General features: G+C 39.6%; 7 protein-coding genes across 10 annotated transcripts; 3 read left to right on the top strand and 4 right to left on the bottom strand.

Moving 5' to 3' along the window:
- The first annotated feature begins 17160 nt into the window (after window positions 1-17160).
- Window positions 17161-19549, top strand: LOC124405592 (39S ribosomal protein L3, mitochondrial). Of its 2 annotated transcripts, none has more exons than XM_046880622.1 (7): window positions 17161-17361; window positions 17460-17556; window positions 17708-17946; window positions 18383-18530; window positions 18631-18791; window positions 18974-19163; window positions 19255-19549. In XM_046880622.1, the coding sequence occupies exons 1-7, from the start codon at window positions 17300-17302 to the stop codon at window positions 19489-19491; spliced, it is 1134 nt and encodes a 377-aa protein (XP_046736578.1). In that variant the 5' UTR covers window positions 17161-17299; the 3' UTR covers window positions 19492-19549. The 2 variants fall into 2 exon arrangements, with proteins under 2 accessions (XP_046736578.1, XP_046736577.1); XM_046880621.1 differs by having other exon boundaries at window positions 17162-17361; window positions 17708-17953; window positions 18390-18530.
- A 188-nt stretch (window positions 19550-19737) lies between these two features.
- On the top strand, window positions 19738-20803 carry LOC124405613 (28S ribosomal protein S34, mitochondrial). The gene is made up of 2 exons (XM_046880644.1): window positions 19738-20208; window positions 20330-20803. The coding sequence occupies exons 1-2, from the start codon at window positions 20035-20037 to the stop codon at window positions 20720-20722; spliced, it is 567 nt and encodes a 188-aa protein (XP_046736600.1). The 5' UTR covers window positions 19738-20034; the 3' UTR covers window positions 20723-20803.
- A 231-nt stretch (window positions 20804-21034) lies between these two features.
- LOC124405903 (IQ domain-containing protein K-like) lies at window positions 21035-22556 on the bottom strand. The gene is made up of 3 exons (XM_046881172.1): window positions 22167-22556; window positions 21925-22061; window positions 21035-21545 (listed from the first exon to the last, which is right to left on the bottom strand). The coding sequence occupies exons 1-3, from the start codon at window positions 22554-22556 to the stop codon at window positions 21365-21367; spliced, it is 708 nt and encodes a 235-aa protein (XP_046737128.1). The 3' UTR covers window positions 21035-21364.
- Window positions 22557-23915: 1359 nt separating this feature from the next.
- On the bottom strand, window positions 23916-25844 carry LOC124405293. Its single transcript, XM_046880089.1, has 3 exons — window positions 25032-25844; window positions 24765-24946; window positions 23916-24685 (listed from the first exon to the last, which is right to left on the bottom strand). Exons 1-3 carry the CDS (start codon window positions 25799-25801, stop codon window positions 24150-24152), a joined length of 1488 nt encoding a protein of 495 aa, XP_046736045.1. The 5' UTR covers window positions 25802-25844; the 3' UTR covers window positions 23916-24149.
- Window positions 25845-30853: 5009 nt separating this feature from the next.
- Window positions 30854-37930, top strand: LOC124405222. 2 transcript variants are annotated; one of them, XM_046879935.1, is made up of 6 exons: window positions 30854-31102; window positions 33633-33890; window positions 34357-34493; window positions 35482-35935; window positions 37245-37425; window positions 37574-37930. In XM_046879935.1, the coding sequence occupies exons 1-6, from the start codon at window positions 31067-31069 to the stop codon at window positions 37807-37809; spliced, it is 1302 nt and encodes a 433-aa protein (XP_046735891.1). In that variant the 5' UTR covers window positions 30854-31066; the 3' UTR covers window positions 37810-37930. The 2 variants fall into 2 exon arrangements, with proteins under 2 accessions (XP_046735891.1, XP_046735892.1); XM_046879936.1 differs by having other exon boundaries at window positions 30855-31102; window positions 37254-37425.
- A 2681-nt stretch (window positions 37931-40611) lies between these two features.
- Window positions 40612-47612, bottom strand: LOC124405339 (ethanolamine-phosphate cytidylyltransferase). Its single transcript, XM_046880156.1, has 6 exons — window positions 47424-47612; window positions 46306-46443; window positions 45497-45676; window positions 44465-44891; window positions 44105-44325; window positions 40612-42738 (listed from the first exon to the last, which is right to left on the bottom strand). Exons 1-6 carry the CDS (start codon window positions 47468-47470, stop codon window positions 42636-42638), a joined length of 1116 nt encoding a protein of 371 aa, XP_046736112.1. The 5' UTR covers window positions 47471-47612; the 3' UTR covers window positions 40612-42635.
- Window positions 47613-51565: 3953 nt separating this feature from the next.
- LOC124405854 (ATP-dependent RNA helicase dbp2-like) lies at window positions 51566-57806 on the bottom strand. 2 transcript variants are annotated; one of them, XM_046881107.1, is made up of 6 exons: window positions 57370-57806; window positions 54863-56082; window positions 54645-54704; window positions 52612-52842; window positions 52386-52514; window positions 51566-51979 (listed from the first exon to the last, which is right to left on the bottom strand). In XM_046881107.1, coding segments are annotated over exons 1-6 (1803 nt in total). In that variant the 5' UTR covers window positions 57372-57806; the 3' UTR covers window positions 51566-51818. The 2 variants fall into 2 exon arrangements, with proteins under 2 accessions (XP_046737063.1, XP_046737062.1); XM_046881106.1 differs by having other exon boundaries at window positions 52353-52514; window positions 57370-57804.
- Window positions 57807-58666: the final 860 nt, after the last annotated feature.

Raw genomic sequence — 58666 nt, 5'->3', positions numbered from 1 at the left:
AATCAATATAGCCCTCAACGCAAACACGGAGCCACCGTTGTACTAACATCAAATAGGCGGATAGCTGCCGTTCATCGGCTTGCGCGTGCATCGGATGCCGCTTCGATACCCGGTATAATAATACCTACATTGATATACCCGTCGGTGAACACTCCCTGGCTCGGAGGGGGAGAGGGGGTGGCGGTGGGGGTGGATATTCAACGCGTGTAAATCAGATAGCTGCGGAATTTCGGTGAGAGAAAATTATTCCCAGGTATAGACACGTTTGTGACCAAGTATTTTCGGGGTGGTAACACTTGCTGTTTATAATTCTAGCTCGAGGATTTTTTAATTTCTTGAAAAATTTTAGCCGTTAACAATGGCAAGGTGAAGAATTTAGGGAGAAGGTTAATTTTTTTAATGTTTTCTTGACTCTAGTTGTTTTGTATGAATAAAAAATCAAATGTCGAGAAATTCAATCGTTTATTCATATTGCATTTTAATTTGTTGTCATTGCAGAATTTTGGGGAAACGTTTGAATGCTAATTTTTTTGAAACTTCTTCGACAACACTATTTGCTTTTAATTAAAACATATCTTTTTATCAACTATTGACTGAAACTACTGTTACATGAAAAATTTTAAACATATATTTTGGTTAGATATCGTAATTTTTTAAATTCCGTTTACCCTCGTGTGTAAGTACACGAAGAAATATTTCGTTGACGATCATTAAAGAAGGCTGGTCATTCATTTTGATCGACAGATGCGGCATTTTTCCGCTATATATTCTTCGCTTGCGCAAATTTTCTAACTGGATTTTTAAGATATGTAGAGAAGCTTTTCTGTCAATGGTCGATAAATTTCACGAACCTGAAGAGGTACTGCAAAACGGGGTGTGGGCTACCGCGCCGAATTTTACCCCTGGGGATTTAGTCCGCGAGGCAAACTGCTGCAGGGTAGATATCCTATGACCGTCAAGCGGCGTGTCGCGGAATAAGTGAATAAAAATTCACTATTGACATCGCCTCGTGTTTGGTCGTTGCAGAGAAAAAACTTAACACATTGAATAAAAGTAGCAGAGAAAAGAAAAAGCCAGAGGGACGAGTTGTATTAGGGAGGAAAAGAAGAAGAAGAAGAAGAAGAAGAAGAAGAATAACTGACTTTCTGAGATCCACACTGTTTCACGTTTTATTATAAATTACTTTTACGAATTATGCTTCTGAAGATGGGGACAGCAGGGGGCATCTTGAAATTTTTTGTGTGTTCCTTTTTTCTTCTTCTTCGTCTTCTTTCTTATTCTTATTTTTAAGAGTGGTATAACAGCACCGGCTACGCTGCCCTCTTTCTTGCGGAATAATGTATAATTTTACGGCGGGGAACAATAGCGGCGAGAAATAAATTATGCAAGATTACAAAGAAGGGAAGATGAGGAGGAGAAGGGAATGGCAAAAGGGCGGGGGTGGAAAGTCTACGAAGACGAACTCCTCCTGGACGAAAACCTGGCAGAAATGACGCTGGGTTGGGGGAGGGTGAAGGTGAGGGGAGTCTAACCATTTTATATTATCCGAGACCAACGCCAGCATAATTACCCACCCCTAGCCAACCCCTCAAAGAGTCACCGACAACCCGACCCTGCAATTCTTCAGTACGGCCGAAAAATACGCGAGGGAAAAAGAAGATAAGTCTTTTCTTTCGTTATGAGATGGGCGCCCGCCACGCTCGAGCTTCCAGATTTCCCCAATGTAAACATTCCGCTGCTTCGCCACTTCACCCAATTCGTTGTTACACGAACCACCCACCCCCGCAATGCTGAATTTTCACAAGCCACTTATTTCGGACCAACGGAATCCGCAGTGACCGTCATTCATTTATTTTTTTTTTTTATGCTACCCAAGAACCCCGAACAAGTTAAGAAGGGAGAAACACGAGCTTTTCCTTTCGCAAATCAAAAACTCACTATCGGTTTTAGATTTTGAGAAATATTTTGTCTTTTTTTTCATCCCCATCAGTTCTGCATTTGCATATTCGATTTCATATACGAAATTTGATATAAAATATTCGATTTTGAAGGAGAAGATTGATCGATTCTTAATCAATTAAATTAAAGAACAAAACTTCAAATCAGTTCCACAATTTATGCAGAGACGGCTAAGGGTTGATTTGAGAATCGCTGGCAGATCTTCTGGTAGGACAACGACCACCGTTGGTAGAACGAGTTTGGGTACAGGAGAGAAGGACTGATGGTAATTCCGATTGGAAAGGAACAACCACTTCCCCCTTAATTCATAAAAATACTCAGCTCACAGGGTCCTGAGAGTAAAGAAGAATCTGGGATGCGGTCTAATAACCTTTCCATTTCCCGATACCCCGTTCCTCTTCCTCCCCAACCTCATCCCTTATACACGGCCTCTTATTTCCTCGCGACCTCCACCACCCCCTTTCCTAATTCTTTGCGACGCCAAAATTTCGCGTTGTGATGGTCTTATTATTGATTCCTCTACCTTACTCAGCGAATGTTAAGCTGCCTTCGCCACGACTCTCACTCGAACCCTTCGGTCCTCAGTGGTCAATCAATTCATATCCGAGACCTTGACAAACTGGAAAGGTCATTATTGACCAAATTTTTATCCATTAACAAAATATCTTGGACATCATACTGGTGTGTTGATAAATCAGTTTTCGCAATACGAAATGAAAGATGAAATAATGAAAGTCAAGAAAGGCTACAACCACACCCTTAGTTCGTCTTTTTAAGACTGCGTGTAATCACAAAACTCTGCATTGTATAGATATTATAAAATGTTTATACATAACTGGAAATCATTTGATGGCAAGAAAAACAGGGTGAATTTGATGTTTCTTTGAGCCACAAATTTTAACCAATTTTTCTCAGCTTTGTTAAAGATTTAGAAGATATGGAAATGGATAAATTTGTACAAAAATCATGCAAGGCATGGATTAGGAGCTGGTTGAAGTTGCCGCAAAACGAGTCGAAGAATGACAGTGTATTAAAACTGGATACGAGGGCTAACGGAGTGTGAAAAACGGTTTGAAAATAATAGCGACCAAAGTATACCGGGAGTCAGGGAATATGAGGATGTCAGCGATTCTCGAATTAAGACGACGACCTGGAGTTCGTCGTGAAGGGAGTCTTCGTAGCCGGAGTCGGAAGTAAGTCGCGTCGGAAGATGTTAATGAGACCGGAGGGTTGGCATTCCTGGCGGCATCCAAGACTCTCAAAGATTCCTTACGCCCTCGGAAGCATACCCAAGGATGTCGCACCAGGACCAGTTCCTCCAATCTCAACCAGGACGATGCAGCTCTCGAGGATGGCAAAATCGCGTCGTCGGTTTCACTGGTCTTCCAAGAACATACAAGCACTGGAAAAATGGACGCCTATCGGCCACGGGACTCTGCTTTTTGGGGTCGCTCGGAAGGGCTGGTAAAATATGACCAACACTCGGACCGCGTCGGGGTGGAGCAACCCTTAGGGGGCGAGGCGAGGCGACGTCGAGGCATGTTGCGGGATATGATATTTCCCGGCTCCTCGGCCAATCCCGAGGGCGAAGAAGATGCCCGGCGGACCTGGGTGAGCCGACGTAATCGCCGACCGCAAGCGGCCCATGCAGCCGGCCCTCGAATCGATACTCGGCTCCTATGACGCGACTCCTCCTTTCCTCATCTTTATTTCACTCACACCGAGGGGGTGAACTGCGAATCCGCAGTCGAGTCGCCCCGGTGCCTCCGGTGATTATAATTTTCCACCGAGTTTGAGAAAATTGCGGACGTCAGGAACAGGTGGAGGACGTTTAAGACAATTCAGCGCAGGTTACTTCGCGTGGTAGGTATTGCTCGAGTCCTGGAGTCGGGTGGCTTGGGGTGAAATGCTGTCACTGGCACACCCGCCCGTTACTTCTGCCACGGTGAATCCAGTTCTCGCTCCATCGGATCATCTCCTGTCACACTCCCTGGGCAACTGGATTGTTTTTGGTTTTTCTGGGCTGTTACAACTAACGACAAAACAAATTTTCTCAAGGAGTATGGGACTGTATCATTTTTACATACAACCAAAAATAAATTCGCGATTACGTTTGAACGGATTTTTTTTTTTATCCAGCTTTTGAGAGTCGAATTCATTCGAACATATCCTTCGATAGATGGGGATGTGTATATAAATTGAAAGATATCGAGGGATCGATTGGTTCTCGTTCTGCTACGCTCCGCAACGTTACTTCCTTACCATCGAATTCTCATTGAAAGTATCTCCTTTTTTTCTGCCTTTGCTTTGTTTCTTACCCGCTTATTTTTTTTTTTTTTTTTTTTTTTTTTTTTTCTCCGTCTGTTTCGAAAACGAGCCTTGGTTATATCGCACACTTTGATCCGTCCCGATTCCATCCGCGGAGGATTTTGAAACGTCAGCTATTCTCGAGCAGTCTCGAGATCGAAGCCCATCTCAACGATATACCAAAAGTCGTGGTGGATACCTCGCTGGCTCATTCCCTCAAGTTTTCTCATACGAGTTTCATCGTTACGATAAACTCATACCTATCCACCCTCCTCCTCGTAGCCCATGAGAACGACCCACCAGCCTATGAATCCAAAGTACGCCTTTTGCCCATCCACGCCCGGAAACGAACGGGGGAAAAAATTGTCCGCGGAATTTAAGTTTCAGAAAAGATTTTTCAGCAAAAGAACAACGACGCAAAGAATCGATTATGCCAATGGACGGATGCAGCTTCGACTACTTTTACCCATTATGACCAAGTGTGTTTTTTGTGTGAAAAAGTCTGATCTTTCTGAATATGAAATCTATTTTTAAGCAGGTCGCTAGGATCTGGCAGAAAAATATATTTATCGGCTTTATTTCGTTCTATAATATGTAAATTAACGAACAAAATAATTTTTGTTCAAATGTATTCTAGATTTTGAGATTCCTAGGATATTTATACCGATTCAAATCTGAAACCATTTTCATATCACTGTAGAAAAATTTCTAATACAAGCCAAAATGTTTACCTTCTCACATATACAAACGATTTATTTTTAGGGCCTCTTCACATAGAGGCTTGATAGTACCAGGAAGTCTTTTTTGACAGTTTCTGAAAATTTAGTTTAAAATGGATTTCGTATTCAGCAATATCAGACTTGCTTTCTCTACAAAAAAAAGGCTGATAATTTTTTCCGAAAACATTAAATGCTCAACATTCGAAGACAAAGGTTCAAATCGTAATCGTAATGAAATTAATCAGCGTGTTTCTTGTAAACAACAAGACTTGAAGATATAAAAATTGGAGGATTTACATATTTTCTTGTACACCATAGCATGTCCAAATTGCTAACTAATAAAAATTTCAACCCTCTCATACCACCCATTTAGCAAACGGATAAGTACGTTCTTCGAGCGTGATTGCATCAGTTTTAATTTTCAATTTTTTTTTAATTTCCTTTCATTCTGGACCACATGACGTACATTCGCCGCGTACGCCAGGGAGGGTGACGTGGCTCGCTCGGATTCCCATAGATACATGCCAACGCAATGCAAAGGGAGGGCGATAGAGTTGGCGGGTGGATATAATCGCGAGCTCCCCAGAACGCACGCTGCCGACCAACCGTATAGAGGGGATCGTGGAAATCAAACTGCAATTCCCATTTTTATTTCCTTCCCGATAGCGGATGGTGTTTTTTTCAAACGGTCCTGGCCCGTTCCATTTTAATCCATAGAATATAAAAAAAGAGATAAAAAAGAGTACAGGGTGAAAGTGGACTCTGCCAGCCTTCCACTGCGTCTCTCTCTCTGTGAAAACCGACGGGGAAAACTCTCGTTCGAATTTATACGTATAACGTGCTACTGCGATATCAAAGGATCCCCAGGAGTTGCCAAGGATCTCTATCATGGGTCCGAAACACTCGTGTTTAAACACTTGGGGCGTCATTTTTCTCTTACATTTTTTATTTACAATGAAAAATTGCTGCTATGGTCAGTCAATATACGCATTCGTTTATGATTGTATGATTTGGAAAATTGATATGATTGAATAATGTGAGCTTGAAATTATATCGGAAACTAATTTGCGTGGAAAAATCTTAGAAGCTTAGGTAATAGCGTGTGAAAATTTCTCTTACACCGTATAAAAATTGCAGTGAATTTTTATCGTGTGAGAAATTATTATTCTTCGGATACTTTATTATTTAACGATGTTATATTTTTTCAGATTATACTTGTTGGCAACCCGAGGGCGAATGTACATCAATTAGGAATTCTATGGTGAAGATTGTTTCCAACCATAAGAAGAAGTTATCAGAGCTTACGCATCTTGAACCTGAAAACGTCGCAGACAAGGTAATTCCACATATAATGCTGAAGAAATATTTAAAAAAAAACGTTATTCTTATGCAATAACAATGCGAAAATATGTATTCTTGTAATTGAATTACCGCTAAATACAAGAATATAATTTCCGGCATTATTCTCGCATTAAAACAAAAGACTTTTTGGATATTTATGTTCGGCATTCATATCTAAAATCTCGCTATATGTTTGTGGCATCTCTGCCACAGTAATGCTTTGACAGTAACAACAATAAACGACATCTTACTCGATCGCTAAAAACCCACTACAACATCCTGTCAAACGTAAAAATTATGATTACATCAAAAAACACATGTAATTTGGATCGGATATAAATTAAATCCCATGAATTACGCCCGAAGACATTCAGATTCCACATCATACGATGACTATCTCCAAGATCTTCGGAATCGACGGACCGACGGTTTGAAATGACATTAATTTTTGAACACCCCGTGGATATAGAAACGAGCGTGGCGGGTAAGGTACACAGAGCTCACCTTAATGTCGCATAAATCTCCCACAGGAAAATTACACCAATGCGAGATAGAGGGTGTCCGGGGGTGAAGGAGGGGGGTGGGGGGTGGAGGGCATGGGGGTGGCAGAGCGAAGCTTCGAGATCGGCGGTGTGTCGGGGTTGGGGGTTTGCGCGTATATTTCCAACGCCACCCCCGCCCCACCCCCGAACCGGCAGCGGCAGCAGGAGCAGCAGCAGTAGCAGTAGCAGCAGCAGCAGCAGCAGCAGCTTTCCCCACTTCAGAAGAAAAGCACTTTCATAAATCTGCTGGCAGATATATGTGCGCACAATTTCCGAGATCCGGCCATTAAAGAGCCGCTCTTCGGCTGCACCCACCCCCAGCTACCCCCGACCTCGCGGCACACCTCCGCAACGTCGCCTCCGCTTCCACCTCCACCGCCGCAATCTCGCGAGCCCGAGGCTTTCCGAGCGGCAACGCGGAACCCTGCAGAAGTAATTCAGCTCCTCTAGAGCGGGTGGCGCGGCGTGGCGCGGTTATATCTTGATCTTCCCCTCAGCTGCTATGAAGAATAACGGCACAGCAACGCGAATACCCGGGCCACTTTCCCATTTCTCCTACCAGACGCGCGTTTAGATAACGCGATCCCGAATTTCTCCGCCACCCCTCCGTCGCGGGGTGAGCTCGCTGCCCCCTGATTTTCACCCCTCTTTTCACTCCAAACGGCGGGGGGAGGGTGGCACCTCGCTCGCGGGGATAACACCTTGTAAACAGTTTACTCTTAAAACTCAGGACCCACCGTGTTACCTATGTGTTCTGAGATAGGGGTGAGTTATGCCCTCCCACCGCCGTCGCCTCGCCACCCCCGCAATCCTCGTTTTTAGAAATTTATCTCCTGTACACAGGGACTGGGTACCTGTTTCGAAAACGTTCACACCGTACCACGTACGGTCCTCTGTCGAAAGGGTTGCTCCCTGCCCGTATTTAACTCCCTGCACTGGTCTCACTGAGCCAGGATTCGCCACCGGAAGTTAGGAACGAACTATCTTAGGATCTTGGATTTCGAGACCTGGCGAGCTTCCAAACTTTTGCCAGCTTAACACGTTACTCGAATATTTTCTCTCTTTCGCTTCAAATTCTCATGCAGTTTCACGTCCTGGCTAGAAACATCGGCGGTGTTGGATGGAATGGTCAGAATGCCGCGTTTTCAAACGAAAGGCTAGAATTCCTTATACATAGAATACATGATGTACATACGTATATGTATATATATATATATCAAGGCATACGGAGCCGCAATCTCAGTAAAGACAAAGCCTAAGACCCTTTGTCCTAGGACGAACCCTTTGTCTAGATTTACTGTTTAGGCACGTGAATTTAATCCCAACTTCAACGAGTCAATTCTATACCTACCCACGTTGAAGCACTGGGAACGAAAATTAGCCTCGCAACAGCAGCTTCTTGTCCCTCGTCACACCCAGTTTATCTCACGTAATAATTTCCCTTCGAAATTTTTTCAACAAAACTCAAGGCTTCTCCAAAAGTTCAATAAACGTCCGTGTATCGATCGGTAAAATAAATTCCTTAGATTTCACTTTGAAATATTATTGGTTCATTGCGTTAAAAAGATCATCTTGCAAGAAATTCTCTGTATATTTCGATGAAAAATAATTAATATTTAGCGCCTTTATCCAGACTTAAACTCGATCGAAGATTAATGTTCGGGGCTCATTTTATACGAAGTAAATTACTTTGGTCCTTAGCGGTGGTAATATAGGGTTGCTCAGTGTATCGCAACCCGGCATCCCCTGCTACGAGGTCTCCCACCTCCTGGGAGGGTAGCGAGGATGAAGGTGGAGGTAGCTCGCTGCCACGGTGGTAGTAGCTGAAGGCTGAGCGAGGAGGGGTGCGTTACAGATGGCCGGCTTAACTGCGGCATATTATACGAATTAATTGCCCTCCCCAAGCTGAGACGGACATATTATTTATCTTCCCTGCCCTCGTTCTCCGGAACTACGGTTCGCCCGCCACCCCGCCATGGATCCCCAACAGCCCTCAACGACCATCGTTTATCTATCTTTCTATTTCTACGCTCCGTTCGGCCGGCTCACGCCGATCGAAATCCGCCCCTGAAAATTCACCTGTACTTATATTTTACCCCCTTGGAGGAATCGCTCGAAAACTATAAAGCAAAGGATAGATAAAGTGAAAATTTTCCAGATAAATCGGAGCCGGAGCTCATCCGCGTCCATACTTGCTAGTGGCAGTCGAAGGAACCAGGAAATAAAGGGCAATTTTAGGGTGAGCGAGACATTAAAAGCCTCCACGAGGGGTGGCTGGGGTTCTGGGTGTTCGAACTGGGGATAGGCTTGTCTAAGACGCACCTACGGATGCGAAGGGCTGACCACGACGATGGACAAAGGAACGATCTCGAAGCACCAGCACCAGAAAGTTCCCCACGCGTTACCCATAATCTGAACATCCCCTCTGTGGGCGGAAAAAAATAGCGAGCTGAAGACTGCGAGGGAGTATTTACGTCCGCCGAAGATGCGGGTCTTGAAACGGAAGACTTTGCTCCGGTCATTGGACCGTCAATCGAAAATTGTAGAATTCACACGTCACAACATAAAATTAGACTGCTTATATTAGGCTGTGATGGTACTTGCAGTAAATTTGATGCGAAACTATTGTAATTATATTCAGAAACTACGCCGTTGAAAATTAGTCCAACCTATTTCTTTCGACCCATTAGTAAGATAATATCAGTTTATACCTTCTATGAAACTTTAGAGATAGTTGAGAAGCTTTTGATGAAATTTTGCATGTGAGATCATCGATAACGAACAAACATTTTGCCTTTATAATAGGTGATGTAGACCTAATAGCTTAAACATCTTATTTTGCGGTGTATGCTTTTTGAAACTCATTTATGATTCTCACATTTTTTCAGGCTTATTGCATCACGTTAGGGTCAATCACGTAGTTGTTTGAAAAGCACCCAATTGCCAATAAAATCACTGCAATTCTTGATAGATCGTTCAACAAATAACGTAGATTTCTCACTGGTATATTCACGGGATTGTTTTGTTTTTTAATTACCTGGATAATCAAAGATTTGTATTATAAGTTTTGAACAAGTCCGTGAACTGAAACTATATGAAAAATTGGTTAAATTTCGGTATTATCGAGTTGTTTAATGAATTTTCTGAATTTTTACCGGTTTCCAAATTTTTTTGGTGAAAATTAAGGTTTACAAAGTTGAAAAACTATTTGAGACAATACCGAAATAGCAACATATATCTTTTTATTTGTATTTGTAATCTCTGAGCTCATTTTCACAAATAATTAATCTGAACTCTAAGAAAAGATCTCACCATTTCTTTGAAACGCGAGAAAAATTGGGGATGAAATACAGAATATTTCTGGAAATGATTTGTGAACATTTCTGAACCGTTATTGAATGAAAATTCAAAGCAATCATGGAGTGAAAGGTTCAGAACTGATTGCGTAGGGTTGAAATCCGCCTACCCCTGATCCGGAGAAGCCTTGAAACGGTATTCACGCAAGCAAACCACGGCGGTAAATATGATCTCCTCAAGGGGTTATATGCTTGGGGGTGGGGATGACAGCAGAAGCTCACCTGCCCGCGGTTCACCGAGGGAGGGTGAAATATCCCCTCCGTGGAATATGCGTATACCTACCCAGCAACCCACCTTCTTCTCTTCTCCAGGCCGCGGTGCTTACAGGAGGGGAGGATGTGGCGGTGAATGCGGCTGAGCCTGAGGGGGTAGAAGCCTCGGGTTTACGTCAGCCAGGGGAAGGTGGAATGAGCCCCGCCCGTCATAATCCAAGGGCGCCAATCCGGTGGCTTGGTTTTATTAGATCCATAAATCCATCATATCCATAGCGGGCCGTCAGCCCCGCACGCCTATTGGCCGCGCTTATGACCAACCCTCCGCCCCGTGTTCCGGACAGGAAGGTGCCGCGAGGGCTGCAGGCTGGCTGACGCAATGCGGACCTTTCTTCACCCCGCCTAGATATTAATATTGAATTTTTCCTTCTCAAATCGAGCCAAGGCGCGGAAAAACGAGCATCGAGCAACGGTTCCGGCGTTCACCAAGGGTTCGACACCGCGCACCTTCCCCTCCCGGTAGCCGTACGTCGCGCCTGCGCACCCTCCCTTCATCCCAGGGTGGACACGTCGCTGGACACAACACTGTCCATCGCGTCCCAACATCCATCCTCGAGTCCAGCTATTTCTTGCCATTTTACCTCCAGAGACTCGAACGCGCGTCTTTCGGCCCTGCAGCAACTCCGAAGTTCACTCTTGGAGGACCGTTGAAGTCACGGTGATATTTCCATTTTTACAGGTTACCCTCTCACCCGGGGGGGAGGGACTGGATAAGAAAGAGAGAGGAATAACCTGGACGTGTGTTTATCCGAAGTCCTGAAGATGCGTAGGTACCTGCTGCGGAGAGGGGTGCAGCTGCGAAAGTCCTGGACGACCCCGGCCTCCCCCTATCTTTCCGTATTTCCTCTCCCTCTCGCCGCGCTGCCCGCAGCTCGCTGGACCCGCAGAGGAACTGGAAGACCATCGGCTCCTTGACGGACGTGGGGATCAATATCTGCCAATACCATACTCTGGAACCTATATACGAACCCATTTCCACTACCAATGAAACGCAGCACCTACGTGTATTGCGTTATACGGCTATTCTTTCCTCCACGGTCTGCCCGCCCGCTCTCCCTCGTCTTCGACCCAAGCCTCCTCGCCCTCTTCACCCTCCCGCACCACCCGGGCCTTCTATTGGCCATAAAATACCTTTCCAGTAAAAGGTGAAATTTACTAGTGAGAAGCGCCCAGAGAAACGCCTATATATTCACCCAGCACCGGCAACAATAACATTTCCAAATGGTGATCAATAATTCCCGGTATCAACGCGTCTTTCCAACCTCCGGTATAGATATATTTAATCTACCTCGCTTCGCCGTTCATCTTCAAAATTTCATCAAGTTCTACTCGAGAAACTTCCGAAACCGCTCCAGACGACACTCGATTCATGTAAGTCGATTCAACTGATAGTGAAAACAAGCTTTCTGGAAAGTGAAACTATCATTCAATTCCTATATGAACACCATCAATCGACAGATACTTTACATTTTGTTCCAATAGTACCACTCTAGTTCGTATTTAACCTTCGTTCAACGGCAAAGAGACCTTCGCCGAGGAAGAGAGATGAATATAGTAATGGAATTAGCAAATGCATATCTGTCTCACAATCAGCCTCGACGACGGTTGTCAAGATAGTTAATAAAATTTTCATTCTCCGAAGTACACCATGCAACATGGTGCCAATTTTTCCGTCCGTAACACTTATTCTGGTTTTAAAGCTGTAATAGTCGAGGGAGTTTGAGATGTGCGAGTAGTATAAGCGCGTGGGTGGAGGCCGCTGTACGAGGTTCTTTGAGGGAGGTTTTTATGAATATGATAACCCCGGCGAGGCATTCGATTGGTGGATCGAGCAACCAATAGTGTAGCTGCGCGATATAACTCCTCCGTGATATGACGTTATGATATCGCTCGAGTCGGTTGCTTATTATTGGTCGCTGTCCCTTCTCGACCCCTCGCGGTTTCATCCCCTCTCCGCGTCTTGCTCACCCCCTTATCTCGCTCCCTCTCTCTTCTATTTCTCTCTTCGCCGATCCGCATCCACCCCGACGCACATGCCGCTACACTGGGTAAAGCGGTGCCCCTGTCCTCACCACCCCCCTAGTCCTCGATCCTCGCCCTCGCCCTCGTCCTCGCACTCCCGCCAGGACGCCAAATTATGAGGATCAATACACGAGGAGGCTTCGTGACTGGCGCCGACGCCATTCGCCTCCTGGATAGCCGCGAGGACGGACCGCGTCAGAAAAGCTCTGTACTCCGATGGAACCTCTTTTCCAGCGCTTCACTCGAGAGGATAGGATACCGAATAGGGTGTTTCGTTATTCACGAATAATACGATCGCGAGGGGATCGTTCAACACTGTCAGTCTATCACTTTGCTGAATCGAACAGACTGCATGACATCCAACACTTATTTGAACTCTGTTTTACACCTTCGTTATATGACAATTGACAGGTATCACATGATAACTGACCACGACACCATCACTCGATATTAAAATTCAAAACTATCATTCTCAGGGGATATATCGATCTGGAAACAATGAACCATTGCCGAGTGATTGTGTTATGAACTTTTAAGGGTCAAGCTTATCATCATTGGTCATCATGGTGTTCCAAAGATGCAAATGCGGTTTAGAGGACATAGAAGTTTCAGTCGACAGTAGGCTGAGAATGAAAGTGAGCAGCTTGAGGCCATTCAATTCTCATCGCCAATTCAGCCGACTGTCCATCGCTGGAAAGTGCGTGAGTCTGCGTTCTTTTATTTCATTTAACTGAGTGGTTGTCTCGTTGCTGCACTTATCACAGTGGTCACATTGACCGGCCAGTTGTTCGGACGTGAAAATAAATGACCATCTCTCGGGAGTGATTTTCACGCATTCCCCAGCATCAGCGATTTGTAATCTCCAGATCACTTTACCTAACAAGTACCTACCTGCAGTAGCGTTCTCCAATTCTCTTCAGTTCTCTCAATTTTTTCCCTCGTTGTAATGATGGACCGTATACCTTTAATGTGAAACTCCATAGATTGCATGAAACTTTGAGCAACTTCTGCAGAAGCTGTGGTTTTTCAGTGGCAACACCATAGACAGTGTACCGGCGGAGATACCGTTTTCCGAGGAGATTTACGGTATCGCCATGTAGCACAGTTGAATCTAACAAAGCACCGAAACACGCCGCGAAGCCTGAACATAAAAATGTCATTCTCTGATTTAGTATTCGGGAAGTATACGAGGCGTTGTCTTATACGTGCGCTTTGGCAAAGTCGCTAACCAACATTAAGTTCCTTTTTTCTCAACGCGAAGATATTTCTCAGCAGCGGAATAACGTCTCTCTGGATGAAAAATGATGGTTAGTATACCTAATTGAAAAAAGTTATAATCTAGCTACCGAAACAGAAAGAGCAAAAAAGAATCACTCTGCAGTTTAAGTCCAGTGCATTGGACGGCGAGGTTCTTTTGACCGAATCTCAACATCCCTGAGGCTCCAAGGGAAATTCTTTGGGAGGGAGTAGCCTAGGAAAAGCTCGGTTGATCCAGAGTGGCACAGAGTCCGGCAGTTGGGTGGCTCGTACGAAAAAGTAGAGAGAGAATGAATTTTTTATAGGTAAAAACTCCATTAGAGAGAAACGCCGGTGTTTGTTATTGGTCATCCTCGGAAGACGAGGGGTACGTGTGTGGGAGGCGAGGCGAGGGGAGGCTGAAGTGTGTCCGGCGCAGCGGTGTCCATTGATCCGAAGGATACAGAATCCTCCTCCTGGGCTTCGTCTCCGCCATCACCCTGGTCACCATCCCCTGGAGATACCCCCTATCCCCCACACCAGACCCACAACTCCTCCACACGCACTCTGGCATCTACAATGTCCTCTCTCGCGAACGTCTCAAAGAAATCAATTACCCTGACAACACAGAATCCTCCCCTTCTTTCCCCCTCCCCCCACCCTTCACTCTAGCCAAATCCTCCCGCCCTCCAAACCCCGTCTGACCCCTCCACACTAGCAAACTTCCACATATTTGTTTTATGTACACATTCTGTGCAGACATGTACCAAAACGTTTGCGATATATCCGCAGCTCCTCACGAGTTCGCGGGCTCTTCGAAAAATTATGCATCGAAAATGGAGACCAGAAATAAACAATGATATGAGAGACTTTCCAAAAACTGATCGCACTTATCGTGATTACGTTTCTACGTTTCGAGGACCAACTTTTGTAGTATGATTTGCTGTTCAATATATTCCATCACTGCATCGTAGATGCCACGTGACCTCATTTTCAAACAGGTTCAAAGCATGAAAAAGGAATGTTTAGAGCTGGTGATTATCAACGACAGGCAATATTCAAAATCAGTCAAACAGGTCGTTAGAATTAGTATGATAATGTAGTTGGAGCTGACTAGGATCGGAGTACATACATCCAGAAAAGAAGGTGGAATAGCAATTCTGTTCCACACGCATACAATAAGTTGATTAGTGATAACAAGTCAAAATGATCTACACAATGAGACGTTTTTGAGCACAATGAGCACAGACATAATGCCAATTCTGAGACGTCGTCAAGTACCCGTAGTCGTTAAGTACGTAGTCAAGATGAGGAAATTGGAGACGCATCTTCACCCTGGTTGTTGACGTCTTTTAAATCCTCGTTCCTGGCATCGTACCAGCAACAAGTTCGGAAAGTGGAGAAAATCCGTGCAAGCAAAACCGCGCGTACACGGAGAACTGAGCAATTCCTGAACCTCGTTCACGATGTGAACTTGGAAGACCATGCTCTTCTCTAGCTTGAGTGGAAATGAAGGGCTCAACTTTTTCCGGACAAGTCCTTGCAGTTGGGGAGCGTACATCACAGTGTGAGAACCATACGCTGAGCTCGAGACGAATCTTGCAGTAAATTATGGGTACATGGAAGAGCGAAAAGACTTGGTTCTCTGACAGTTGGACTCGGCCCGTCACCCCGAAGTCGGTACTGAGGTGGACGAGCCCCCCAAACCCCCGGTCACGGAACAGGGAAGAAATGGGACGCTACTGGACTGGACGCAACGTCCACTACCTACTTTTATATCGTTCGGGAAATAATGGGATTCCCATCATGAAGTGGATTTCCCTTGGGAGCGGTGGACATCGATGCACGCGTCACGAGATCCTTTGCCGTTCACTCTCCGTCTCGCTCGTTTCCTATCTTTCTCTTTTTCCCTCTGTCTCGTTCTCCCTCTCTCTCTCTGTTTCTCTGTTTTGCACGTTATTTTACGCACGTATGTGGCTGTGGCTATAAACCGTATATATATGTGTCACCTGGCCAGTTGTGGATTTATCATTAAAATAAAAATAATGCAATGAAATTCATTGCTCTTAAATCATTTTACGCACATTTGACCACAGAAAGCAATCTTCTTCACATCTATTTTGTATCTATTATGATATCTATGACGTTCTCATTTGCCCGATTGAAACACAATACATATCATGAATCTTGAGTTCTTGAAACTTATTATTATGATAATTGATTTCAAGAATTAGATTATTGTAATTACAATTGAAGTTTCAAGGGCGTCTATTTCAAAACGTGTCAAGAAATACTGTTACGTTACAGCTACGTTTTTTAAAACAATTGAGGATAATTTCTTAGAGATATTTCCATATATAAAACTATATTGTAAAAAAAATTGCCCATCATCTTGAGTATTCGCAGTTCTTCATTCAACTCATTTGTCCCGGCATCACTGGTGTGCGGTTAATTCTCGATAAAATACTTATGGAATATTTTGATGTTACAATTCTCATGAAAGTTAATTAAAAGAAAGTCCACGTCGCAACACCGAATACCAGTCCATAGTCTGCATATCCCTATGAATGCAGAACTCAACAATACATCATTGAACTAATTCAGGCATCACCAACTTTGGCATTGATCTCATTAGAACCATTAAAATTTTATGAAACTTGGAAACTAGTTTTTCATTTAAATTGAAAGAAGTGATTTTATTACCTAATGAAGTTTTAAAGTATACTGGGTTCCATAAGGATACCTGTAGTTTTGTCAAACTTATACAACTACAGTAAGAATTATTTCATGTTTTTCAAGCCTAAAGTGGAACATTTGGGTCATTTTTCTCCTGGCAGTCCTTGGTCGCTGTTTTGTTTCAGTTTTTTTGAAGCACACTAGTACACAAAAAATTCGTCCATCATTTATCCACCCAATATCCTGTAGGAGTCCTTAAGATTACAATTAATGTTCTACTCATCTACGGTTACAAATATTATATTACCTGTACCTGTAGTACTAAAACGGAATTCGCTCTGTTATTCATTAATCGGTCAAATTCATGATAATGTATTGATCCACTTAATTTCGTTGACTTACAGATGTATTTCTTAACCTTTTGGTGCAATAAACGTAAGTTGTACGTCGGTTAAACCATTGAATACTACGCCTGGAAAAGACAACTACGCAAACGTTGATAAGTGTTTGGTTGCGGATCAACAGGCGTTGGCGTAACGGCTCCATTTCCAGGAAATCGTACAACCCTCGTACGCAAGCGTAAAAATCTACGCGAAAAAGCATTCGCCCTAAGTCTGTAATTCATCAAATTCATGCCCTATTCATGCGTTATATTCAGTGATGTGAACAGGCGTGGTATACACAACTACACGCACTTTGTTGCAGACGACGCTTTGCATTGAAGATTTGAGGCAAGTACCCGAATCAGCTTAGGTTAGACTCAATTTTTACTATTAACAAGTAAAATGTGTTCTACGTGAATTTAAGTGCCGCAAAAAACAGGAAAATAAAATATAGGATCTGCAGCAGTAATATACCATCATCAGGCATGGCTGGGCTGCTCAAGTCGTTTGCCAACCTGCAAATATCCTGCAAATTTCTCTATCCTAGGTAAGTTGCGTACGAATTACTGGTGCGACTACGTTTTATAGGTTATGTAGTGCCGGGTTAACCTCAAAGTTTCAAACATTCTCATCATTTCCTTCCAGGGTTGAAGCCGTCACGGTACCTTCAAGAGGCAGAAAACATTTGAACTATACGCCAAGGAAACGCCACCCTGTATGGCTGCCAAAACAAACTCGCGTGGCAAGTATCGCATCTCTACCCAGTAATACGTGATCTCAATACAATTGTTACGATGGACATGATACTGTTTCTCAAGCGAGTCACTCTCTTTGTTTTCTTTCTTCTGCTTATTCTCATTGAAATCATCATTTGACTGAATCTTGTTCAATAGCAATACAACGAAAACCTCACCTCCGAAAATGCTCAGTTCCTCAAAGAAGTCGTCAATACTAAATATGGTAACCCTGCATTCAGTCTGAGTGCCGCTGGGCATGTATCGCCTCTGAAAGTTGAGCCAATTGAACCAACAGCGGAATGGCAACCGGAATATCGACGCACTGGTGTTATTGCTAAGAAAATTGGAGTCTATCCACTGTGGATGAAGAATGGAAAAAGAGTTATCACCACGCTTTTACAGGTTGAGTATATGCTGCTTATATAACCACTTATGTTCAACATTACACAGTTGTTACAAATCTGGTGCACCAAAAAAACAGTACTTAGTTTCCGATCAGTACTTTGTACTAGAGTTTATTCATACTATCAATGTTCTAACAACCGTAAGTTGTTAGAAAATAAAAACAAACTGATACTAGAGCACTTCACGATCCAATAGAATAGAAATATTTCATTTTTAAACTTGTTTTATTTCACAGTCTTGTATAACATTCATACTTCATCATTTTGAAAGTAATTTTTCAATTAAGCATTAATGAAAACTAGAGTTAAAAGAGGTCACAGAAATATTCTAATGCTATACTTCAGAATCGAATTGCGCAAAGCATTATGTTGTTAATCTGAAATTTTTTACATTATACAATTATTGCACCCTTGAAAATCTGATTAATTTACAGGTGCTGGATAATCATGTGGTAAAATACATACCGCCAGAAGAGTTCAAGCCAATACTGTTTCAGCGTAGGCACAAAAATAATCCTAGGCAGGAAAAATTAGGTTGCCTTGTGGTTGGTTCAGACAGCTGCGACCCTCAGAAAGTGAGAATTATTACTTCATCTGTTTTACACACATTACGAAAAGTGTAAAGACCTTTTAGGCACTGATAACACAAAATATGTTTCATAATTACGTTTGCAGTTCACCAAGGAATATTGTGGCATCTTTGCTGACTCCGGCGTTATGCCTAAACGTATATTAACTAGGTTCCGCGTTTCACCTGAAGCAGCACTAGCACCTGGTACACCACTTGTTGCCGCACATTACAAGCCCGGACAAATTGTTGATATCAGAGGCAAGACGTAAGTGTTTTTATTATTTTATCTATTTAAGATTCCACTGCACGTAAAGCAGGATTAAAATCTTTGTCGCTAATTTTAGGTTTTCTTCATTCAATAAATCTCAGACTCTCACTTCTCAATATAATGAGTGTTTTGAAATTAATAGAGAAGTAACTTGTTCCTATATTTTCACGTTTGGACAGTATCGACCGTGGTTTTCAAGGGGTATGCAAACGTTGGGGATTCAAAGGTGGTCCAGCCTCGCACGGTGTAACAAAAACTCATAGAAGACCTGGAAATATTGGTGGTGGTGGTGAAAAGGGTCGCGTATGGCCCGGGACGAAAATGCCGGGTCACATGGGTAATAGTATGCGGATACACAAGGGCGCCAAAGTATGATTGTCATTGAATTCTTAACAATTTTTCTCAACCGTCTCCGTAGTGATATTCGAAAAACAAAACCGACTGTTTTATTTTTTCACAGATTCTTCGAATCAATACAAAATATAACGTATTATGGATTCTTGGCATAGCTATTCCGGGTGAAACAAACTCATTCGTATCCATATATGACACAATTTTACCGCTAAGGAGACCAAAAGAAGCCCCGATGTTTCCAACTTATTTACCCACAGCAGATGAACCCTTACCAGAAGACTTGTACTGCGATGAGTTGCATCCCTTTACAGCACCCACTATTGAATTCAAGGAAGAATCGTAATACGTGTATTCTAATATGTTAGAAAAATACAGATGATATCAACTGTCTTATGTAAATATTTCATATTTCAGTTTTGTCTACCAAAATTTTTATCGAGTTTCCGAAATTTAAAAATAACGCGCCTAACTGTACGCAATTTGCGTAGGGCATGTATGTACTTGCTAAAATTGATGTTGAGAGGTGGCGCCACTGACGATGGGTGGTCATTCGATGAACTACGCCACAGTATTGATCGATTACCGACCATAACCTAAAAAACTAGTTCTAAAAACCCGTTTCGTATCAGAGGGCGCTAGAAAATTAGAAAGAGGAAAAACGTGAGCGTGTAGAAGGCGGTGTTCATGGTGTAATGTGTTTTCAGTATTGATAGTAACATAACCTAAAGATTATTTTAGAACTTTGAAAGCCCACCGGTATAATTTCATTTAAAGTTCTTATTGATAGAATAACGCTTGAGAGTTTAAGTGGGTCTGAAAAAACTGCACTTGTTCGATAATCTACGAACATCTTCTTCCGAGTATATAACATATCAATTCTTTCACAATGCCGATAAAATATATTGGTAGAACGACAGATTTCAAAGGTAAATCGCTATGGGAAATCGTTGGGAATTTGAAGAATGGGGGCATTGGACGTATCGTTATCAGACAAATGTTCGAAAGATATCCTGAACCCTCTTTCATAAAAATTCTAAAAGTCGAAGCAATGCCCTACGAGGTAAGCGGTGACTGAAAACTAGACTTAACTAAAACTAACTTAACTTAACCTTATCAGTACAATATTTTTTGGAAAGGTTTAACTTTTTATAGCTCAATTTTGACCTCTGTTACTTACATAGGAACCTCGCAAGGTCACCGTCTGCGTGGAACGAACGTTTCGTGGAATTAAGTATAATGAACCTGAATACATAAAAGGAGCGTCTTACAAATCAGACTACCAATTAATTCCCAAAGATCAGGAGGCCGCGTACTGTAAAATTGAACAGACTAGACCGACGGCAATTTTAGCACGGACGTGCGACTTTCCTCCACTCTACAAAGAGATGTTAATCCGCAAGATGAAAGCTAAAGGAACTCCAATAACAGAAGAACCGAAGCTTGAAATCCAACACAAAACTTCTCCTAATAAGCTTGCAAGGGTCGCTGAAGAGGGAGAAACTCCAACGGTCAACATGACTATAGACATTGGGCCAACGCGCGCCCCACGGCTGTACGAAAATATAAAACCATAGTTCGAATTATGCAAATTTTGTTTGTTATTAAGTCACTAGTTGTAAATAAATGCTCGACTAACGTACGAGTATCAAATTTTTCATTACACGTACGTGTTTCTTCTATTACAATACATTAATTTTAATGCATTGTATACGATATTGCTTCCACAACGAATTACGACAATATTATTTTGTCATTTTTGTTGCCATTGCGATCTGTAACGTTGACAAGGTTCAGCGTTTCTCTCGCGTTTTCGTTTTTCCAATAGTTCCGAATCTAATAATCATTTTACAGTCAACTGTGTCTTGAACGAAAATTTCAAACGTTACCAAAAAAATCAATGGACAACTTACAAGTTATGCCCAAATCTGCCGCTTCTTGTTCAGCCTCTGCAATAATTGCCTGCAAATAATTAATAACAATTAAATTCGAATTTTATCACAGCCTAGAATTGCAAATTTTAAAATGCCTGAAAATTTGGAGGTAATATTTCTCTGAAACCAGAAACTCGCCGAGAAAGTGCTAAGCTCACTGTTTTTGAGTTAGTTAGAGATATAACAAAAGCGATTACGCTTTTGAATATGTTGAAACGATGATGATCTTCTCTTACATAATTTTTTCGCCACGAAACATCGAAAAATAATTATTATTTTCCCTGCTCAATATTGCTGAAAATATGGTTTTCTAAAGCCTTCCATGGCTTGCAATACCTTCCAAAATAGACGCATTTCTTGCACATCTTCCTGTTTTCTCACCAGCCAACCCCTGACCCATTTTTGAATAATCAGAGCACCATCTTCTTGTGTCCACAGCCAAGATTTCGGGAAAATTGGCCTTGGACTGTTCATCAAAGATATATACATTTCAAACCTGATTATGAATCGAGTATCTAATACCCAAAGACATAGGGCGTACGTAGTAACTATATTTGAATATAAAGTAAATTCAAATTTGATTTTTTAATGGACATTCAATTAAATTTTACAGAACTGTTTCTGAATCATTAAACAGAATTTTGTCAGATTTTTCAATAGGTTTGAATATGTAAGATACCGTAAAAACCGAAAGGCTGGACCCACTTCACCCCCACCCTACTAGCTGGTTCCTTGCACAACCGTGTTTGCAATCTTTTCCATCATACAGTTAAATTGTAGTTCATATTGTTTCGTGGTTTTTAAAGTGAATTAAGTATTGATCTCGCCATTATTACATTACTAACTTTGACTTCAACCAGAGTCTAAAAGGTGGAATACTGTAAACCTCCAACCAATTCTGCAATCTCCTAGGATGACGTGGATTACTGTTCCACAAAACTTCAGCGAGAAAGTCAAGTCCGTTGAATCGACATTTTTGAATCTAGAATTCAAAGCAAAAATCGACTCCTTTTTTGTGCAATAAATACAAATAATCATCTGCATAGTAGTTAAAAAAAAGAAGGTCAAACCTCAGCCATTGACTCACACGAAGAGCATCCCACTCCCGAGCTTGCATCAACATCGTTCTCATCGCAGGAAGCAGGAGAGGAAATATTTTCTGGTCAAGAAAATCGGCAGGACTATCCTGCGGCTTGCCTGCTGGCTCTGAAGCCTTCTTCTCCTTAAGCCACTCTCTGTAAGGTGCAGTTTTCTCTTCGGATTGTCGCAGTATGTTTTCCCAGAGTGAAACGTTCACCACTTCCACTTCGTCGTCACTTCCCAGACTGGAGCCATCACTGCCTTTGGAGTCGAATCCGCACGGGTTTGGACCACAGATGCATTCTTTTTCATCCTCTTCATCTGCTTCGCCAGAAAGACTCCCCAGTTCTGCGGGCGAAGAAATGGACGAAGTAAATAACTGGCTGTTCTGGCACATGATAACCGTTTTGTCAGATTACACTGCTGCTAAAAACTGTGAAGATCGTAGCAGCTTAAAAGATCGATTTAAAGCTGTCGCTCAATTTTCAAACGTGTTTTGTTCGCTGTAAAAACGTACATTGTACACACCCGTTTGATAGATTGACCATCTTGGCCAAAATTGATTGTGCCAAAATTGCTACAAATATTGAAGCACTTAGAAACTGCTCGAAATAGGCTTCGCCATATATGCCTATCCATACTAAATTTCCAAGTGATAAAATGGAAAAACATTGAATGGAGCGAGATGAAAAAATAACATCACACTTCAACACTATGAATGCCAGCATATGTGTGATACAAATCCCACGCAAAAACCATTCAAGCTTTTAAATGCAGAGCTGCCAAAATTCTTGTCCAAAGTTGAGAGCTCAAGCTAGCGCAGCCTCCAGTTCCGTGAAGGCTGAGGAGGCAGAAAGTACGTATTTCAAAGCTTATAGGTACTCGATTCAGTTTAACACTCTACCTTTCTTCAGAACTAGATATTGATGGGGGTAAAAAAGATGCGATAAAAGCAATAATAAACAATCGTCGAAGTCCGTCGCAGAGTCAGAAGTCAGTGCAAATCGCTGGAGTCACTGCAGTCCAGGAAACAGACTCACGGAGCACCAAGAGTAGCAATAAATCGGATACGAGAAGTCAGGAGAACCGTAGCCCTATTCAAGTGACTCCTCAAGTATCTGAACGGTCGTCAAAGAACAGCGAAATGTCTTCCAGAGACAGAACTTCGCCCTCCGCAGTAGCTCCAGGTGCTCAATGGGATCCAAATTCACACGATCCATGTCCTCCGACGTGTCCCATGGCCATGGCTAGAGGTAAGCCTTTCATTTTCATTTGAATTTGGAAGCTTTCGAAGTGATGAAAGATTGACATTTAACAATAACTTTAAATTCAGAACGAGCGGCAAAGAAAGCTCAGATGCGACAAGAAAGATTGGACGATTATTTGCTGAACAAAGGCTTTGGCTACTTCGATGATCTCTGCACCTGCACCTCGATTTGCGTTTATAATCAACTAAGAAGAGACAAGTTCGTAATTGACATATTAAAGACTGCATGCTTGTTTGGCCTCGGTATTAAGCTCTGCGAAGAATTGGATGCTTGGAATTTAATCGAATAATCGTTGCAATGAACGTACGATAAAATGTTCGTGGAAGGAAAATAAAACAAAAAAATCAGACAGGTAAAAGGGGAGAGAAAATTTCAAGAAAGAAGCAAAAATTGTAACTAAAAAAAATTCAAATCAATCAAACAATTCAACACTTAATACAATTTTATGGATTATATTGACGATTTTTTGTTACACACATTCAGAATCTATACCAACAGTTATCATCAAGATTAAAAATAATCATTCTAGTTTACGGTCAGTCAATTAAATTAAAGCGGGGATCTTATGTTGCAGCAAGTGGATTCTCATCATCTTCTGTACTTAAACCTACTAGAAAGATAAAAATATAGCCTCAGTGCAATTACGAGTGCATTTTATCAGAATTTTTTATAATAGTGCCAATAACTCAGTCTGCTACCACAATCCAGAGTAAAAATAAAACTTATTTCCTTGTCACCGATCTCTGCTTCAACAACGTCTTTACAACACAGAGTAAGCCAACGCTGATCACAAGAACGAAGATGGTCAAGACGTAGGGTACGATGATCTGAGCATCGTCCAGTCTATAAGTTCTCGACTCGTTTTCCGGTGCTCTTTTGACCACCTTGAAAGCAATGTCACTCTGCCAGTCAGTGACATTGGCTTTTGCATCCGTGTCGAGGTCATTCGGACTCCTTGCTCGTCTGGCATGCTCTTTCGGACAGTTGAGACTGCAGTCCTCGCCCTCAAGACATCCCATCACCTTGACACTGACGACCATTTCGTCGGTCTCCTTCATGTTCTCGAACATGAATGCTTGAAACACCAAGTAGCTCTCGAGCGGCGCCATCCTGTGCTGACCACTCGGTGATATTTCAGGAATCTCAGGATTGCGGCAACCGTCAGCATCCAGGATCCACAAACTGTTCATCACTCTCTGCTGCTGACGCGCCTCGATATATTGAACGCTAACCTCGCCGATCCTCGAGTATTTCCACCCTGAAATTATTTCCACAAGGGATAAATTAACGCGTCTCCGATCACAGAATGTACACAAATCACGGACACATTGACCTACCGTCACCATCCCTGACCAAAGCTCGCAGCAGGATTTCTTCCCCAAGAACTACAGTTCCACCCGGAAGTATCTTGACGTCGAAAACGTTTTCGGAGTTGTAGGATTTCCGAAACAAACCGACGTCGGTCTGGAATGCATTCTTCAGACCCCCGGCAGCGACTCTTGGCGCCATTCTCGCAGCTCTGGAATGAATAAGAATTCAACAGTTCAATTAGTGACTCGAATTCAGGGTTCAGGGGCTTTCGGACCAAGATGATTGACACTCACGTGTTCAAGGTCTTGACGTTGATCTGCGTGGTGTGCGAGGCGGTTTTATCCTGAGTCTTGCACTGGAGGATGATCGTCGTGTCATCCTTCAACCTGAGCCCAGAGATCGTTGGAAAGCGAACGGTCAAGCAAAAGAAGGTTCCCAGATCGGTGGAGCAGTCGGTCACCCCACAGTTCCAGAAATTCTGCTTCTCGAACCTGAGCCGATACTCACCCTTGACCTTAACGATCTTGCAGGCATCATTGCTGATGGTGTCTATCACAGGATGATCGGTTTCCTTGAGTGCGGTCAAAGACGCTCGAAAGTACAAGTCCTGGCCCGAATAGTGGCAGGACATGTCGTTCACCTTTATCACCTCCGAACTCCTCCCGCCAGCGCCAAGCTTCAGGGTACTCTTCAAGTTCGACCTCTGACCGAACCTGCCAGCGTAAGGATGCAAGAAGTAGCGTCCTTCTCTGGCAGCGTCTTCCCGTGGTGTCTGAAGGTCGGTTTTCGGCGTTGGCCAAGCCGTGCTCAAATCAATGCTGGTCACACTGTCGATGACGACCGGTGGCGTGGACAAAGCTCGATTATCGACGACTTCCGGGAGCAAAGGGTCGCCGACTGGTTCAGGGGGAAGATAAACGGGGGCGTTTTCTCGCGAAGAGTTCGTCACTCGGCGAAAATTTATCAGCACTGGTTCCTGGGGGGTGGTGGTCCCATACCCTGCGGTTCCAAGGCTGCAGCGCGCCGTCAGTTCGAGGCAGAAGAACGCGATGGTGAACCGCATCGCAAATATCGGAGCGGAAATCGACACCGAAGGGACAGTAAAAGCTCCGAGACGACTGATCGGCCTTTCGTTCGAAATTTTGCTTTTATAGCACCGTAGATGTCGAAGAGAAACCCGACGAGGTCATGAGCTCCATTGTTGGTTCGACGCGTTTCTGATCATGTACCCGAAACCGAAGACAAACGCCCAATATGACACAAAGTCCATTATATTAAAGAGGTACAGACACGTCGAAGAAGTGCAGACAGTCACGCAACCCTCATTCGTTATTCGAACGGCGATTCCAACGAATTAGCATAAACAAGCAGAGTATGATATCCTCGTTTTAACACCCGAACTGCAAGCTATTACTGGCCCAAGACCCATTAGCATTAGCGGCCGGCATTAATCCGTTATGCTTATAACCCGATGCCCCAAAAACGAGATGTATACATCGCATTGCGGCTGCTCTTCTGCACTGATTTAAGCCGAAGGATGACGCCTAATTGACGCCTGCTCTCTGGATCAGTGAGTGCCCGTCTTATCTTTCGTACAAGCGATAGCTTCGGTGACGTTTCGCAGTTGACATACATTGGTCATAACTGCATGTATCGTGTACCAAGTTCTCGAATTTAAAGCCTCCAGCTGCTGCAGGTTCAGAGAGTTGAGACTTACTCTTCGGTTTCAGGATGATAGTTGCGGGATGCTGGCGTTGCGGAGTAAGAAAACAGAATTATACTACCTGCAAGTTATTAATAACCGGCAGTCACTTACTTCATTAATTGCGTTTTCATGCTGAACCACTCATCGACTCTTCTCGAAGAATATATATCGCTATCGTGAGATTATTTACTTTCACCTCGTTTAAACCTGGGAATAAGTTCCGTGCAGGTTTTCATCCTGGTGAGTAATTGGACCGCAAAATATCGGTTTTGAAATGTTTGAGGAGAACCGTAAAACGAAAAAATACCATTCTCAGAATAGTTAAGTGAGTTTAACGTACCTCACGTGATATTGAATCTCGTATCAATTTCAGTTCGGGATTCAAGCACTCAGAGGTCGATAATTATTTTACAAGTTTTTTCGCAGCGCATCTAAATTACAGGTCTAAATAGAAATCCGGCGGGAACTTTGGACGTTTTTGGCGACGACGGTCAAGGCCCGGAGAACGGGATGCGGAAAATGCAGGTGGATAGATGTTTGCAGGAAATGCAGGTAACTTAAGTTCTGCTTAGCTTAGCTTGGCGGGCGTTCGCCATTAATTTTATCTATGGTCCGTAACAGGCTGAACCACGACGTTACAGTAACGGATAATTATATCATTAATCTTGGACTTCATCATTCCCTCAAGTTACCGCGATACGCATAATGCGGCGAAAGGTAAATCAAAGGAACTAACCCAACAATGGAAAGGAATATCGTATGCACATCACGATTCACGCATATCACTCTGAGCGCCTTTCAATGCTCACGTGATACATACATTAATTGGATGAACAATTGCATTTTTTTACTGTTCTTATGTTAATTTGAAACTGCTTTTTTTGCTGATATGCCCAACTATTTGAATTTTCTTTTCGATAATTCGAACCTCACGAGGTGAAAAAAAATACATTTAATGAGGTAGACGATAAAAATCATAGAATTGTCGAATATGTGATTGAATTCTGTGGATCTATTTATGATTAATGTGATTGTTAGGTGTGAGACTTGTCGGTATCTCATACCAACACGATATTTCGTAACGGTTACATAGTGTATTATTAATAAATGGATTCAGTATGCGAGTAGAATGTAACGTAATTACTGCTGATCAACGCGGGGGAGTAATTAAACTCGCCATTATATGCGAGCGGGTAAATTATATACATAATAAAATTGCTGACCGGTGCATACGAGGCTTACAGCAGCCGGTTTTTTATCCCATCCGCGACCAACCATCGTTTCCGTTACCTGGAGGTTTAACAGCAATCATGATACTGCTTGCGGGAAATCGAATCGGGAATTCCCTTTTCGTTGCAGTTGCGGAAAAGCTCAAAGCGCGCATCGTACTCAAGTATAATACATATAGGCATGTATACGGAATGCTAAATTGCAGAATCGATCAGGAAAATTGTTTGTTCACGAAGAAAGTAAAGTAAAACCGTGCGGCGGAGAAAGAGAAAAATAAAAAACGAAAATGGACAGCGTAAAATGAAACGAGAGAAAAAGAAAACGCGTCAAAGAAGAGCTGTTAAAGCTGCCTCTCCGACTAACGGAAACTCCGTATATCTACCTTCGTCCTCGATTTATAAAATTGGTAACGCTGTCAAGCGATGCACTGACTACCGGGCTTGGAAAAAAATTGCAATTGCATAGGAGACCGGGGGGAACCTACAAGATAAACATAATATTAGTCAAATTGTACAAAAATTATCTTTCAACTTCTCCAGGGTCATCGCTTAACAGAAATTACCGTGTAGAAGATGATGGAGTGCAAATTTGCGATCACGTGCGTGTTGAAGATTTTTAAAGAACCGATTCAAATTTCACCTTTCAATAAGATAACTGAATGCAGTACACCATCGAATCGAAAACTTTTACGACTGGTCCCTCAATATTTTTCTAATCGTTTTAAGGCCGATTACATCCAATCTTTGCACAGGTAGAAAAATTTCTGTAAAAAGGGACGAAATTTTTTACTAAAACTCTGTACCATTATTTCTCGCAAAAAATTATCCATACAGAAACCAATTTTCCTGCAACAACCAGAAAGACATCTCAGTTACTGGCTGATTGAAATGCGACACCCGGTGTGTGCAAAGGGTTGCGAGGTAGATCCTTGAGGATTTGAAATGCCGCGTGCAGCAGGATCATCGAGTATATCACGCGGACAGTATGCGTATCTAACAGCATTCTGTTATTCCTTTGCTTTGCATCTTTGCCACTTCCCGGGTAGAATATTATCGTTCCGTTATATTTCGTTTTGCCGTCATGCCGTGCCTGTACGTTGGTCCGATATGCAGGTATGCGTACCTTCACACACGCACTCTACGCGTCGAGTCGTTGATTGATCAACACCTGGTAGCGTTTCGTTCGAAAAATCTTGCCGACACATGATCGACGATCATCGTCAATCCAAGAACCGGCTTCACTCATCCAGTCTTCACTCTTCAAGATTCTAATCTGCCTCTCAGGTGCTCGAGATCTCTTAACATTAAGCCTGCGTGCCAATTTAATTCCGCTAATCGTATACGTGAACCGGAATTTATTTTTATACGCACCATTATCGCAATTGTCAAAAAAAAATTTGTCTTGCAAAATTTATGCCATCGTAAAAAATATAAGATGTCGATGTACTGCAGCCGTCCAATATTCCCAACTGAAAACAAACATACTCGTACATTATCCTCCATCAATGCATCATGCAATGAGGATGAAAAAACTGTATGGAAATTTATTCAAGAACTGAATATAAACACGAGACGCGTAAAAATTCCTGTCTTCGTTCGCTCAGCCCCGTTACATCGACGCTGATTCCCTAGTTTTCCGGAAATCTAGGGCTTGGACAAAGTTCTCGCAAAAATTTGCGTAGAATTCACGAAGGAGGTGAAACGCCTGGCCCCAGGATTGCAGCCTGAGCGAAGAATATTATTTTTTTTTTTTTTGTAGTATTATTCTTATCCTGAAAAAAGTAATTGTCTAACAGACACGATGAACGGACTGCTTCCGGTTTCCTATATTAACGAAGTGTAATTACGTATTTGAATAAAGAACTGAAATCAGCGCGGGACGAAGGAATTTTCGCTCGGCGTTAGAATTACAACGGAGTTTTTTACCGCGGCCCAAATCGGGCCAAGACTGACGATGAGTGTCCATGTGTGGGATGCCGACGTTATACGTTCGGTAGAGTGATCACTGCGTGCGGACCACCGGAGCGTGGCACACGTACCTACCTACTTTAATCAGAAATAACAGATTAAAGTGCAGTTAGACAGTTAACGAAATGCAAAATAAAGAGGAATACGAGATGACATTGACCCAGTAAGCCTTCCACCTGCAGACACTCGATGCACACGATTTCTTCAGGGAGGCGACATCGAACGGTGCCGTAAAGGAGACTAAAAAGAAATAAGGAGGACAAGAAGAAGCACCAATAAGATGGAAAATACGCCGAAGTACCAATCGCATATGCTGCACAGGTGTGTAAAAAGATTTTGTGTGTAATAAAGAAAATGTCTTTTATAAAGAAATTCGTTACAGCAATAATGAGACGATCTTGAGAAATTCTGACGATTTTTTACTTACTTAGGTACAATAATATTCGTGAACTTCGCATTATGTACGGTTTCTCAAATTCATATCAATAATTTTGAATTAGGAGTTGTAATTTAGTTGAATGCATTTTCTTAGAATCTCCAAAGTAAAATCTACACTTGAAATCATTTGCGAAAACAAAAAACAAAAAACCGAAAAAAAAATAAATAAACAATCATTCGTATGAAACTATTTAGAATTATTTTTCTGTTTTGAACTTCGCCTATTTGCCGAAGCAAATGAATTTCATGGCAATTGAAGGAAACGTGTAAACAATTTCTCAACAAATAGATTCCTTATACAAAAAAGAGTCGTTGGTTTTCTGTGAAACTTGTCGTCGGTCAATGCCAGTAGATAAGCAACCTAAGCTGCGTATTGAATATGCAGAAATAACAAATGTAGCTTCAAATGGCGCCAAGCGACGAGTTCGCCCGGTGATCTCACGATATAAATCATTTCCCGAAGTTCTTACGTACTTAGATTAGATTAATTTTCACCCAAAACTTCGAGGCTTCCAAAGTTTCGATTAAACTACTAAACAAAACAAAGACTCGATATTTCACCTGGTTTCAAACTTCTTTCAAATGGCTAATACAACTTACAGGCTCTGACCCATGGCACATGCGGAGTTCTATTATACCTTGAAGAGTATGGCAAGGAGGACAAGAGCGAAGGATGGTTGTTAGCAGGGGCAGTGGGCATGCATTAACAGTACTCCGAATGGTCTCGTAATTCTCTCCCGCCTCCCGGAGCGATCGCCTCTGCCCAGTGGAGGACGCTCTGGACTCCGATGGAGTAACTCACATCAGTCCGTCGACAGCCTTCAGCTTAATTCAACCACCCGATAATTCCTTCTTGGACGATCCCGCCCCGAGTAAGTTGGAACCAGATTCGAGTTCTCGAGTTTCATCAGTTCAATTTGGTCGATAATAGACGAGACAGTGATTGCAACATTGATTATTACACAGTAAGAGGAAGATTCAATCAAAGATGTGGAGGAGGATTTTAATGTCGATCGCTTTGACGGTGAGTGAAAGGAATTTTTTTACCTTTGGAAGATTCTTTTTCAAATTTACTTGATTTCATTTATTTCAATTCAATTTATTTCAACTTATCGACAATAATGGATCTTATCAATGCTTGTTGAATGAGAAAGTTGTATGTCTGTAAACACGGAGAAGGAGAGAGACAGACTAAACCTGTCCGCGTCTCGTTTACCGGTCTCTATCTGAGTACCGCTTACCAGCTTTAATGACAAGGATCTCTATAGACGCCGCGACGCGGTTTATAACTTCAAACAACGCGAGATAAATAATCCAGATGAAATGGACTTCCGACTCTGGGCAGTAAACCCCGTTTTGTGAAGTTATCGCGGAATATTAGCAAAATTCTTCAGCACGCTTATCGCTCGCGAATATCTTTTTATAACTTGAATTCGCTGTTTTTCCCGCCGCGTTAGGTAACAGATGGCTGATCAGAACAGCGTTTGCTACTCAGGCGCTACCGGAAGGAAATTAATTAGGGTTGAATCCGTAGCTTGCAAATTTTACGAAAATTGAGAATTGCAATTTCGCATTGCGGTTTGTTTCGTAATTGATATAATAATGCAAGGAACACATTTAATGACACTGTACACTATGTTTCGTATTCTTATATGATCATTCGCATAAAATTAATATGCATGTGTAAAGAATCTCAAGATTTATGCTTATTGAAATTCAATTCCAACGTTGTAGTTGATCGATCGATGCGGTTTTCGAAAAATCGAAATTGAATAAAACATTTTCAAAGATCGTTCAAAGGTTTGAAGCTATGCCAATTTTAAGGAAATCTACGATTTCTGTGACAAAAGTTCAGATAAATTATATTAAGCATATTTTTCGAATTGATTTATTTATTCCGCATAAGTTGACTAATATTAAAAATTATCAGCAAACATGCAGTAAAACTGTAAAATTTTTCGATTAAAAATCACAGAATCAGCCTGAAAAAGCATAGAAATTTTCCGTAAATGACGATAGATTTGATATAACATATACATTCAGCTTTTGATCTAAATAACTGAAAGTATTTTAGTTTCACATTACTTTTCGAATCCAACTGGAATACCAAAAACGGCTCCAAAAGAAAAATAAACCAATTAATATTGAATTAAGTTTATCGCCTAAATTAAGGAGGTCGAATTAACAAAGTTTCAAAAATCATCGTACCTTTCAAACGGTGTGACATGGTTAATTAATTTTTCTTTCTATTTATACAGAAACGAATACCATGTCTATGTGAATTGAGGAAAAAGAAAGAAAGAAATCTTGTCCAGTTATACGTATACATGTAGATACAAAAAATCAAAAAAGACCCAGACTCTTGAAGTAAAAGAAAAAGAAAAAAGAAAATAACTAAACCGTTGCTGCTCTACGGTAATTCTTTTCTACGGTATTTCCTTCATTACGCTAAATCACTATATATATATATATAATCTATGAATTTGAGACCTCATTAATACGCGTAATATTTTAACAGTGACCCACATATAATTGCGCAGGATCTTGCGTACTATAATCGTTCGTTAAATATGTGCGCATTTTAAATTTATGATAAATCCTTTCACGGATCTTACATACGTTTTGCCTAATATGTGTATCATGGGTGGGTTACATATGCGGTGATAAATTTGCACACACACACACACACACACACCCATACATACAGTCAAATTTTAACGTATTCACCAGAGCATTACACGCTGCACCGTTACTCCGTCCAGAGCTCATTTATCCTTAGACTGCTCATTTATGTTTACCCGGCGAGACCAGGTGGCTTAAGCGCGTGCCAAAGATGGATCATATACGAGTCGTATTCGATGCCACAATCACTTGTATGCTGTTACGTATGTGCCTACACGGATAGGGGCCATTCATTGATTACGTGAGGACGATTTTAACCATTTTAACCCCCCTACCCCCATGTAAGAACACATAAGACTTCTTGGACTCCCTCCCCCACTTCTTACGTAAGATTTTACGTCCAGTTTTCACTTATAAGCTTCAAAGTGTGTAAATATGAACACATTTACAATTTTAAAAACTTATTATGAAAGAAAAATTTTTACAATAACAATATATGTAGATGAAATTGTATATTAAAAATGAAAAAATATATCTCATAGTTTGTAAAACGTCTAAATAGAAATCTTTTGAAACTGAACTTTAATTTTCTGTGCGATTTTTGTTTCCCCAGACATTGTTGAACGAACATTTTTTCTCAGTTGAACATGTCTATTATGCACATTTCTACTTGTAAAATATTACGTAAGAATAACTTTTAGCCTCCCTTCACCCTGCCCCTCAAAGGGGCCTCTCGTGTCTCTGAATGGAGCCTAAAACCTGGCTGGCGAAATAACGATGAGAATGCGGAGATTAAAAAAATCCTGCGAAAACAAGAATCGTTCAAATTGTTCCTTAATATAAACTGTTAATATTTGTTCGAAGGAAAGATGAATCGAAATTGATGTTAAGTTGGTTTTTTGAAAATTTATTTTTCACCATGCATGTCACAGGCGAACCTGTGCCTAGCTCAAGACTATGAAGTTTCGGAAATTCAATGCAGCCTTGCAGGCTCGGGTTCCGATTTGTTAACTGCCAAGATACGACGTCCCGTTGGCTTCAAAGGAGCCCCATTATTCGCGGACGACAGAGCAGCGAATCCGCTCACAGATCCGAGTTGCCAAATTAGACCGGATCCCACCGACCCACAAGAGGATAACTACCTTCTCAAGGTCACGGACTTTTCCCGTTGCGGTATTCTCAAGAGAAACGTAAGTTCAGTCTTTGATTCTCTGTTACTTAAACTCAGGCTCAGAATTATGGGAAAATGTTTGTTATTTGAATCCCTCTTTTTCTTTTTGTAAAAATAGATTGAAATTTAAACAAATAATTGGCGAATGACTCGTTAGTTCATGAATTAGGTAATCTTCCAAATTTGAAAAATGCATGTTCCATTTTCGTAGGTCAATTTTGACTAATCGAATTTTCACCTTTGAAAGTCTCATTTCCTCGAAAATTCTAGACTGTTTCTTCTGGAAAAGCCAGACACGTAAAGTTTCAATTATTTACATAGAAAGAGTGTGATTATTACTCGTACTATGCGGAATACTGATCAAATACTTTTCCATCACCCGGTGAAAGCCACAGGAGAAAAAAATGTCAATTTTTCTCGTTTTGATCAGAAATTATTAGACACAGTATAAAACATCGGACTCTACACGGGCGGATATTTTTCAGGAATTCATTCATCTCAGAGTATGGTTCCCAGCTTTCCCAGGCGTTGTGATGCTAGCTGATCAAGAATTGATCCTGATGTGTAGACCTCCTGAGCCAACGTTGCTGCGACACAAAGCTGCGGGCTTTGCTGGAACGTTGTGAGTACATGTAGAACGAATGGCTATTCAAATTTAAAGCTCACGGAAAAGCCCCCGCAGATCGAATTCATCCTGAAAAGAAAACTTTTCTAAAAGCTAAAAGATCTTGGTGCCGTAAGTTTCACTGTTTTTCGTTTGGAGATAATTAACAAAAGGATTCGGATGAATTTTTTCATGCATATTTACAGGATTTATTATTTACTTCTTGTGTATGTCGTTCCATAAAAACCCCTTCGTAAAACCATGTGTCATTAGGATATGGCTTCCACATTTGTCCCTGTATTAGAATTGAACGAAACGATTTCTTTAACGAAAATCCATGATAAATTAAGGAAAGAGTTTTACAGCATCAGCCTTCAAATATGACTCCGTCATGTTCTAGTGGCTCTGAGAAGATAAGCATGCTCCGTTCTTCCACGCGAAACGTAATATCAAATACTTTTTCCGAAAAAGCTTTCTCGAAACTTATTTATACTTGCTCTCCGGTCGGTGTTATCTGAGTCTCTCGATTTGAATTTGAAGTCACAAAAGTTATTGTTAAAACGCGGCAATGGATTCTAAACAGCGTAAAATTAATGAATCGCTTAAATTTAAACGAAACTTGATGCCGAGATGTTTTTCATTTATATAGCAATTCACTATATTGAATCCACCATTTTCAAAATCACTTTCTGTACTTGAAATTCGAATCGAATAAGTCAAAAATAAGCATCCGGAGAGCAAGTTTCAAGAAAGCTATTTACTTTACTTTTTCTGCAAGCGATGCACTTATCTTTTCGGAATTACCAGTAACTAGAATATAAAGAAATAAAGAACTCTTTCAAAATTTCAAACTATTTTTCAAACAAAATATCACTAGCAATTGTAACGGGGATAATAACCTTACAATCGTGTTCTTAATTTGTCTCACAACCTCTGAAAGCATAAAAATCAATTTCGGTGGAACGTCCACGAGAGTCCAAATTCCATCACATTATAAATTCCCCAGCCCCCACGGAGCCCGGGTTTCCGGTGTCGTGGAGGAGACGCCCGGCCGATTGGAGTACGAGGTCGCTCTGTACCGGGAAGCTGTGGGAAACGCTTCCGATCCGAATGCCGCTTCCCAAACGGTCGACCAAGCAGTTCCAATCGGTACAAAGCTGCAGTTGCGGGCAAGAATAAGCTCCGAAAGTGCCTGGGGGCACATCAAGCTCCTGGAGGTGACCGTCAGTCCCGATCCCGACGAGCCCCACGCTCCAGGAAGCGTCGCCCTGGTCAAGGACGGCTGCAGGAACCGGGACTTTGCTTCGATAATTCCCCACCAGCCAGCGAGATATCGGGGAAAAAAGAACGAGGTCTTTCTCGACTTCGAAGCGTTCCTCCTCAGCTCGATGAGGGAAAGGTCAACCCTCTGGATACATTCGCAGATCAAGGCCTGCATGGAGGCTCAAGACTGCCAGCCAGTACGTTGATAATTTAAATGCTTATATTTTTTCAGGTACCCCGAAGTCGATGACATTACCAGTCAATGATAAAAATGTCAATTTTTTATTTATTTTGTGTGTGTGTTTTTTTTTTTTTTGCAGTACGTTTACATTTGTAGAGGAGGGTGAGGCAAAGTGGGCCCCTTAAGAAAATAATGCGTAAAATTAGAATGGAATGTTTAGTTTTCATATGAACAATTATGTTTAATTCTTATCTAGCTTTATCGAGAAAAAGTAATCATAAATTCAAGTTCAGAAAATTATTTGACTTTGACGAGTTGAGAGTAAAGCACAACTTGAAACGTTTCGCGTTATCAGCTGTGCAATTACTCGAGTAAATGGTTTCCGAATAATTCATATTTAATAAAAAGTTGAGGTGGTTTATTTTATCCTTTGTTATTTAATAAATTTCTGGGGGTCGACTTTGCTACCAAATTTTTTGAGATATCATGAATTTTAAGGTGCCCACTTTGCACCGTACTCGTTAAATTAACACCAAAAATACAGCCTGCATTGCTGATCTCAGGAATTCGTGGTTATTAGTTAGACTCAATAGGCAATGACAACAGCATTGAATCCATTTACGCTGGCTATACATTTCATACGATAACAGCAATGAAAACAGAAGATTATAACGAATCGTTGTATATTTCTCCCGTTACCGAACGTTTGTGAATTCGGGGGTAATTTGAAATCCAAGTTAGTAATTGATACCGACGACATAAGCGCCGTAGTCGAGATTTTTTCTTAGGTTTCGAGTTTGACGCGAATCAGTTGTGAGCCAGCTGTGAAACGAGTCGGTCGGGAAGACGGCTGGTTACGCGAAAGTTCTCGATCATTATTAAAATCAGTCTTTTTTCACTGACGTACGAATTTTACGTACAAACGTTCTTAATTTTTAAAACTATATAAATTATAATAAATAAAAATTAAAAACGGATCCGAATTCGGTTTGTGTCTACGAATGTGTTTACAACCGATTTAGTTAACTTTATAAGATTATCGCGAAACTACAAATGTTAAATAACTTAAATAATTTTTTTAATTAATGCATAGGAAAATTAATTATCGCTGAACCGCAAACTCTTGAAAATCTTAAATTCATATATAATTTTAATATTCATACTATGATAGAAAAAGTGAAGTTTTTTTTGTGGATGCAATGTTTTGACAGTGTCAATTTTAATTATAAAAACACATCTCAACTCCTTGTGTGATAAGGGAGCATAAAGAACGCAACTCAAATAACATTGTGCCAAATCAATTCACATTTCACAACACAAGACAGTCTTCACAGGAATTTTGTCTGGACCTGTTCGAGCCTGCCGGACATGGTAAAAGAAGAAAACGTTCTTTGGAACCGGATGTGCAATTACCCAGCGCTCAGAAGCTCGTTAAGAAGTTCAACGATTCTGTGCCGTTCACAAAATTCAAGGAAAACATTGAGTACACAGTTTTGATGCCAGGCGGTAAGTCTATAACAAAACTTGCTATTTCATCGTCCACAATGTATTCATAAATGTCGTTTTTCGATTACCCTCATTTTTTTTTTTAACATTATTTCTGGCTATTTTCTTATTTTTGTCTTCCTATCTCGCCCCCTTTTTCCTGCGACAGATCTCTACGAGAAAGTAGCGGGACTTGAAGGCAGTTGCGGTAGTTTTTTTTACCTTGCTTCCGGTCTTGGAGTGCTTCTCGTGTTCTCCGCGTTCATTATGTGTTACCTGGCATCGCGACTTCACAGCGTAACTTCCGGTGGAACACATAACAAGACTATCGACGACCTCGTCAGAGAACGTGCGCGAAAATTTTCAGAAACACAGGGATATACGGGACGTTCAACGGTGCAATAATTTTCTTATTGCAAGCAAATAATTATGACTAGATATGTAAGAAACAAAAAAAATTCACCAACGTATACGTATAATTGCATACGTATGTATAAACTACGTAAAACTCGACAAAACATCATTCGACAAGTAATTCGGTAGTTTTTTAAAAATTATTTTACTGATGCGTGCGTTAATTTTCACCACTACTATCATCATTATTATTATTATTGCAGTCACTGCAATTTGTAGAGAATTTTGCTAATTGTGATGTACAAATCGCAATGTTTAAAAATTTTAGGCCACATTAGCAATACCAGTTTTACGATTTTATGCTGTGATACGTATAAAACGGTGAAACAAATCTCAAAAATTAATAATAAAAAACACCCGAACTAGCTAGTCTATTGAATAAATCGCGATCACTTAACTACATAAAATGCATAAAAATCTACTCGAGCAGAAAATTCAGAGTTTTTCCAAGGGTTCTGAGGAGCTATTGAATAAAAAAATTAGAGAAAAAAAATTTCAGCGGAAATAGAAATTTTGTAGGAAGACCCGGAAGTTGTAAAATGTATATAGAGAGAGCATTTTTGTGGAAAGGTTTTAAAGTTACGGGGACAAAAGGAAACGACAGCCTACAACGAATCGACAATTTTCCGCCGGATAAATTCATAAAATTTGAGATAATTTGAAGATAAGATAAATACTGCATCTTTGAAATCTGTTTTTACTAAAAAAAAATTACACCGAAGTATATAAGTTTAGATGTTAATTATCTTTTTCGCATCTTTACAAGAATATAATTTTTCTCTATACATGCATCAACTTCGAGACTTTTCCACTTTTTTGTCTTCCAACGCACAAAAATTCTATTTACTTACAATTAAACTAATTTCGCGATTCCTCACGGCATACGTATACGAATAAGTATATAAGTTATACCTAATACACGTACATTAAATGTACATTTAGATTTAAGATTTAGTCACATCAAAGATCAATTCAGCTGCACAGCACAGTCGCATTCAATTTTTACTCTGTTTCCACAATTCAAAAAAATATTCAAACCGCAATTGCAATTTATTTTCTCACATCGTCATTATCATGTAACAAGGAAAATATATAACACATTTAATCCAATGTAGGATTAAAGCAATGCTATTACGTGACCTGAGCAAATGAACTCAATATATGTATATTTCTAAGCACCCTAGATCCATGTGGTTTGTAGTAATAAATAATAGCGTTGCACGTCTATCACGGTATAGACAAGTGAATAAGTAAATACATAAATAATCATTCACGTAATCAATATAAGATACGATTTTTTAAATCAAATCTACAGGCGCTAAATCAAGAGGGCTAGGTGTGGGGGACTGCGTACTGTTCATATTACACACATACACAATCGATACTCACTTTGTAAATATATACACACAACACGATTTGAAAAAAGGAAATAGAAAAAGCAAACACCGTAGAACTTTTATAAGGGGATACATTTTAGCAGGTGCGTGATGTATAGTATAAAACCACTGCGAGCTGTTGGTTACGTGGGTGAGGGGGGGGGGGGGGGGGGGGCAGCGAGCTACGGTTATAGATATTATTATATGTATAATGTATACGAAAATCGCGAGGCATTATCATAAATACGATAGTTACTATAATTTAATAATTTATTTCTGATACGTTTACTTTATTTATCATGTATGTATAAGCATGTACGATTATTTATCATTCATCAATAAACAGGAACAATGTATTTGAAAAGGCCTAATGTGTAAATGAAATTTTATCTAAAACTATTTCCGTTTTTATACTAATCGCAGTTCTGAGAAGCCGTCAAAACTTGTGATTGAAATTAAAAATATCCAATTTATCCTCACCGTTCACACAGTTATTTAATTTTTTATTATTATCGTGATTTAAATTACCCTAGTTTGTTCATTGGATTATTATTCTAAATTATCATTTTTTCCGACAGAGTAAACGAAGCAATTTATTTTGACAGAATTTAAACAAAACAGTAGAATTATAGAGCTTGAAAAGAAGTTGTCTGCGGTATCGAATTTTTGTAACAATTAAAGATTAATCAAATGAATCGGTGTGTAGCTTTGTAAGATCTGTATAACACAAAACTATTATATATTGCAATAATTTAAACAAGTTAGCAAGTCATGAGTGATGAAAAGTAAGAAACGGACAAACCATCAATAACTATATCAATCCTGTCATAATCTTGAATTGATTGTCATTCCAATTGATTTTTGTACATATTTACGAATGTATCGTTATTTTGTTTACAACAGCTTTTTCCAACTTACAGTTAATCTTTTTTCCTGACGTTTCAGGGTGCTCTTGTACGATCGAACAATTTGTTTTATCGTGTTTTTAGTACGAAGCTATAAGTTCGATTGCATGAAGTTCGGAAAGTTATTGTACCGTAAAATTACTGCGTTTCTGGCAAGTATCAACTTGCTGAAATTTTTAAAACTGTTTCATTATGTTAACGTTACGAATTTCAACTTCGTTTCTTCGGAGCATTATTTTCATGTTCTTTTTTTATTGTTGTCTAAACTTAGGTACAACACGAATGTACCATTATTCTTAATAATAATATTACTCCTATACACACACAATAAATTGATGAATAGAATTTTTTTAATCGTTCAAATCATAGTCACAGTTTGACATAGTATTTACTTTTCTTACGGTAATACCTCATATAATAAATAAAATACAGGTACAAGGTTTCACAATGATTACTTGCGAATTGAACTTCGCTGAAATTCATAAAAAGGGAAAACAAGAACAAACACCAACAAAGTGACAATTTATGTATATTGCAATTTATATCAGATCGTTTGACTTAGTAATTATATTATTACACTTACTATTTGGCATAGACAGAGTAAGTTTATATGTGGGGTGGAGAAATTTTTCATAAAATGTCTGAACTCTTGGAAAATGATTTACTTCACCTTTCACCCCTTTGTTACAATTTCTAAGTTTTAAAAAATCATTATTTCCAGTACGATTATAATTGAATCATAAGTGCAGAAGAAACTTCAAGTTTGCAATACTTCCAAAAAACTTTTGCCCATACTAATCAAAAAATTGCTATGATGTAAAGAAATTTTGGAATGAAAGACCCAAATCTTCAATTTGACATTAAAAAAAAACCTCTCCAAATGCTCCAAATAAGTTTATTGCTAATCATATTTGCACACACTGGTAATAGCCATATTTTAAGTATTATTGGTTTTCTTTTTGTTCCATTTTTAATGATGAAGAGTTAAGGCACAGTTTATAATTCTAGTTTCATGAGATGACATAATTATTGGAACAGAATTGTGAGTCATTGCATAAAGTTCAGACATGTTACGACGTATTTTTTCTTATCCACACATGCGCAAAACGTATTTCTCAGAAACATACAATTCATATTCAGACATAAATATAAGTACAGAAAATCGTAGATACTCAATACTTTAGTTAGTCATCTACAGCATTAAATACATTTCAGACACTTGTTTGTGACATCGTTCATAGTGTATGTATATATGCAAGTATCGGTTACCCCGTCGCAATGTCACAAGAGAAAAAAAAATATATGAGAATTAGCTAGTTGAACATTCAACAAATAGTTAACTCAACAGTTAAACTGTGTAATATTAATAGTTGGGTACAAACGCCAAATAGATCCCAGCCTAATACCGCGTCAGTTCTGATTAATTTATACCAATTTGCGTAAGAGACCGAATAATAATAAATATATGTGTACGTAAAAACGTAAACAGGCGGACAAGCATAACAGATTATATATAGATACAGAATAGCAATGAAGGATATGTAAGCAATCGATTGAAAATTAGTTCGATTTTTCGAACGTAAATAAATTTCATCATAAGATTTCCCATATTAATTTGATTGATTTATATAATATCTGAGGTATAATATAATACAGGATGCTTATGTAAACTGTGGACATACTTCTAGGGTGTGTAGGGGCTGCTTAGGCAAGCATTTTCAGGTAACACACCCATGGTCGGAAACTCATTCTAACGACTGTCGAGGGCTTTAAAAGATTTGGTACAGCGGCGTGTTTCTGGTGTAATGAATCAGATTTGATTGAGCTGTAGATAACAGTACAAAGCTCTCGTGTAAAGTCAGCAAAACTATAAACTTGGTAATAAAAAAAGAAAAAAAGAAAACAATTTGCGGTGCTTATAAACAGAACTCCAGAAAGTTATAGAAAACGACCAGATTTTGTTGAAGTGCTCTCTTGAAGGTAGCGAACACTTTGAACACCGGCTATGAAAGTCTGAAGATGTGAAATTCTACATATTCCGAACTACAAAAATTTCTTTGTTATTTTTCTCATTCTTTATCGTTTTTTGTTCCGAGCTTATCGTTTTGTTGACTTCACACAAGAACTTTGTACTGTTCTCTACGGTTAAATAAAACCTTGGGTCGAAAGTGATCACATCTGATTCATTAGCCGACGGACAAGCTTGCGGTACCAAATCCTTCAAAGCTCTCCACAACCGTTAGGATGAGTTTCCGACCATGCGTGTCTTACCCTAAAATGCTTACCTAGTCAGCCTCTACACACCCTAGAAGTATGTGCAGAATTAACATAAACACCCTGTATATTGTATTATACTTATCGTGTTACCATTAGTTTACAGCTCTAAATAATTAGGCAATAATCAATAAATAGTAATTAAAAAGTATTTTAAAGTGGTATGTTTATGTACTTTATGTACAGATTCACGGCCATCCGTGTGCCCCCCTCCCCCCTCCCCCCGTCCCCCTTTCACCGTCTCATCTGAACCTTCTCGGATTTATCCAGCCATCTCAATATTCTCTGATTTCGATTTTACAAAAGCCTCGTAAGCAGCTAGCTCTTTCTTTTCCTTCTTTAAATTTCTGTCCTCGAATTCCAATCTGTAATGAAATTAGATAATTTTTCATGTACGTGGGAAAGCGATTGATAAGAAAAATGATCCAACCGATGCATGCAAGTATCTCAGATCAGTTTTTTTCCGGGTTGTATTTTTAATTCTTCTGCAATATTTACCCTTGCTATTTTACTAAAACTTGGACAGAGGTAAAAGATATTTGAAAATTTGAGAAGTGTTAGTCGATTACTGTTTACGGTTCTAGACCCTGGTACAGGTTCAATTGTAGAAAAGAACTTATAAAGAGTAAAATATAGTTATCAATAACATGCGCTAAGGTAAAGATAACTAAAATTATCATTCATTCGTCAAGGAATTGAGAAAATAATACTATGGCAAGAGAAATAAATACAGACATAACATGAGTGTAATAAATATGATGTAAAGATTATGGTAATGAAGCAAACAAATGTACAAGATATCGAGTATAATGAAGTACGATAAAAAAAGCAATAATTCCCAAGGAAAACGTTTGTTTATTTTGAATATCAGATGTCATCAGCGTTGCAGGATACAAAACAGTAGATAAGGATTTTTATATTTTATCTACAGTTTAAGGTTTTGATAACTGAAAATAGCTCCTCCGACCTACGGGGTAAAACAGCTATGTACAGTTAACAAGCTTCAACATCAAGTATGTGTATTCAAGTATTGTTTGGACCTTGAAAATGAGCTACTTTAATTACTAACGGTATTATATTAACAAGTGCGTTATCTACTGTATCAATTTCAGACCAGACGGTTATTGCAACGTGCCACTTGTAGCGCAGTTTTAATCCAGGAAACTTAATGAATTTCAAGATAACGGTTTATTTTTACAAAAAAAAAATGATATCGACAAAAATCAAATCTTCAAGGAGAACGGTTGAAACCATTCGACGGATACACGACAGAATTTGTTATTAGAAAACAATAAGAGTCAACAACAAAAAATATATCCGTATTCTTTCGTTAATAAGATGCTATTATTTCAAATTGCAAAATAGAATATTATACTTTTCAGTAATCACATGACATGTATTCTCAGAGCAATAATATTCATATATTTTCAGTATATTTATTACCGTTATTCTTTTGATTACCAAAGAAATATGCTATCATTACAATTAAATCGATAACTAGTATTGTATTTCACGGGTTTACATGCGGGGATATGATCGGTGTCAATACTGATTAGCAGTCCAAGTTTAATTCTAAGAACCAAGCAATGAAAGAGTGAAATCGATATATGATGATACATCTGTACTTGAAAAAATACTTTCACAAATAATTATTTTTCTTTTACATTATCGCATGAACAATTATATAGTTGAAAGTTTGAAAAAAAAGATTAGTCAAGCTTCGAATCCTACCTGTGAAGTATAATTCTTTCGACTATTCTCTCCGTCGTCATATCGTTACCACTGTTCAACGGCTTAAATTTGTTTTGCAATTTCGGTTCTGCATATGGATCGGATCCGTTTTCACATGGCATTATCGGTGTTTGGCCGTGGCAGACAACGGACACATTAAAATGCTCCATCAATTCCTTGGTCACTTCGTACGGCGCCCCAATCACCACCTCGTTTACATACTGTGGAATAGAGAGTGCTAATAATTTACAAATCAGTAATCACAAACGTACACAATTACAGTAGAAATCAGAGGTGGAAGAGCTGATTTTCTTAATTGTTTGAACGTATTTTGTTTCGTTAGTGATTGTTGTTATATACCTTGCACGCCAAAACGCTGAGAACTCTTTCGTGAAGGTTCATAATAGGGTAATTGCTTCCTTTGTATCTGTTCACCGCCGGGTCAGTGTGTAGCCCAACAATGAGATAGTCGCCCTCCTTTTTTGCTTCCTTCAAGAAATCGAGATGCCCCACGTGGAACAAATCGAAGGCACCAGCGACATAGACGATCTTGTCGTCCGGCTGTGGAACCTTACCATCGCTGAATTGAATTATCTTTTGAGTTGTCGGTAGGAACTGCGAGCAGCCTGTCCATGGACATCGAGCCGTTCTGTCCTGTCCCATACTTTTACTTGGTTCTCTATCCACACTGTATTCACTGTCGCCTTGTCTGAAATGCTGGCGGGTCATCAGCAGCATTCGACCCACTAAATCTGTCGTTGACACACCAGCAGTTCTTTCGACCTCTCTGTAATTAGAAATGATAGCTTCTGTTATTCGAATGTAGAGAGCCAGTATCAACTTTGCTTTTTCTTTAATCAAAAATTTTTTCTTCTCCCTGTCCAGAACGAAATTTGAGTAACTATTGAATGAAAATTCAAGTACAACTTCACTAAATTAGAGTGTACACGTGAATTGAAGAGAAAATAATGTCGGACTTTTAGAAGATACAAAACTTTCGATAATCTTGTAGTATGTGAAGAATAAATATTTGTTTAAGTGAAAAAAGTACGAAATATTAAACGTTACGTGCTTATAAAAGATTTTTCACTCTTTCATCAGTTATCACTATGTGTAAAAAATTACCATTATGAGACTCAGTATTGCAGTAAGGGATTATCAATCACTTTTAGTGTGAAAAGAAAATTCTTATCACATAACGATGCGTCATGTAAACATCATACGATGTTACGTTGCTCCGAGACAATGATAAGCTATGTAAGTGTTGATGAATCAGTATAGATTATTCTCAATCAGATGAACGTAAATCAGATAACAGTGGAATGCTATAGCCAAAATAGATTCTTACATAACTGATATATCGGAAGTCTTATGCGATATACAAAGACCTACTTGTAACGGCCACAGCTCTTTACGAGGTGATAAGTGTCTACTCCATCTGCAGTCATCGTGATATCGTCTCCGTGAACACAAAATGCGCAACCGTGTTTGTCCAATGTTTCCAATGTCGTTACATACGGCGCACCTTCCACTACTTCGTCAACCCATTTTATTCCTCTCACCATTTTGTAACTGTAAACATAGAACTCTATTACAGTCGGTACTAATTCCGTTTATCCACGATGAGAAAATACGTAGCCCAGAATGATCAAAACTTCAATTTTCACATTTTCCTGACTTCATTAGGTTTCCTAGCCAACTAATCGTTAATCCACTAACACAGAGTAAGTGAAATAAAACTTTTTCAATTGAACTCAAATTTCTATATCTTGACTTTTTCTGATTTCTCAAGCTATTCATGTTTCTACTACGGTAACTCTTACAGTACAATATGACTGTATGTTATTGATCTGAGTATATCCAACGTTTCATTCTGGCTTAAATCATTGATGGGATAATAACGTAATATGCGGTCAAGGCTACATAGAATTTGACGAATCCATGTGTACAATCAAATGTAAATATTTGAAACCAGGCAGCATACCCCATGCGAATTGTTTGATTCATTCATCATTTTACAATCAACCAACAATCAATACATTACATCATTACTGTGACTAATTAGCCTTAATAGAAATTATTATTACAATACCGCAGACCTCATTACAATTCATTGATAAAATGTGATATGACGAATACTGCATATTATAAAGAAGCCCGATGCATCACAATTACTGCAAATTTTAATAAATAATTCATACCGTTCTTCCTGGGTAAATACTGGCGGTCCTTTATGTTTTGTTATCTCAGCATCTGTGTGAACTCCAACTACCAGATAATCCCCTAAGGCTTTGGCCTGACGTAAGGAATTGGCATGACCAAAGTGTACCATATCGTAGCTGAAGAAACGAAAAATAGCATGAAAATAAATTAATATCAAAAAATTTATTTCACACAAATGTGGTGATTAAAGTTTGGGAAATAAAATTTATTCGATTAAGTATATTTTTGATATTTCTATGCATCAGTCACACATGGAGTGTAAAGTAAATAGCTGCAGTTAGCCTTGGGTAAATTTTTCTTCTATCGCTCAATAAATGTAAATATTTGTAACCCCGTGGCTCCGGCACTAAGTTTGTTTAGGATTCTTCTGAGGATAAATCATATTGATTCCAGACTACGTTATGTTTATATTGGGTAAACTGTGAAACATTGAAGTTTTTTCTAAAAATTTACATGATGCACCTGTTCCAAGTAATTGAAGATTCCCTAATTATCTGATATAAAATACAATTGCCGGATGACATATAGACACAATACATGTATCTGAAAAAAATATGTTCATACAAAGTCATTCAAATGGAGAGTGAAATTCATAATTCATATTCAAGTACGAAGCGTCTGGCGGGCATCACGATTACGAGGAAAATGTTACAAGGAAAACAGTTTTAAACTGATTTAAATTTCGCGCCACGGTCACAGTCGGGAGTTTCCGGGGATTCCCTGTGTCAAAACGTCATTGCGTACATTCCGTTAAGGGATGCAACGCCGAGCAACGCGATTGGCCGGATCTAACCGAAGTGCCCAATGAACTAAGAGTGAATATCGTGTTTTCAGAAATTGATGCCTATGTCGGTACGCGATTCATTCACGCAATCACGACATACCTACCGCCGGTGGTTGGCTGTGTACTTACGTCAGCTGAGAGAGAAATTTACATTTGACGTGTAATAACGTGGAAATTTAAACGCCTAGACGTTGCAGCAGACGCAGTATGAGACACGCGTAAGGAAATTTCAAGCTGCGAATGTGTGAGTATGTGTCTGTTCGACTACACGTGGTGTACAATTAGCAGAATAACTTAGTAGTGGGCAATTACCATCCGTCGCACCAGACCCGAACCTCTTCTTTCGTTCCTTCCGTCATGATTCTAGGAAAGTTGTTAGTAAACGGTTACGTTTTGTTTTATGAATCGCGTGAAGGTTGTTGCGTCGATCGAGACACTCCACTCGGCATCTGACGTCTCTGGATTCCCGGCGGGCACTGCGCACGTCGCGACGCCGCACCTCGTCTCGACGGTCTCGACGGTCTATCGGTAGCATTTAACTCCCCCCTTTTCACTGACAGCTAGGCATCTCACCACTACCATTCCGAGAAAAAGCATCCATACGCGATGACATCGCCACGCACACGAGACGAATATGAGTCTGATGAATCGACTGCACGCGTGTGTGGGAATTCGTTTTTTAACGAGTCGCCAACTCTGCAAGTTTGGTAATGGATTATTAATTTGCGTATACCCTTGGGATAGTAATGGTATTATTAGATCTACCCGGCGATTCGTTCGCCGTAATTTCGTCGAAATCTAATAAGCCTCAATTATGTGACGTATACGTACCACGTATATACTTACTTACTTACTTACTTACTTGTACACCTGACTTATGCTTATTGATCTTTTTTCGTGAAATATACTTAGAACCTGTTTATATATTTGATTTGTTGTTGGCTCGATAAAACACTACGGATGTGTATTATGTGTGGTCACGTCGGACCACTTCATTATTAACGCTTTAAAGATTTAAATTTAAAATAGAGCCATGAGAACCATAAAAAATCTGTTAAGAATGCGAAGAGATGGGTGAATGTCATGCGTACACGTTTGTTGGCTTGGTTTTTTCGTTTACGTATAATCAGTTCGCGAGCTCGCATCTAAAAAATCAAAACGAACTTATCTCTACACTTCCATCTTTTAAATGTTTGCGATTTGCATTCGAAATTACTCGAATTCCATCCCCGCTCCTTAAGACGTTACATGAGTTTCGAAATTCGAAAAAATCATGTTTTCTCTAAATTTTTAAAAATATAATGATAAAATTATTTGATTCCGGCTTGAATTTCCGACTCAATTGATTTAAAACTTTGGGAAACAAATATTCTCGACACGTTATACCGATGATAAAAAAAAAATTTTAGGTTTGATTTTGAAATTTGCAAATCCATTTAACCCCGTAAGGATGTGCACGCGTGTAAGTCGAAATCGTGCTGCGACACGGAAACTTATAAATTGTGTTTACTTCGATATTAAACACCTGTGTTAAATTTGAAAGCAATTGTCTGAATCATACCAGAGTTATTTTATTTTCGATTTTTGGTAATTCCACATCATTGTTTCACATTATTGGGAAACTGTCAGGCTCGATGGAAAATCACGGAAAATTAAAAGTAAAACAACTTCGATGTAGGTACGATTCAGACAATTGCTTTCAAATTTTACACAGGTGTTTAAAATCAAAGTAAGAATAATTTATATAATATTCATTGACGAATGCTAGAGTTTTGCTGCATAGGCTTGGAATAATTCGCACGACAGAAATTTATGTAAATAAATTATTTCCCAGGAATTATCTGCGGTTTACATTCTTCCTGTTTTGTACACAAACAGCTGGTAGTACTGATACTACCGCTTTGCATATCAAAGTGCAACGTAATCCACCAGTTGCAAGAAAACTGCGTATATTCCGCAACTCTACGTGCATAAGTATAATTTTTAATTACCTTCGAGATACGCAAACCTTATATTATTCATTTGAATTCATGTAAAAAATTACACCACAATTTAGAAAATTTTTTTTATTAATATGCATTCAACTCGTTTTACAATAAAAATGACAATTTGAAATGTCGCAATAAAAACTGCGTCATATCGACTTAATTATACCCGAAATATCTATTCGAGGAATAGTATTAGGGATAACATACTTCTGATGTAACAGAAAATGATCGCAATACTGATGAATCATTAATAGTAATTATACCATCCTCATTGCCTCAAAATAATGTGGTTCTCGGTATACCTGTAGAAGATTACAATGCTATTTGCCGCTGTTATACGCGCGTATGACTCGACTTGAAATTACACGTCTTAAAATGTATAATAATACAATACGTCAGTAACAGCATATACGATTATTTGAAATGGAGATAGTTCGTACATACATACGTGGACAATTGTTCGAAGTGCGCGATGCCACAACGCGCATCGGATGATTTCTGATAAATTCAATCGGCCCAATGACTATCAGCTCGGGATATCCGACCTCTTTTTATTCGATTACGTTTTCTGTGTAATCATCATACCGCAGGCCACCGACTCTAACGAACTTTGTAACGTTTCGGTGTTAGAATTAATTAATCGCGTCACTGCTGCCTATAAATATTCTACTACTGTAAAGAACCAGAAACGAATTGGAACTTTTACATCTTTGATCCCCGCCCATTTCAGTTCAAATGATAAATTTTATTCGTTGAACTCCGTAGTTAAAAAAAAAAAAAACAAAGAATTCTATCGAACTAAAACATGATTGTAGAATTGAATGGAAAATATTTTTATTGCTGCTTTATACTTGTTCGATGACTATTTTTTACGATAGAAGAGGCACGGCAAGCAAACAAGAAAACGAGATAAAATTTTTTAAACATATTATGCTGATTGAATAAATCATATTGTAAGGTTGAATTGCAAAATTTTAAATAAATAAAACGAGAGCCAGGTGGAATTTCCGAATGGAATACAGTCAAACAAGTGTTTATAGTTTTACGTTGATATCGGCAAAGTGTAATAAAAAATACTGAAATTACTTTTGCGATTGTGCAGAAGAATATTATTCGTTTGGCATTGAAAAAATAGCTGTACGTCTCTGATGTATATTAGCAATTTGCAATTTTCTGTTTACTTCAACTAATTTGACGATTTGCTTATATTAGCCCTAACAGTAAGATTAAATAATTTTTACAACATTTTCAATTTAAATTTTCACTTTTGTGCGCGTGCGTACCAAAAGTATTTTATCAGGCAACAAACGGTGTCTTTTCGGTATCGCAGAAAAACAGAAAACTTTGGGTTTAATACAATTTATTCCTTTTTATCACTACAGTAAACGCTACCGCCTTGAACCAATTATTTTTTAATAAACTTTTGTGTCCGTGGTTGATCAAAATTTTGAGTCAAATCAATTAATAACTATTCAACTATTATTCAATACTGTATCAGCGTTTCATTAGAAACTAAGACACTGTCAGAGCCACGCACAAAACCTAAAATAATCTAGTTAGACTAAAGGTTAGAGCTGAACCTTATTCCAAAAACTCAGTCGCATTCGGAATTAACCGTAAATTCGAAGATTTTCAAGTTCAGCGTTGATCTAACGATAAGGTAAATCGTGTTTAGGGATTCGGTGGAGATTTAGTTAAATTTTGTTGAACGTTAGTTTTTCTTCCAATATTATAACAACCAATATTCGAATCCAATTTGTTACAAGACACTATAATTCAATATGTCATAAACCGAATTATAATTCGCGAAACTCGTAAATTTGCATACCATTGTACGCCTGTGAAACTTGTATACGAAAAAAATACAAGACCAAATTGTTTCCTTGTTCAACTGCACGCAATTACGACCAGTTGTTAGTATCAAGTGTGTCCGACAAATAATTGCTGTTGCTACCGTCGGTAATTATCGTAAAAGTACCGCGAAGCAGTTAAGATTTAACTCTTTTAAAACTGTTATCCAATAACCTCTGTAGCTACATTTATCCTTACAAGGAATTGCAACCAGTATATATGATTTTGGGAAAGGATTTCAAATAATAAGACGTATGAGAAGTTTGGACCTCATGTATGTATGTACGTATGCATATCAATAAACATAGGTATATGTATATTAAGATACTACATATGTATGCGGATATATACACATATATCTATAAAAATGCACGTTTTCGTACACGTTCATACATAATGTGCACCTACTTCACGATCTTAAAATCTAATAAATTCTCTTGATATAATACGTATAATGAGGAAGTATAAGAAAACATCTAATTTGTTTTAACCATGTACCGATAAATTTAGATATACATATATATATATATATCGCCTGTTCGCGGTTTTGATGATTACATTCAGCACTCATCTTAAAGTCGCGAGTTCAACACTGTACGGTTTTTTCATATTTTATGCCTGATAATAACTGAAATATTGACTTTTAGTCTGTTGCTTCTTGTTTTAATATAATGTTCCAATCTGGCGTTTCGGATCAGACCATTGTCTCTTCTTTTTTTTCACTCCCTATTTTCTTGATTTATTTTCATCATTTAAAAGTATTTTTCCTTATGTTTGCTATTACCGATTGCGAGAATTCCCGCAATATCAACGATATGATCACAATATATTGTTATTGCATATACATTTTTTTATGTATATATTCGATTTAATAACCGTTTTGGTGCCTGTAACCACCACCACTTCCGCTACCACCACCACCACCTCCGCTGTAACTGCTGCTCCCGTTATTGTGACCGTAGCTACCTCCCCCACTGGCATTGCTGGTATAGCTGTTATGACCGAATGATTTACTGCCGTAGCTCCCACCTGAAATAGTTAAACGAATGTTCCTTCGTTAATAATTTGACCTTTCTATTGTCGAGGAACATAGATTTCAGTGATTACATTTTTTAATTTTTCTCTCTCAATTATTGAAAAATGTTTTCACGTGAAAATGAACTGCAGCAAACCATTAATTTGAATATGCTTATGTATTCATACACGCTTCTCAGTGCTGCCTATGGTAATAAATAGTGAAAAAGATTTGTATGCCAATTAGATATACCTGTGAGTAGTGAGTACGTTACGGATAATCTAACGTAAATGAACAATTTTAAGGTTTTGGCAATGACTTAATTTTACGCTATGCATATCAAAATTGGCAATTAATCACAATCACAGAATGAAATAGCGAATGTACCTCCTCCGCTACTCCATTTCCCTGATCTGTCACCTGTATTACTGCCACGATCAAATCTGCCTCCTCTATCTCCACCGTCGCGACCACCGCGCGAACCTCGTGGCCCACCTCCACCACGACCTCCTGAACTACCTCCTCCGCTACGACCTCCGAATCTCCCCCCTGGTGAAGAAATGAAAATATGTCCAACAATTAGCGTCAAGTAATTGACAGAAAATGAATGAAGAAATTTAATTAGCAAATCAGTGGAACGACTCACTTTTATAAACTCCGGGATTTCGTGAAAGCTCATACAGCTTTGGATTGACGACTTGCTTGGCCTCTTCTAGGACTTGGATAAGATCGTTAGCCTTATGCGCATTGCCAGGTGTAAAGAAAGCATATGCTGTACCAGTTCTCTGGGAACGACCAGTGCGACCAATGCGATGAACGTAGTCCTCAGAATTCGAGGGATAGTCCAGATTTATCACAAATTTCACATCTTCGACATCTACATACAAGCTTACGGGTTAATTCTACATGACATAATCAAAACCACTTGTTGCTTTGTGGTTCATTATTGTGAAACTTGAAAGACTTTTCCTTCGATTTACCCTTTCTTAATACGAAGCGGATGACCATTTTTTCATTTTATCCTACTGAACTTACAAGGACTCTTTTCCGGAATTTTTAGTTTATAGATCGTATATAATAAAAAGAATGATGGACAAGTAATCGAAGCAGCAACAGGCAAAATTTGAACCGAGTAAAAATAAATGACCACAAAGAGCAAGCTTGTCTTTTATTTACCTGTTCTGCGCTATAGCTGGAAATGTAAAGACATTTTTTGGTTGAATGTACAGGAATCAGAGCTCAGATGGTTCTCACGAAAGTCTCAGTTGACTTTTAGCTCTAGTGTATAAGTCCTAGCGACTTGGTATAGCCACACCCTTCTCTCCCGCACCAAAGTATGGATCTATGATGCTGATCTTAGAAAACGTTTATCCCTTGATACTTGTTTGATTCAATAATACGCTGCAAATACGCACACGTCTCTCTCAATTTTCACCTCAATATTTATTGTGTTCGCACAAACGATATATTTTGCAATGCTCTTCTTACATCCTAAGAAGTAATTAAATGCCGTTGTTTTCTTTCACGAATTTCATTTGACAAAGTTTTAGTTCAATCTTTTTCCATTTTCAACTGCCCAAGCATTGCAAAAGATCTATATCTTAGTGCGAAGGATCGCAATTGGCCCGAGCGATTAAATTGAATCAATATAATATACCCACGTCTTTCCATGGGTCGATGTCCCCCGTTAAGTGCCCTAGTAATTCCCTATAATCGCTTCCATACTTTGGACCATCATTGGTATAGAGTGAGAGTGTGTAATTCAAGTGGCACGGCAAGCCGAGGCACAGCGTTATGTTAGCTTGTTGCAAGGGGGCGGAGACCAGCAGTCACGCCTCAATCTATTATGTATTTATTCCCAAGCAAGCTCTTCAGAGTTCTTATCATTGATAAAACTCCGTCGCATGTGCCTCTGAAAACATATAGAACAGCATATTACTACCAGACTGACAAGACAGAGCATTATTTGGGGCAAGTTGCCTACATGGAAACGCCTAACAATACACCTAAGAAACCTACCTGCTATCACAAATACTTTTCTGCTTACCACTTTAGACATTGAACAATTATAATCAAGTTTTTACGTAATCACTATGATTTTGTTCAACATTCGCTTTAAAATAGTAAAGTGCATATTTTGTATGTAAAATTTCTATAAGCTAGATTCATCTGTTTTCTTTTCATCAAGTTTCAACGAAGATCTAACGATCTCACACAAACATCCCTGTATAATCAAACGGTTCGAAAAGCAAACTACTCAAGAATTGGTCAAAAATATTTTAATAACAGTAGTTGATGATGAATAAATAAACTGAGGTGTTAAACAGGAAAGTATTTGGAATCAGCCGGCTTAAGCTGTGAATGAAAACAGGTAAACAATTATTACCGATGTTACATATATGTGTGTATCTATTATAAATATATATTAATATCCTGAAAAAATTCATTAAAAAATAGCTACTCCAATATGGTCATCGCACCTCCATAGTGTGCTATATGTCATTTTAACATCATTCATCACACAGTTGGAGAGAGCACCTGCGTCAATCAGTCTGGCAAATGCCGTCGTCCGTTGCCACGTTCATATTATTGTTATAATACTCAGTTTTGACCGGAGATCAACCATCGCAGCCCGACCCTTACATCTTTTCCAACCTTGCCCTGATCTGATGTACCTACCTAAACCTCTAGCTGCCACGTCAGTTGCGACTAAAATTGCAGATCTACTACCCCGGAATTCTGAAAGAAAAGAATATAAATACATTTCATAACTTCTTATTGCTTTACAAAGCCAAATGCCATAGATCAAAATGTAAAAGGTGAAAAAAGAATGAAATTGCTGGAAATAATAAGAATGTGACGCGGTGCAGCAAAATTTGATAAAAAATCTCACTTACGATTTAAAACATAATCACGTTCTTGCTGACTTTTATCACCGTGAATGCCGATCGCTTGCCATCCGAACCTGTTGATAGCTCTTGTAATATCGTCAACCTTTCTCTTAGTTTCAACAAAGATAATAGTTTTATTTTCAGGTTCGTTAGAAATTTCTTCAAGTAGCTTCATGAGTTTCCCTTCTTTTTCGTACTCCTCACAAACGTCGACGATTTGAAGTATATTGTGATTAGCAGCGAGCTGAAGGGACCCAATATTAATCTGAATGTAATCTGTCAGAAACTCTTCGGCCAGGTTGCGGACCTCTTTGGGCCACGTGGCAGACCACATGAGAGTTTGTCTGTCGGGTCTGATTTGCTCGACGATTTTCCTAATCTGTGGTTCGAATCCCATATCAAGCATCCTGTCAGCTTCGTCGAGAACAAGGTAGGTACACCTGCGAAGATTCGTAGTCCCTCTTTCTAAAAAGTCTATCAATCTCCCCGGAGTCGCAATGCATATCTCAACACCTCTTTCCAGGTCTCTGGCCTGCGGCCCCTTTGGTGCACCTCCAAATATGCAAGTATTACGAACTTGAGATGTGCTTCCGAAGTCAGCAGCCACCTGCTGAATTTGCTGAGCAAGTTCCCTGGTCGGTGCTAGAACCAGAGCAACAGGTCCGTCGTTGCGCTGAAGTCGTGGCTGGTTGTTTATGTGGACAATAGCAGGTAGGATATAGGCAAGCGTTTTTCCTGAGCCAGTTTGAGCGATTCCAACCATGTCACGGCCGGAGAGAGCAATTGGCCATCCCTGAGCTTGGATTGCAGTGGGTTGACTGAAGCCTTGCTTGCGAATTTCGTTTAAGACGTAGTCAGGGAAGCCACCCTCCTCGAAATATATGTTTGGTCCTGGAATGTTGGATCCTTTTACAGTTATTTCTTTATCTGAACGATATATTTCAACCATGTGAGGACTCCTTGCCAAGACGTTGGGGTGTGGCTGGTAAAAGTCCTTGCTGAACGGCTGCAGGGAACTCATGTCCCATCTCGGCTTGCGCAGACGCTCGCCGGGCTGCTTGTTTTTGAATGAATTGCCCCCAAATCCATTGTCTCGACCAGCGTCTCTTCCGCCACCTCCTCCGCCGCTCCCAAAGCGGCCTCCTCCGCCGCTGTCTCTACCCCCAAATCTGCTCCCTCCTCTGCTCCCTCCTCGTCTGTCCCCGCGATCTCTGTCTCGGAATGACCTGGAATGAATGTTAAGATTAGTATTTGCAATGAAGTGAGAAACAGAATGAAGTCACTATATTATAGGTAATTTTAAGAAGGAAGTCAAGATTCAAATTAGAATTAGAAACGAGGATTAATGAATTGAAAATTATAAAAACATTGTTATTGAACATTTTTTTCCTTAGACTTTATAACACCGAATCGAGTTGCAAGATTCAATATCGTGGTGCAAAAATTTTTTCAAGTAAGAAAACAAGCGGGCGGCGAAGGGAACTGATCATTTCTCAAAACGCCCTTTATTTATTACTCAGAAGATAATACTTAGTCAGAGTGTAGGACAAAACGAAACAATTTTTGTTTACTGCTGGCATTACAATTGTATTGTAAACAAAAAATTGCCATATCACGTTCTTCATCCCAGCAATACCGATTACTTTAATTTATTCTACTCATCGTTTGCTTGTTCTATTTCTCATGTATCATCAAGGCATGTATTCTATTTAGAAACAAATCATAATCAGAGATGCATAAGTAATAACTAAATTACGAATGCAGTTATATTTGAGGCCTTTTCAAAACAACATGGCCGCTCCCCCCCCCCCCCCCCCCCGTGCAGGTTCGTCATGACGCAGGTACAGAGGTTTGTGTTTACATTTAAAAAATATCAGTTTGTGTTTATTTTACAACGAGAACATGGCATCAATTGGATACTTTCTCCCTGCGGTGACATGGCTTGCGCGTCGCTAATTGTAAGCTCTGTAAATTTTCTTGATTGATTTCCTGCTGTAGTTCAATCGCTTAATGCGTGCCGAGTCAAACATCAAGAAGGTTATCGAATTAACGGAATTAAAACAATAACAAAAATGCATGTTAATGATCATTGGACAAGTATTTCGTTCGATGTATGGGTAGAAACGTGGAACGTATGTATGTTCATATTCGATTAACCTTGACAACACAAATGCGGCGTCAACCAGTTGTCAAACAATATTGAGTGCAGACTGTATATATTCAATCCCTACGACCGTCCGTGTCGTCTGTAGATTCGGAATTTGAAAAGAAGGGCGTAAAGACAATTCATTTACTGGCACGTAATCCGCTTGGAAAAGAAAGATCTATAAATATGAGTAAAAAAACCGAATGAAACTAATAACATTGCGGGGGTCACGAGGCAGCCATGAAAGAGAAATGCAAAATAAGTCGTTAACGTGTACACAACGAAACATCTTTCAGGCCTACAATATAGCCGATAATTATCGGCGATAAGCTGTAGCGGGGAACTCGATATGCCTAAAAATACTTACATAGTAGTTTAAGTGTAGGTTAAAAAGCTGTTTCAACTATTGTGCGCGTCGTTGACGCGAAGATGCAAAAACGAGTCGACTAGACTGAAAAACCGGGAAGCGTCAGTGTAGCAAGATAGTCGTTTTACCATCTGGGCAGTGGGCACCGGAGGAACACGGAGATACAAAACTCCGGTGGTGAGTCGCAGCGCGTAACGTAACAGATTTTCTCTGCGCCGCGGCGAAAAATAGTTCCTCTCCCACACACTTCCGTCGTTCGTTGTCGAATTCCTGGACTCTCTCGGGCTTACGCATGTGTTTCCGGCCGGCACGTGATTCCGTAATATATTAAATATATCTCTGGATTTGCCGGGTGCCGTTAGCTCACCGTGGGTTACATAGAAAATATATTGTTTTTCGGTACCGCGTCCCGCGCTCAGGTACCAAGTGAACTTTGGTAAGTCCAACACTTTTATCTCACGTGTGAATAATTACACGCATAAGAATTATTGCTCGAGTCATACGTAGGTAGTACGTCAAGAAAGGTGGGGAGAACTCCCGTACAAAGTTTCGATCGAAATTCAAAATGGCGTATTTTCTGGCGGTACGACGAGGCGTTCGCTGCGTCGAACTTTCCGTGCATTTCGTTACGTAAATTCGCTGCTATATATTGTTGACTATTAATAGTGATACTACACCGCGGTATGTGTATAGACTGTAGTTGCTTCGAGCCTATCGTTGTCACCCAGGATAATTAACAAATCGCTAGCAATTATGCGGGATATAGTCCTGGCAGCCTTTTCAGTTATTTCTAGTCTGCTTATTGTATTCGGCCTCGTTTTACTAGGTAAGAAATTTTCATCCCCATTTTGCATGACGTACGTTTTAACAAAATTTTGTACAGTTATTTTGTGACGAAAGCCAAATTTCCGATCTCACGAATACATTACGAACCTAACCTAACCTGATCTAACCTCAATATCGATACTCAAGTACACAGTCCTCGTCGCGCATAACTTCTTGAAATATTGTTGACGTCATGCTTTTATTATCATTTTCACAGTTCTGACTCGCAACTTTGTACCTCGATATCATCAATTTTACATCGAGTCATCGAAATGATTATCTACATTATAATATGTTTATTGCATCATGAATGATTTGTTTTTCCCAAATTGAACATAAATTTTTGCCAACCATTGAGCAATTCAGTTATTACATCTTTTATCTCCTCCAAGTACATCAATAGAAAAATATGTCAATAATCACTTTTTTAAGGAATAAACTGCAAGCTCTATCGTGAAATTGTATCTGATTT

The sequence above is a fragment of the Diprion similis genome, chromosome 4 (assembly GCF_021155765.1).
Source record: "Diprion similis isolate iyDipSimi1 chromosome 4, iyDipSimi1.1, whole genome shotgun sequence".
Classification (NCBI taxonomy): domain Eukaryota; kingdom Metazoa; phylum Arthropoda; class Insecta; order Hymenoptera; family Diprionidae; genus Diprion; species Diprion similis.
This window is presented reverse-complemented; position numbering and strand designations above follow the sequence as displayed.

Bases quoted from the DNA above. Each gene is read 5' to 3' on its own strand.
- LOC124405592 (XM_046880622.1), top strand. From the start codon at position 17,300: ATGGCTGGGCTGCTCAAGTCGTTTGCCAACCTGCAAATATCCTGCAAA. The intron at 17,947-18,382 runs TTTACAGGTTGA...AAATCTGATTAA, and splicing joins AAAAGAGTTATCACCACGCT to TTTACAGGTGCTGGATAATC. The intron at 19,164-19,254 runs GTATGATTGTCA...ATTTTTTCACAG, and splicing joins GGATACACAAGGGCGCCAAA to ATTCTTCGAATCAATACAAA.
- LOC124405613 (XM_046880644.1), top strand. From the start codon at position 20,035: ATGCCGATAAAATATATTGGTAGAACGACAGATTTCAAAGGTAAATCG. The intron at 20,209-20,329 runs GTAAGCGGTGAC...TTACTTACATAG, and splicing joins TCGAAGCAATGCCCTACGAG to GAACCTCGCAAGGTCACCGT.
- LOC124405903 (XM_046881172.1), bottom strand. From the start codon at position 22,556: ATGTGCCAGAACAGCCAGTTATTTACTTCGTCCATTTCTTCGCCCGCA. The intron at 22,062-22,166 runs GTGAGTCAATGG...TTTGAATTCTAG, and splicing joins GGGAGTGGGATGCTCTTCGT to ATTCAAAAATGTCGATTCAA. The intron at 21,546-21,924 runs GTTAGTAATGTA...TTTGATGAACAG, and splicing joins AGACTCTGGTTGAAGTCAAA to TCCAAGGCCAATTTTCCCGA.
- LOC124405293 (XM_046880089.1), bottom strand. From the start codon at position 25,801: ATGCGGTTCACCATCGCGTTCTTCTGCCTCGAACTGACGGCGCGCTGC. The intron at 24,947-25,031 runs GTGAGTGTCAAT...TATTCATTCCAG, and splicing joins AACGTCAAGACCTTGAACAC to AGCTGCGAGAATGGCGCCAA. The intron at 24,686-24,764 runs GTAGGTCAATGT...AAATAATTTCAG, and splicing joins TTTGGTCAGGGATGGTGACG to GGTGGAAATACTCGAGGATC.
- LOC124405222 (XM_046879935.1), top strand. From the start codon at position 31,067: ATGTGGAGGAGGATTTTAATGTCGATCGCTTTGACG. The intron at 33,891-34,356 runs GTAAGTTCAGTC...GATATTTTTCAG, and splicing joins GCGGTATTCTCAAGAGAAAC to GAATTCATTCATCTCAGAGT. The intron at 35,936-37,244 runs GTACGTTGATAA...AACACAAGACAG, and splicing joins AGGCTCAAGACTGCCAGCCA to TCTTCACAGGAATTTTGTCT.
- LOC124405339 (XM_046880156.1), bottom strand. From the start codon at position 47,470: ATGACGGAAGGAACGAAAGAAGAGGTTCGGGTCTGGTGCGACGGATG. The intron at 44,892-45,496 runs GTAGGTCTTTGT...TTCTAATTACAG, and splicing joins AAGAGCTGTGGCCGTTACAA to AGAGGTCGAAAGAACTGCTG. The intron at 42,739-44,104 runs GTAGGATTCGAA...ATTTCATTACAG, and splicing joins GAAAGAATTATACTTCACAG to ATTGGAATTCGAGGACAGAA.
- LOC124405854 (XM_046881106.1), bottom strand. The intron at 52,843-54,644 runs GTAGGTACATCA...GCTTGTATGTAG, and splicing joins CGTGGCAGCTAGAGGTTTAG to ATGTCGAAGATGTGAAATTT. The intron at 52,515-52,611 runs GTGAGTCGTTCC...TTTCTTCACCAG, and splicing joins AAATCCCGGAGTTTATAAAA to GGGGGAGATTCGGAGGTCGT.